The sequence below is a fragment of the Neoarius graeffei genome, chromosome 28 (assembly GCF_027579695.1).
Source record: "Neoarius graeffei isolate fNeoGra1 chromosome 28, fNeoGra1.pri, whole genome shotgun sequence".
NCBI classification, from domain to species: Eukaryota; Metazoa; Chordata; class Actinopteri; order Siluriformes; family Ariidae; genus Neoarius; species Neoarius graeffei.
In genome coordinates, this window is record NC_083596.1 from 50,355,551 (window position 1) to 50,414,756 (window position 59,206).

The 59,206-nt window shown below is 42.8% G+C and overlaps 4 protein-coding genes across 7 annotated transcripts in view; 3 read left to right on the forward strand and 1 right to left on the reverse strand.

The window, feature by feature from the left end:
• Positions 1-14,476: 14,476 nt before the first annotated feature.
• On the forward strand, positions 14,477-29,610 carry prps1a (phosphoribosyl pyrophosphate synthetase 1A). 3 transcript variants are annotated; one of them, XM_060913137.1, is made up of 7 exons: positions 14,477-14,681; positions 20,081-20,270; positions 23,359-23,457; positions 23,774-23,898; positions 24,964-25,137; positions 25,461-25,620; positions 28,140-29,610. In XM_060913137.1, exons 1-7 carry the CDS (start codon positions 14,560-14,562, stop codon positions 28,230-28,232), a joined length of 963 nt encoding a protein of 320 aa, XP_060769120.1. In that variant the 5' UTR covers positions 14,477-14,559; the 3' UTR covers positions 28,233-29,610. The 3 variants fall into 3 exon arrangements, with proteins under 3 accessions (XP_060769120.1, XP_060769122.1, XP_060769123.1); XM_060913139.1 differs by having other exon boundaries at positions 20,081-20,264; XM_060913140.1 differs by lacking the exon at positions 14,477-14,681 and adding an exon at positions 14,951-15,124.
• A 4,158-nt stretch (positions 29,611-33,768) lies between these two features.
• tbx5b (T-box transcription factor 5b) lies at positions 33,769-39,582 on the forward strand. The gene is made up of 7 exons (XM_060912635.1): positions 33,769-33,881; positions 34,153-34,272; positions 34,877-35,024; positions 35,285-35,437; positions 35,522-35,613; positions 37,968-38,080; positions 38,174-39,582. The coding sequence occupies exons 1-7, from the start codon at positions 33,769-33,771 to the stop codon at positions 38,539-38,541; spliced, it is 1,107 nt and encodes a 368-aa protein (XP_060768618.1). The 3' UTR covers positions 38,542-39,582.
• A 6,419-nt stretch (positions 39,583-46,001) lies between these two features.
• Positions 46,002-50,085, forward strand: cfap73 (cilia and flagella associated protein 73). Its single transcript, XM_060912929.1, has 7 exons — positions 46,002-46,057; positions 47,215-47,320; positions 47,436-47,540; positions 48,072-48,272; positions 48,380-48,601; positions 49,745-49,903; positions 49,993-50,085. The coding sequence occupies exons 1-7, from the start codon at positions 46,002-46,004 to the stop codon at positions 50,083-50,085; spliced, it is 942 nt and encodes a 313-aa protein (XP_060768912.1).
• Positions 50,086-57,778: 7,693 nt separating this feature from the next.
• iqcd (IQ motif containing D) overlaps positions 57,779-59,206 on the reverse strand; it is a 9,055-nt gene continuing 7,627 nt past the window's right edge. For both annotated transcript variants that reach the window (XM_060913375.1, XM_060913374.1), the window contains 2 exons: positions 59,093-59,164; positions 57,779-58,878 (listed from right to left, as the gene is read on the reverse strand). In XM_060913375.1, the coding sequence (XP_060769358.1) occupies positions 58,600-58,878; positions 59,093-59,164 (351 nt within the window). In that variant the 3' untranslated portion in view covers positions 57,779-58,599. The remainder of the gene's footprint in view (positions 58,879-59,092; positions 59,165-59,206) is intronic.

Sequence of the window (59,206 nt, forward strand, 5' to 3'; positions counted from 1 at the left end):
AGGAACATATGCACTATTTACAAAGTAAGATTATATCAAACATGTTTAAAATTAATGTGCCAAAATATGAACAATTAAGTGTACAGAACATTTTTATCTACATAATAAATATTTGCTGTTTTTTAATGTGGTGGTGGTTGTGGGAATGTATGTGTGTGGTCTCGGGGTGGGTTGGAGAATAATTTCGGATGTTACTGTTGTTACATATGCAGACATCGGTTTGTGGAGTCTTCTGTACAATCGGGGAGAATGATATATCATGGGTTTTTTTCACTCTTTTGTTCAATATTACATGCTTAGTGAGTTGCAAAAAGAAAGAAAGCCACTGAGCAAAAGAGAAGAGGAAGAGTTGTAACATTGTAACTACGCATGTGCCAAATATAAATATTTAACATTTTATCACAATTTACGATATCATGATGTTTAAAAGACGTGACTACATGTTTTGGGATTGAAGCCAACAGAATTATGCTAGCTAGTCTGGATGATTTATAGCTCGATACTTGAAGACATTTTCACAAGACACAATATGAATCACCAACACAGTGCCAATAAAACAGTATTGCCAAATTAAAAAAAAAAAACTCATAATATTTTGACATTTAAAATTTTTTTTAATATTTTAATTTTTCAAAAAGCCACAAAAATGCATCTTGATATTCAGTCAATGAAATGTTATAAAATTACTTTGATTTATTAATTACTTTTATTAATCTTATTCCTCACTTTTATTAACTTTTAATTTTGTTGATATCATTCATATCAATATATCGCTCAGCACTACTAGCTAGCAAGTTACATATGCCACCTGCTCACACTACAGCTTGTGGTGGGTTTAATTTGTGAATACTTGGTGATGAAAAATCAGTAGCGTCGCCACCAATTGTGCGATGCACGGTGAATGTTCTCCAAGGTTCACAAGTTGTTTTTTGGTGTGTCTCCGCCTCGTGAGTGGCCAAAAACGTCGTGAAAAATTTCAGTGGTGGCGATGTTTTCGTCAGCAAACTAAAAGCAGCGAATACTCGTAGATGGGTTTGGGAATACTTCCTGAAGCTCAGGGAAGCATCGCCACCAAATGCCTCATTTTCATCGATAACCCATCGTGAGCTGTAATGTGACCGTAACCTTAGCTAGCTAAATATAGACTATGAAACATTAGCTAGCGAAGTGTAAGCAATGAAAAATATCGTTAACTTGCGTTTGTTGACGTATCTGTCAGTCGGAGAGATTTGCTTTACTCTGGACACAAAAAGGAACTATAGCAGATTTCAAAACAAAAATGCCTCACAGCTACTCAAGAGTACTTTTACCAAATATTAGCACATGCCTAGTTATACATGATCTACTGAGCGACATTGTGTCGAGAAGGTACGAAAAATGTTCAATAAGAAAACATGTACAGAGAGAACTGAACTGGTAACTGGTACTGAACTTCTCATAAACCAGTATCGATCATAAATCTCATGATTCCGCTTCATAAAAATTGCATTCCCGAATAAACTCGAATAAAACGATTAGTGGGATCATTTTTGCGGGCAACAGGACCAAATTATTTTTGAGAGTTTTTCCAGTGTTGGTAGCGATGTGCATGCATAACCACGATACTCGAGCTACGTTGTGCATGCAGATGCCCATATTTAGCATCTTTTTTGTTTACTTTTTTCCTCTTGCGATGTTTGAATGTTATTTAATGTTTACAAAAAAATAATGTGAGTACCCCAGCGTTCCCTAGCATTCCTTCTTCGTCTTTTTCCCCTTCTATTTATTTATTTATTTTTTGGACTACACAGACTTATAAAATTCCCTTGTAAAGAAATATGAAACGCAGCATATGCTACAGCATCGACTACAAAGTTAGTCAAAAAAAAAACACATCCATGTGCCATATTTATGAATGTATTACGCCTTTCATGCTTTTTATTTCACATAATTTTTTGCCTTTTTTTTGTCACAAAAACAGACCTGTTTGTATCTTCTGGTATCTTTGCCAGGAGGATTATTAAAACTCTTGATGTAGGGGGAAAAATTTAACAACCTGTATATTTTTCATTGTGCCAATTTGTAACATATTTTCTAAGTGTATATTTTTCTTAGAAAGTGCTGTGAGGTCGTTTCTTGATGTTGCTTCTGTCCTTTTGCCTTTCAGGCAGTGAAAAAGGTCACTGAATTATCATGGGATTTGGCTTTTGTTTTTTTGTTTTTTTGTGTTTTTTTTGTTTGTTTTTTTTTGTTTGGTTTTTTTTGGTTTTTATTTTTATTTTTTTGTCTTAAAGCCAAAAATTGTGAAAGACAAAAAAAAAAAATCCTCTGGTAAAGGAGAAAAAGCTGTGGCTTTGTTGAGTTTTGTTATTGGACCAATCTTATTGTGAGAGTGTTGTGCTCTAGTAAATCAATTCCTGATTTAAAAAAAAAATGAAAACAGACAGCTAATTAATGACACTAATTTGTGATTTAATCTCTGTTTTATAGATTTTAATGTAAATTATTCTAGTATTTTGTTTCTGTTGTATCCGTTTCAAAGGTTTAAATATTTGTGAACCAGCCTGTATGGTGAAAAATGTAATATTGGTAACTGGAGTTTTGTAATCATGTTTATGGAATAAATATAAATTTAAAAAGTGGCTTTGGTTAGTTGTTTCATGAAATCAAGTCTTTTTTTTCCAATAATGAAGTGAATTTTTCTCTTCGTCTCTTTTTTTTTTTTTATATTCGCTTTGACACACATAGTTAAATTTGTAAAGCGTTTTCAGATTACTTTATGGAAAATTGAGCCCCTTTAGTGGACAATTCTTCATTTGCAGCCACATGACCAAAGCTGCTTGCATCATTGACCGCCACCATGTTGGAGGATATACAATCAAACAATAAGGCGTCTGTAAACAGCATTCCAAACGATCACATAACTAACTTATTCGACTTATTTTAACTCACTGGATGGCCTTTCCAAGAAAAGGTACCAAGCCTACAATCAACAGAGGCTTATAATTTTTACATCTCTGGCTGGGTGAACACTCTGCAACTGAAAACACACACTGTAGAACATATTTAGTTATTTGAGGTCATGGATTGACATGAATCTTGTTCGATTGATTCTGTGATCGTTTGGGAAGATTCTTCAATAATTTTGCATTTCTTTCTGCGCTCTGTAAGCCGAGCATTTCGAGCTACCGCTTTAGTACCATCTTTGATTTTGTTGTGGCCCATATTTTGTGTCGGAGCCCAGTCTGGATCTGTAAAATTGTCAAGATCTTCTGGTTTCCCAAATGGAAAGAAAAAGCAAAATAAAAGCAGCAGCATCAAAAATTATATACAACTCTTTTAAAAATGAAATAATCGCAGAAGGCTTTGACTGTCCGCTCACACACTCGATGATCACGACTGTCATCATCGAGCACGACCGGGCTATTATACAATCCAGTATTTCTTATATATTGCGATCTTCCTTTCGTTAATAACTCGTTCGTAGCAATTACCATTGATAAAATGTTCACGGCAGACTCGTGTGGTTTTTGCTTTCTCACATCGCTGAGATCAGCCCCGTTTATGTTGGACAGCCAGTGACGTCTACGCTCCGTGAACAACTCTCTTGTTTTTTCTCCTTGATTATTTATAATTGCTGGAATTCTAAAGAACTTATAAGTCCCCTTGTCTCGAATAGAGTTATTCCCACATCCAGTTCCAGCACAAAAAGCGTAAAGGCATAGTGAAGAAACAAAAGGAATTCTTGAGTGTAACAACCTCTCAAGCAAATCTTCTATAGTAAATGTGCACCGTGTGAGTTTGTGTAGATCCGCCAACATGGCCCACTTCCAGTTCAAAGCCTCATGCAGAATTAGCTATGATGTCATGCAGGCCCGCCGACAGGGGGGGACAAACAGGTATGTTGTCCCGGGCCCAGGAATGGGGGGGGCCCAGAACTGGGCTCTCATGAAGTTGCGATTATTTTATTTCATTTCAAAATGTGTTGATTTGGGGGAGAAATTTGCTATATTTGCATTCAATAAATGATTTCTAGATCTTTTGCCTTTATTGTCTTTGAAAAAGGCGTCAAGAACCCCCTACCACCCCTAATGCAAAAATGGTTTGGTCTGACTCTTTGATTAAGGGGAAAAAACCGACATCGTTCGATCATAGCGCTTCGACAATCAGCGTGCATGCCATTTGCCAACATGCACAAGTCAGGAGCACAGAAAAGAAAAGAAAAGAGAAAAAGAGAGGAAGAAACCAAGAGACTCAGGGGCTCACTGCATAAATATTTTAAAAAAGATTCGGATGATGCAGCAGGTTCTAGCAAAGGCAGTGGGGCAGCTGAGCCAGGTAAGACCAGTGTTGGGCACGTTACTTTCAAAAAGTAATTAGTTATAGTTACTAGTTACTTTTCCCAAAAAGTAACTGAGTTAGTAACGGAGTTACTTTGTCATAAAAGTAACTAATTACCAGGGAAAGTAATTATTCCGTTACATTTTGTTCCCCCTCAAAAAAAATCTAATTCAGTTAGTGTAATCATAATAAAAGTGAATGTTAAATGTGTTTAATGACTGAAATGGACACTTAACAGAACCAATTAGTAATGTTATCTACACTATATTAATATTTTTGTGGGACAATGTGAGATAAGACATCTATCAAATGTAATATATTTTTGTAGTTATTAAAATTATGTTACTAATTACTGGCCACTGACGAGGACAAGCGCTTTGTTCCTCGACATAATGTGCATTGCACGTAAACACTCTTGCCTTTTATTTCAAGTAATGAAAAGTCCTGGCTGTATTTCCAGTGTGAAAGCGCAGTGCTGGGCTGACCGCTCGCCATCGCTGGGTCTTCCGATTGAAAGAGCACACAGTAGTGCAGTAGGCATGGCCTACCTACGTATGTTGTCCAAATCTACTCTGATTGGCTTACTGTGCCGTTGTCTCGTGTCTCCCCGCCCCACACGAAAGCAGAGTAAAGAAAGGCTGAACGAGCAGCGTGCCAGATGAGAACAGCTTTAATAAAGTAATGCATAGTATTTTATTATAAGTTACGGGAACGGCGTTATAACGATTTAAAAAATAATTAGTTAGATTACTCGTTACTAAAAAAAGTAACGGCGTTAGTAACGCCGTTTATTTCTAACGCCGTTATTCCCATCACTGGGTAAGACACAGCCAACTTTTTCCAGCCCCATAAAGTAACCCCAACCAAGGCACGCGTGGCACGCAATTCATGTTACAAACGAGGGGAGAGCAAGTCACACTGAACACCATATCAAACGCACAGGGCATTGAATCATTTCATAACCACAACGGCTTAATAACATTGTGTTTCATATATGTGATTGAAGCTAAGAATATTCACATTAGCCCGCAATCATATCCCGCCGTTTCTCGAGCGGTGTGTTCTTCTCTGCTTTTCACACTGGACAGTACACACGCACGCACAACAAAAGTCCGGCGCATTGCATTTCGCACCTGAATAGTTGCAGACTAAGGAAATGTTAAAATGTTAAAACTGTAAAAATGTTGAAATGCTAAAATGAAATGGTTGTTGACCGGTTGAATGGTTTTTGAATACCTGTCATTTAAGGGTTGGAGTGAGTAGAGACTGGGATAAGAGAGGTGGGTGTGTATGTGGGTTGGCCCGGGGGGGGCATTCAGAGCATTTTGTCCCGGGCCCAGCCAAAGCTGTCAGCGGCCCTGATGTCACGTGCAAATGAAGAATTAAGACTTAAATCCAGTCATTTTGCGAAGTATCTTTGCATTGGGCCTCACTGATCAGTATTCATATACAGTGGGGCAAAAAAGTATTTAGTCAGCCACCAATTGTGCAAGTTCTCCCACTTAAAAAGATGAGAGAGGCCTGTAATTTTCATCATAGGTATACCTCAACTATGAGAGACAGAATGGGGGGAAAGAATCCAGAAAATCACATTGTAGGATTTTTAATCAATTAATTGGTAAATTCCTCAGTAAAATAAGTATTTGGTCACCTACAAACAAGCAAGATTTCTGGCTCTCACAGACCTGTAACTTCTTCTTTAAGAGGCTCCTCTGTCCTCCACTCGTTACCTGTATTAATGGCACCTGTTTGAACTCGTTATCAGTATAAAAGACACCTGTCCACAACCTCAAACAGTCACACTCCAAACTCCACTATGGCCAAGACCAAAGAGCTGTCAAAGGACACCAGAAACAAAATTGTAGACCTGCACCAGGCTGGGAAGACTGAATCTGCAATAGGTAAGCAGCTTGGTGTGAAGAAATCAACTGTGGGAGCAATTATTAGAAAATGGAAGACATACAAGACCACTGATAATCTACCTCGATCTGGGGCTCCACGCAAGATCTCACCCCGTGGGGTCAAAATGATCACAAGAACGGTGAGCAAAAATCCCAGAACCACACGGGGGGACCTAGTGAATGACCTGCAGAGAGCTGGGACCAAAGTAACAAACTACGCCACCAGGGACTCAAATCCTGCAGTGCCAGACGTGTCCCCCTGCTTAAGCCAGTACATGTCCAGGCCTGTCTGAAGTTTGCTAGAGAGCATTTGGATGATCCAGAAGAGGATTGGGAGAATGTCATATGGTCAGATGAAACCAAAATAGAACTTTTTGGTAAAAATTCAACTTGTCGTGTTTGGAGGAGAAAGAATGCTGAGTTGTATCCAAAGAACACCATACCTACTGTGAAGCATGGGGGTGGAAACATCATGCTTTGGGGCTGTTTTTCTGCAAAGGGACCAGGACGACTGATCCGTGTAAAGGAAAGAATGAATGGGGCCATGTATCGTGAGATTTTGAGTGAAAACCTCCTTCCATCAGCAAGGGCATTGAAGATGAAACGTGGCTGGGTCTTTCAGCATGACAATGATCCCAAACACACTGCCCGGGCAATGAAGGAGTGGCTTTGTAAGAAGCATTTCAAGGTCCTGGAGTGGCCTAGCCAGTCTCCAGATCTCAACCCCATAGAAAATCTTTGGAGGGAGTTGAAAGTCTGTGTTGCCCAGTGACAGCCCCAAAACATCACTGCTCTAGAGGAGATCTGCATGGAGGAATGGGCCAAAATACCAGCAACAGTGTGTGAAAACCTTGTGAAGACTTACAGAAAACATTTGACCTCTGTCATTGCCAACAAAGGGTATATAATAAAGTATTGAGATGAACTTTTGTTATTGACCAAATACTTATTTTCCACCATAATTTGCAAATAAATTCTTTAAAAATCAGACAATGTGATTTTCTGGATTTTTTTTTCTTCTCATTCTGTCTCTCATAGTTGAAGTGTACCTATGATGAAAATTACAGGCCTCTCTCATCTTTTTAAGTGGGAGAACTTGCACAATTGGTGACTGACTAAATACTTTTTTGCCCCACTGTAAAGTTTCGTGTCAAGGTTTTCGTGGCTGAAACAAACCAAAAAGTGCCCTGATTTTCTTTGTCCTTGTGTGCATATGTTAATAAACACCAATCAGCTGTAAATTATCAAACGCATTCGTCACACAGCTGGTTTACATTTAGCCACGCCCACAAAACTATCCAAAGACAAAAAGTTCACAGCTGAAAACATGAAAATGATGACTAAATAGTGACAGACTGCGTCCTTTTTGAGTCTGGCATTAGTTTTGTCCGAATCAAACAGCTCATCTTGTTTGTCTTAATTTACGGATTCGTTTTACAGAATCACTTTCCATGACAGCGGTGTGTGGTTGAAATAAATAAATAAACGAGCCGAATGTGACAGTGTAATCAGCGTACAAAATCACAGTAACTCGTCACCAATTATACGATTTGAAGCCGATCAATAGATGATGATGATGATGATGATGATGATGATTATTATTATTATTATTATTATTATTATTATTATTATTATATACAGTGAGTCTCTTTATACATAAATTTAAGTCAAGTCAAGTTTATTTGTATCGCGCTTTTAACAATAAACATTGTCACAAAGCAGCTTTACAGAATTTGAATGACTTAAAACATGAGCTAATTTTGTCCCTAATCTATCCCCAATGATGAAGCCTGTGGCGACGGTGGAAAGGAAAAACTCCCTCAGACGACATGAGGAAGAAACCTCGAGAGGAACCAGACTCAAAAGGGAACCCATCCTCATTTGGGCAACAACAGACAGCATGACTATAACATTAACAGTTTTAACATGAAGTCAGTTTCGTTGATGTTATAACTCTTCATTGATGGAAACTTGAGTGCAAAACTGTTCATGACAACTGCAGTCCTAAAGTTAGCAAGTCAACTGTAGTCCTCAGCCATAAAAGCATTACTGTAAGAATCCAGAGCATCCTCCAGGTATAACCCTCAACTGTCCTCATGGGCCCGTCCTCCACAGGAGCGATGCGATAAAACTCCGACCAGACACAGGGCACCAGGATGGATCAAGCAAGTCTGAGGGGCAGAAGAGGCCAGCATCTCAATCCCAGGATCAACATGTAACTCAGAGGGACAGATGGGGGGGAGAGAAAGAGAGAGAAAGAAAACACAGGTTGTTAGGCATGCCCTAAAAATGACACAAGTATTAAATCTGTGTGGTACACTCACAGAGACAAGTCTCTTGACATCAGGCATAACACACAACAATGGCATGTTAATATGGTTAAAAAATATCATGACCTGCTCTGGCTGGATGCTTGATTGGGTGATGGGAGCACACTCCTCAGCAATGATGAGATGCAGATGGGACCCTTAGGGCTGGCCAAGACAGTTCAGTTACATTTCACCGGGTCTGGGACATGCAACAGAATGTCTGACGACCGATTCCCTGCAGGCTACGATAGCCAGTCGAGGTCTCCACCCTCTCCACCAAAAGATTTTCTGTTGACTCCATGTAACTCAGAGGGACAGATTTTGGGGGGGTGGGGGGGAGGGAAAGAAAAAGCAGGTGCTTAGGTATGCCCAATGTCACCTGAATAAGTAGGAACAGTATACATATTGCACTGAGTACAAGCAGGGACTCCGGCAACTAACTATGACAGCATAACTAAAAGGGGAGAGCCAGAAGGTAACACAGGCATGAGGGGCCCCGGGACATAAAGCAGCAGCCACTACACCATCAACAAACTCGAGTGAGCAAGCAAGTGGGGACTGACAGCATCCATACATCCCAGTTTACCAAAACACTCTGTCTGAGGATCCTCCAGATCTACACCTTTACCTCATAAACACCATTAACACAAGGCTTGACTAAACAGATATGTTTTCAGCCGAGACTTAAACACTGAGACTGTGTCTGATTCCCGAACACTACTTGGAAGGCTGTTCCATAACTGTGGAGCTTTGTAAGAAAAGGCTCCGCCCCCTGATGTAGCCTTCACTATACGAGGTACCAGCAGATAGCCTGCACCTTTTGATCTAAGTAGGCGTGGCGGGTCATAGAGGAGCAGAAGTTCACTCAGGTACTGTGGTGCGAGACCATTCAGTGCTTTAAAGGACAATAGTAGTATTTTATAATCAATACGAAATTTGATTGGGAGCCAATGCAGTGTGGATAAGACAGGGGTGATGTGGTCATATTTTCTAGTTCTAGTAAGGACTCTTGCTGCTGCATTTTGAACTAACTGGAGCTTGTTTATGCACTTATTGGAACATCCAAACAGTAAGGCATTACAATAATCCAACCTGGAGGGAACGAAAGCATGGACTAGTTTTTCTGCATCATGCAATAACATTAAATTTCTTATCTTTGCAACATTTCTGAGATGAAAGAAAGCTATCCGGGTAATGTTATCAATGTGAGTTTCGAATGAAAGACTGGGGTCAATAATCACTCCAAGGTCTTTTACTGCTGCACAAAAAGAAACAGAAAGGCCATCCAGAGTCACTGTGTAATCAGAAAACTTACTTCTAGCTGTATGTGGAGTGTAGTTTGTGTAATTTACACAAACTCAGAAGAAAATTTAGGATATAAACATTCTTCCAGGGCGGCACGGTGGTGTAGTGGTTAGTGCTGTCGCCTCACAGCAAGAAGGTCCGGGTTCGAGCCCCGTGGCCGGCGAGGGCCTTTCTGTGCGGAGTTTGCATGTTCTCCCCGTGTCCGCGTGGGTTTCCTCCGGGTGCTCCGGTTTCCCCCACAGTCCAAAGACATGCAGGTTAGGTTAACTGATGACTCTAAATTGACCGTAGGTGTGAATGTGAGTGTGAATGGTTGTCTGTGTCTATGTGTCAGCCCTGCGATGACCTGGCGACTTGTCCAGGGTGTACCCCGCCTTTCACCCGTAGTCAGCTGGGATAGGCTCCAGCTCGCCTGCGACCCTGTAGAACAGGATAAAGCGGCTGCAGATAATGAGATGAGATGAGACATTCTTCCAAACTCACTGCATTTTCATCAATACCACATTTCTTGTGTGAACGTGCCTGTGAACAATTTTGATAGAAATTTGTTTATATCCAGCACAATAAATGAGGCCCATTATCATACTTGCCATCTTGACTGATTCACACAGTAGTCCACTGATTTTGCCAGGTGAATCTCGCCAACCGATTGTAGTCCTCAAAACTACCGCATTACAAAATAATCAGTGAACACTGTCGGATTCGCTCTTCTGATCTCACTTCAGCTGTTTGTATCACAGGGGATACAATATGAAGTGAAGCCGAGAGCCAATGGAACAGAGCGATAACGATAACGATGTTGAACCTAAACTGTATCGCTCTATCCTATCACACCATTCCACTGGTTCTCGTTATGGTTCTAGCCAATCAGCAATGAGCTCACATGTTACAACAAATTGCGCCAGTGTAAAAACCAAACACGCTCTGGTGATCGTGAACAATGAAAACCCTAAAGAAAACAAAAGATTCGTGCTGACAACAAGTTCAAGGGCGACTTGGTCATCGGATCATCCAGCATCAAAGCATCGCGGCGAGGTGAGAAGCATGGATTCTGTGACGTACGTCGGTCCGATTTCTCGATCAATTTAGAATTCTTTTTCTGGATGAGAAGAATCATAAACTCATCCTGTGTGTCGTTCTGATCATTTATGAGAGTCGTTATATGTATGTAATATGTTATAACTGGAGCTATGTTTGGACTCCATGTGTGATATTGTGATTATAACCCCAGACCAGACTGAGTCTGTTACTGTTCTATTTTATTTGTGGTGTGTCACATGTCACAGATCTGATCTGGCTTTCTTTCTGGGCCTGGTTGTGTCCAAGTGGCGCACCAGCCAGCGTTGTGGACCATTTCAGCAGGACCGGGAGTCGCTGTGTGGGTGTCGGTGTGTGGGCAGCGGGTCCAGGTCATCTCCTTGGTGAAGAATTGTAATTTCTAATGAAATGGAAAGTTGCTTCAGAGATTGTTTTTGACTGAACTGGAGGCAAGAAATGTGTAATTTAATTATTTTGGGTTTGTGCTGTTTATTTCTTATCTCAGCTTAGTGACGAGCAGAGAGCTGACACACCGCATGGCCCAGTGTGATTAGGAGAAGTGGCTGTATTTACTTTTACAGCTTGTGTGCACTCTGTCCGAGTGCTCCATTGACACTGGCAATGCCAACACACAGGATTTACACCAATTTCTGTCATTTACTGTATCGTAAACAATACACTCAGCTCATCTGAGCACTGGATTCCTTATATTTCATATACATGTCTTAGATATGTATATGTAATCAGAATCAGAATCAGAATTAGATATATATTTACACTTCTTTTTTCTTTTTTTGCTGGAGAGACACCATCTGCTAGAACCAAATTCCTTGAGTGTGTCAACATACTGGGCCAGTAAACACGATTTTAATTCTGATTCAGATTCTGAATGGACGTTACCGCTTTAAAGAGGAAATTTGGTTTGATTAATGTCAGGCATTCCACATTAAAAATCATGAATTTGCTTCTCACTGTTTCACATTCTGGGGTGTTTTCAATCTTTACACAATATCTCACATTTTGCACAGAACGTAAAGTGATATAGATCACGAATGAATGAATTCACAAAAAAATTGACGTGTGTAGAAGTTCAACATGTGTTTTTATTATATCTCTCCCATATACACTCACTGGACAGTTTATTAGGAACACCCACGTATACACCTGCAGCTGTTTGACACAGTTCTCTAATCAGGTAATCGCTTGATGCATCAAATCCCACAGATACAAATCCAGAGCCTCAGTTAATGTTCACAATGTTCAAACATTGGAATGGGAAAAATTATGATCTCACAGTGAAGTGTGACTTTCTTTCTTTCACTGTGGCAGTATAGGTGTTGGTTTGAACCAGATGAGTATGAGGTTAGAGTATTTCAGAAACTGCTGATCTCCTCTTGGGGTTTTCACACACAACAAACAGTCTGTGGACTTTACACAGAATGGTGCGAAGAACAAAAAACAGTCATTAAGTGAGTGAGTGAGTGAGTGAGTGAGTGAGTGAGTGACAGTTCTGTGGGTGGAAACAAACGCCTTGTTGATAAGAGAGGGTCAGAGAGAAATAACCAGAATCGGAGGTGGTGTGACTTTTCTTTTGTTGCCAGGAAGGATATAGTAACTCATATAATCACTCTTTACAAACATGGTGAGCAGAAAAGCATCTCAGCATGCAACAGAAAACAGAAGAACACATTGGGTTCTGGGCGGCACGGTGGTGTAATGGTTAGCGCTGTTGCCTCACAGCAAGAAGGTCCTGGGGTTGAGCCCAGCGGCCAGCGAGGGCCTTTCTGTGCGGAGTTTGCATGTTCTCCCCATGTCTGTGTGGGTTTCCTCCGGGTGCTCCAGTTTCCCCCACAGTCCAAAGACATGCAGGTTAGGATAATTGATGTCTCCAAATTGACCATAGGTGTGAATGGTTGTCTGTGTCTATGTGTCAGCCCTGCGATGACCTGGCGACTTGTCCAGTGTGTACCCCGCCTTTCGCCCGTAGTCAGCTGGGATAGGATCCAGCCCACCTGCGACCCTGTAGAACAGGATAAGCGGCTAGAGATAATGGATGGATGGACATTGGGTTCCACTCCTACAGCCAAGAACAGGGATCTTAGGATCAACAACATCAAGTTTAATAGGAATTAAAGTGGCCGGTGAGTGTGTATTGACAGTATAAAGCTTTATTTCCTGTAATACAACTTTTCCATTTTCGATGATGTCATGATTCATGCCATTCCGCCCCCCGACTCTGATGTTCTCATCTCATTATCTGTAGCCGCTTTATCCTGTTCTACAGGGTCGCAGGCGAGCTGGATCCTATCCCAGCTGACTACGGGTGAAAGGCGGGGTTCACCCTGGACAAGTCGCCAGGTCATCACAGGGCTGACACATAGGCCAAGTTTACATTAGACCGTATCTGTCTCGTTTTCTTCGCGGATGCACTGTCCGTTTACATTAAAACGCCTGGAAACGCCGGGAAACGGGAATCCGCCAGGGTCCACGTATTCAATCCAGATCGTGTCTGGTCCAGTGCTGTGTAAACATTGAGAATACGTGGATACGCTGTGCTGAGCTCTAGCTGGCGTCGTCATTGGACAACGTCACTGTGACATCCACCTTCCTGATTCGCTGGCGTTGGTCATGTGACGCGACTGCTGAAAAACGGCGCGGACTTCCGCCTTGTATCACCTTTCATTAAAGAGTATAAAAGTATGAAAATACTGATGCAAATACTGCCCATTGTGTAGTTATGATTGTCTTTAGGCTTGCCATCCTTCCACTTGCAAGTGGTAAGTGACGCGCATGCCCGACATGCACTGAGATCACACACACAGCGGCTCAGTCCCGAATCACTGCTCGTGCGCTTCACTTGCGCGCTCTGTGAGCTGCACAGGGCCGGAGTGCGCACCCTCCAGAGGGCACTCGCTGTTCAGGGCGGAGTGATTTGGAGCGCAGGATGCCTGCGGAGCCGAGCGTATCCGTGTATTGGCGTTGCTGTGTGCACACTAATCGTTTTAAAAACGTTAACCTGATGATACGGTCTAATGTAAACCCCACCATAGACACAGACAACCATTCACACCTACGGTCAATTTAGAGTCACCAGTTAACCTAACCTGCATGTCTTTGGACTGTGGGGGAAACCGGAGCACCCGGAGGAAACCCACGCGGACAACATGCAAACTCCACACAGAAAGGCCCTCGCCGGCCACGGGGCTCGAACCCAGAACCTTCTTGCTGTGAGGCGACAGCGCTAACCACTACACCACCGTGCCGCCGCCTCTGATGTTCTGTTATAAAATAAAATAATAAATATTCCTTGATAATATTTTAGCGTAAAGAGTGCAGCTTGCTGTTCAGTTAGACTTTGAACAAAATGAGATGTATGTTTATGTTTGTATGTATTATATTTCAGATGTATTTATTTCTTAGTTACGCTGTTAAATACATTAATAAAGTGTTAAAAACGCGCTCGGATTAATATTCTCCAAATGATCAATAAGATTCCGAAGATCTGGCGAAGCCTCCCTATTGCCATGGTGACCTGCGGTCCAATCAGCGCGCAGTGTGAGGGTGGGCGGGGCCGTGACGTCTGACTCCTCGCGCTGTGGGGCAGTGAGTGAGTGTGGAGTCGCGAGCGCGGGTGGTGATCTGTGCTGAGTCTGTCAGGCACCATTGAGCCTCCGGAGCAGCCGACAATGCCCAACATCAAGATCTTCAGCGGCAGTTCGCATCCAGATTTATCGCAGAAAATTGCTGATCGGTTGGGGCTGGAGCTTGGGAAGGTGGTGACGAAAAAATTCAGCAACCAGGAGACATGGTGAGGAGAATCTTTATTCACTGGTTTCTTCATTTATTATTAATAGATTATAGACTCGTCGTGGCGATTTCACCGCGCGTTTAAACGGTTTTCTGAGGTAAAAACCGTCGCTACGGATCAGGAGTCAAGTAATACCTCAGGACCACATTTCCCACAATGCATTGCTAGCATCTCCTTTCCCCCCCCCCGCCGCGGATTCACTGTAAAAACCCGTCGCGCGTGCTGCGCGCGCACCCTCACCTTCAGCCATTTTGGATTTAATTTATATCGAATAACGCTCTGCTGCTTCTGCTAAACACGCTTCCTGTTTCACTCACAGGACAAAAAAGGTTCCGCAAAAGGTTCACCTTTGACCTTGAGTGAGTCTCTTTTCACCTGGAGGTGTTCTGTAGCGAACCTTTTACTGAAATTCGCTTTGTAAAGCGCTGTGGTGAATCTTAAAGGTACAGTACACTCACATCACACTGAAGGCAAACAAGCTGCAGCTCCCATTAAAGGTCCTTTAGGTTGGTTAGTTACTACCGGAAGTGTTCTGGAAAGTTCTAGAAACATCTTCGTCCTGTAAGATAATACAGGTGAATAATAATAATACAAAAGAAAACAGTAGATATCACAGTCAGATTTCAAGAAGGACGTTCATAGCTGATACTAGAGGTCTGTGCGGGTCGGATTTTTCAGTCCCGCTCCCGCCCGTGCCCGCATTGTGCAGACCCACTCCCGCTCGCGCCCGCAAAGAATTATGATTTTCAGTCCCGCTCCCGCCCGCGCCTACAAAAAAATTATGATTTTCAGTCCCGCCCACGCCTGCCATATTTTGTCCCGCTCCCGCCCGCAAATCCCGCATGATGCAGACGTTCGCGTTATTTCTCAGGAAAATTCTTGTCTTGACACAGCGTGATGGTGCCCCGCCCCCTACTTTGAGTGGATTTGAACATAAATATCTACAGCTCACGTTTGTTATTGTTTACCTTGTTTCTGAATTCAGCATGTAGTATCTCTAATAATAATAATTAGTGCTGTCAAACGATTAAAATACTTAATCGCAAATTACACATTTTTATCACATGAGAAACCATTGTAATTCTCTGATCAGCATAAAAAAGTGAATGGGCTTGCTTTGTACCAATGTTTTTTTTTTTTTTTTTTATTGCAAAGCAGAGCTAGTAAAAGAAGTGAATTGATTTACTGCTTGCATTAGTCTACAACTTTAATCAGAGAGACATGTTACACAGTGCCGGTAGGCTTGACTCAATGCTATCCCAGAAATCCTTCCTGTAATATGCAAATTTGGCTGTCCAATCAGAGGTGGCCAAATTTGCATATTACAGGAAGGATTTCTGGGATAGCATTGAGTCAAGCCTACCGTCACTGTGTAACCTGTCTCTCTGATTAAAGCTGTAGACTAATGCAACAAGTAAATCAATTCACTCATGGTTCTCTTGTTAGCTGGGTGTGAACTGCGAGTCATTAGAATGATCAAAGAATTTTCCCTTAGGGTTATCAGTGGCAAGTTTAAGATGCTATTTCTCACTCAATCTGGCAATCTGACTTTTTCTGCAAATTTAGGCATCTTAAAATGTTTTTATTAATGTAAAATAAAATATCCAGCATAAATTATATATGATAGACATAAATTAATAATTTATACATTTTATTTCAAGCAAGTTTTTAGTTAGCGGGACTGCAGCTTATCACCGCTCCCACCCGCGCCGCATATGTGCACTCCTGCTCCCGCCCGCACGCGCATATGTGCACTTCTGGTCCCGCCCGCGCCCGCAATGAGCTTTCAAAATTTGTCCCGCGCTGCACTGCTTTGCGGCGGGTCCCGCGAGTCCCGTGGGACTCCCGCGGGAGTGCAGGGCTCTAGCTGATACTTCCCCCTCTTTTTTTTTTTTGGATTGGAAGTTTTCCAAAATTGATGTGTTTATGCAAATAACGTATCATTCGATTAAATTTTCATACATCGTAAAACCAAAGCATCCAGTTTTGGAAGCAGTGTCACTGTCACAGATCAGGACAGCACGACGTTGCAGCAGTGGTTGGGTTTTAGTTTTCCCCAAAGCGTTTTGGCGTGTCAGGCCCGATACGCTTGCTCTGTTTGCCGATCCGCTTAGTCGCTTTAGTTAAAATCCGATACGCTTAGATTTATACCGATACGTTAAATTTCCTACCCACAAGTCAGTAGATACATAGAAGAGCAAATAACAGAACCATTTACATATCGATTGATATTTGTGCCGTCTCTTTTCCAATGTTTGTGTTGATTCTGTCAAAGTAATATATCCGTGTGGTATGATGTAAACAAACTAATTGAAAGAAAACGTCAGACATCCCGGAATTTTCCGATTCATTATAAGCGATCTCATTGGCTGCCGATGTTGTCCCCCACCAGACGGACAAAGCCGACTGATTTTAATCACAAAAGTGTGACCTCGTCTCTTATCATTATGGCTTTGATCAAAGATTGGTTGACTAAACGTCAACAAACCCACGTGAGGGATGGCGCACGAAACCAGACAACTGTCACGACAACGAAAACGTCGTCAATTTTGATCACAGCGACTGACTGGACAATTTGATCCACATCAGCATGGATGACAGTGAGATGGACGATGAGAGCGTTGCCCAACATTGGGCCAAGCAAACGCCAAGGAGAATTAATCTGCTTTAAAGGAGGAGAAAACTTAATTCATTAGTTTGGGTTTGCAGAAAGATTCTGTACTTATAAACACTCACCAAATGAAGTTGTCCAAATGTGTCAAATAATAATCATAAGCATTTTTGGCAGCGTGATGTCACTGGGATCCATTTAACAAAAGGCGGCTCCGGATTATTCTTTTGTTAAAGGCTCACCGTGACATCACACTGCCAGATACGCTTATCGTTATTATTCACAATTATGCTACATTTGACACTTATTAACACATTCATGAAGAGAATTTAAGTACATAATCTTTCTGCAAACTTAAATGTATGCATTAAGTTTTCTTTTCCTTTAAATATGTTTTAATCTTAATCTAGTCCATTTAATAAAGTGCCAAAATTTAAACTTTATAATATGCAGTTGCCTGACTTTTCTTTTCAGTGCATCGTAGTTCTACATATATTACGGTAATTGCATCCGAAACATTCTAAATCATTACAGTTATAGTAATACAGCAACTTATTTTAAGGTGGCAGGTCTTAGGTTCAGATCCCTTTGTGATCAACAGGAGGTCATGATGATCGATTCTCTTCACTGGGTTGCATAAGACGGAGCAAACCACTGTTCATATTTTCACGCACATTTTTGTTACAACACGACTTGATGATGGATAATTAAGGGATCCCGTAGATTTTCAGTCGATCATAGACCTCAGTAATCTATAACAAAACTGTTTAACTTGCATGTTGAACTTTAAGGTGAAATTTCAAATGTGTTTACATTAATACTATTTAGGTCAGAAATCATTGAAACACTGGGAAAATCATGGATCTAAAACCTCTCAGAGACCCTGAAAATGCACCTGAGAGCATCCATTTTCAATAAATTTTCCAGGGGAGGGCATGCTCCCGGACCCCCCTAGTTTCACTTCGCACCTTTGGCGCTCACTTTCGTGCCGTTGGCGCTCAATTGTCTGTGTATTATCATGCCAGAATTTAGGGCTTTAATTTTTTTCTGGGGAAAACACTGCATCACTTCAGAGAAGAATCACACACACACACACACACACACACACACACAAAAAAAAGCGCTAGTTCTCTGCTAGCCTTATTGCATTTTCACCTGCTCATTAATTCATAAAATGTCCATCAGTGAACGACTCCACAGAGCTGACTGACCAGACGCTGCTGTGATTATGAGGTTTCTGGCTAAACTGGAGGCCGTAAACTTCTATTATTAGCAACACAGCAAAAGCAGACTTCAGACACCAAACATCTCGACTGGCAACATTTTATTTATTTATTTAGATGGAGGAAATTTCTAGTGTCATCTATGGTCAGTATGTCCCTTTAAAATCTGAAGTTAAACGTCTGTGTGTGAGACAGCGAGCTAAAAATATATCCGTTTTTGGCACTGGTTTGAGTGACATTTTGCCTCTGAGAGATCAGCATTTCGTGTAAGATAAGAAGCTGCATCACAGTCCCAGTGCAAAAGTCCTGCCTCAGGAGTTGACACATCACGAACCAATCAGATCTGATCAAAGCGAGTGATGATAAGACGCTCGCTGAATGACGTCGTTATCAAATCAGGAGGATTGCTTCAAAGAACTGCAAACTGAAAAGCGTCTAACGTCCCCCTCAAACCTCGCTGATTAGCCGAGACGTGCTCACTGTAATATGTTTGCAATAGCTGTGCAAACATATCTGACACCTATTACTGCGTTTACTGATTCTGAATCAGTGCCCAGTTGATTCGTTTGGGTTGTGTTTTTGTTTGGTTTGGTTTCACACTGTACATCATGAAACGAATCAAAAAGCACGAGTGAAAAAGTCCTTGTAAAATCATTTGTTGGTCAGAAATAACCTGAGCATGGAGAACACTGCTCAGGTTATTTCTTTAATCAATAAACGATTCAGTATTTCATATAAATAACAACTTTAAAACAATGCGTGTGCCGCATCCACCATTATTCTCTTTTTGTCTGAACGAATCTTCAGATTTCTGCATTTCAGACTCTGAATTGGAATCAGAATGCTCTTTATGGTCATTGCATATAAACATGCATCTGAACGAAATTTGCGATCTCTCTTAAAACAAAGTTAAAACTGTACCCCATTCACGCGACTCATTGGTCCGTTCACTCACTTGCACACACATTAAAAGAAGCCATCGACTGCATAACTACAAAAATATAATATAAATAGAATATAAAATAATTTAAAGTGACTTATGCAGTTATTGCACATTAGTGTATTCGGATTGCACTTGAGGTAAAGTTGTTGTGGTGGCAGCGGAGGGGTGTGAGTTCAGTTCACAGAGCTTTTGGGTCGAAGCTCTTCCTGAGTCTGGAAGCACGGGCCTTTAAGGCTCTGTAGCGTCTTCCAGATCTCTGTGCTTTAGCTCAGTTTGCAGCTCGCATCGACAATAAAAAAAACCCCAAAAAACGCTCGTTTGATTCAGTTTCTGCAGGAAGTCGATTGAGAGTCGAATCACAGAGTCATTTATTCAGAAGCGAACCGAACCCCCCTCGCTCAGACGCTGTCAGACCCGAGTGTGATCGCTGTGTTCTCGCCTGATTAAAGAACCGCACCAAGGCGAGGAACACACCAGCGTTCTGTTGAAACAAGCTAAACGCTGAGCACCCTCAGCGATTCACTTAACGTTCTCTTCATCTTAACACTGAAGATGTTTCCTGATTACAGACACTTGTTTAATAAGGATTCATGCATTTGTGTGTGTGTGTGTGTGTGTACAGTGTCGAGATCGGGGAGAGTGTGCGTGGAGAAGACGTGTACATTGTCCAGAGTGGGTGTGGTGAGATAAATGACAATTTGATGGAGTTGTTAATCATGATAAACGCGTGTAAAATAGCCTCAGCATCCCGAGTGACGGCCGTCATCCCCTGCTTCCCCTACGCCCGCCAGGACAAGAAGGATAAGGTGGGGGTGAGAGAGCCAGCTTACTAACACACACACACACACACACATACACACACAGCTCTGTTACTAACAGTGAGACTAACCAACCGTAATCACAAACAATTCACCAGTTACAAGCTGAAGCCCATCTGATCTTCCTGTCCGTAAGTCCGTCTGTCTGTGTCAGTGTGTGTCTCTGTCGGCGTCTCCCTTTCTCCTTCACTCTATCTGTCTGTCTGGGTCAGTGTCTCTGTGTCTATCTGTGTGTCCTGATCAGTGTCTGTCCATCTCTCTCTCTATCTCTTTCTCTCTCTCTCCCTCTCTCTCTCTCTCCCACACAAACACACACACACACACACTGCAGTTTACAATAAATGCATGGAGAATGGCGAGCATGGTTTGTGTTTCCTTCATGTACAGTGTCTTGCAAAAGTATTCATCCCCCTTGGTGTTTGTCCTGTTTTGTTGCATGACAAGCTGGAATTAAAATAAATTTTTGGAGGGTTAGCACCATTTGATTTACACAACATGCCGACCACTTTAAAGGTGCACATTGTTTTTTATTGTGACACAAACAATAATTAAGATATAAAAAACAGAAATCTAGAGTGTGTATAAGTATTCACCAATTCTACGATTCCAGCTGCAAGTCTCTTGGGGTGTGTCTGTATTAGCTTAGCACATCTAGCCACTGGGATTTTTGCCCATTCCTCAAGGCAAAACTGCTCCAACTCCTTCAGGTTAGATGGGTTGCGTTGGTGTACAGCAATCTTCAAGTTATGCCAGAGATCCTCAATTGGATTGAGGTCTGGGCTTTGACTCGGCCATTCCAAGACATTTAAATGTTTCCCTTTAAACCACTCCAGTGTAGCTTTAGCAGTATGTTTAGGGTCATTGTCCTGCTGGAACGTGAACCTTCATCCCAGTCTGACTCAAACAGGTTTTCCTCCAGAATTGTCCTGTATTTAGTGCCATCCATCTTTCCTTCAGTCCTGACCAGCTTTCCTGTCCTTGCAGATGAAAAACATCCCCACAGCACGATGCTGCCACCACCATGCTTCACTGTAGGAATGGTGTTCTCAGGGTGTTGGGTTAGCGCCACACATGGTGTTTCCCATGATGGCCAGAGAGTTCAGTTTTAGTCTCATTTGATCAGAGAATCTTCTTCTATGTGTTTGGGGAGTCTGCCACATGCTGTTGGGCAAACTCCAAATGTGTTTTCTTAAGCGATGACTTTTTTTTTTCTGGCCACTCTTCCATAAAGCCCCGCCCACTCTGTGGAATGTACAGCTTAAAGTGGTCCAATGGACAGATACTCCCATCTCCACTGTGGATCTTTGCAGCTCCTTCAGTGTTATCATTGGTGTCTTTGTTGCATCTCTGATTAATGCCCTCCTTGCCCGGTCTGTGAGTTTTGGTGGGCGGGGCCTTCTCTTGTCAGGTTTGTAGCGGGGCCATGTTCTTTCCATTTTGCTATAATGGATTTAATGGTGCTCTGTGGGATATTCAAAATTTGGGATATTTTTTATAACCCGACCCTGATCTATACTTCTCCACAACTTTCGCTATGTTCACACTGCAAGGCTTAATGCTCAATTCCGATTTTTTTGTGAAATCCAATTTTTTTGTGCGGTCGTTCACATTAACAAATATATGCGACTTGTATGTGATCCTCAGTATGAACAAAAAGCGACCTAAAAGTGTTCCGCATGCGCATTGCAGGATACGACGACGTCACACGCAGTGAGCATGGCCAGTGTTTACGGAAGTAAAACCGGCCGGTTGCGGTATGACCCATCCAATCTAGCTTGAATAGCTGCATCCCCCCAAATGGAAATCAGCTCCCTAACCTCTGCGTCCTTCCATTGAGAAGATTCAGAACCTTCACAGCCCGAAGCGTCCCTCGCATTGATGTCATGCGCAGGGGCGCAGATACGTTTTTTGAACTGGGGGGGACAAAAAACTGGGGGGGGGGACAAAGCTGCCAGCAAACCAACCCCAACCCCGATATGCCTGTCAAACTTGTTGTGGGTTACCATAGCAACCAAGCTCGAGCTCGCAACCTGTGCAGTCTGCGCAGCTCAACCAACCGAATATCAGTCTTTGTTTTGTTTTATGTGAGTTGTTGCAACTATATGTATACACTGCTGTGCACCTCAATAAACCGAATGGTAATTAGTCTTTTGATTTTTCCGTGAGGTTTGCCTTATGCAAAGAAAGACAGCATAGACGTTTTTTCCTCTCTATAAGTGGGGGGGACCGAGCGAGGTGAATTTAAATCTGGGTGGGACGAGTCCCACCCTCTATCTGCGCCCGTGATTATGCGCCGTGTTGTTGTAGCTTTTTTTGAGAGACCCGCCGCCTACTTCAGCGCAGAATAGTGACGTTTGTGGCTTGTTGATGACGTGTAAGTCGGATGAATGCGACCTGGCGGTTCAGACTGAAGTCGCATATGAAAAGAGCGGATAGGAATCGGAATTAGGACCACGTATCCAAACGGCCTGGGTCGGATTTGAAAAAATCGGATCTGTGTCGTTCATATTGTCAATAAAAGATCGGATACAGGTCACATATGGGCGAAAAGATCGGATTTGAGTCACTTCAGCCTGCAGTGTGAACGTAGCCCAAGTCTCTGACCTGTTTGGAGGCTCCTTGGGTTTCATGTTGCTTGCTTAGTCGTGTTGCAGAGTCAGGGTCCTTCCAGAACACGGTGACTTATACAGACATCATGTGACACTTTGATTGCACACAGGTGGATCTTAATCAACTAATTATGTGTTGGAGCAGCTCTGATTGAGGGGTTTCATACGAAAGGGGGTGAATACTTATGCACACTCCAGATTTCTGTTTTTTCATCTTAATGTTTGTGTTTCAATTTAAAAAAAAAAAAACGATGTGCACCTTTAAAGTTGTCGGGATGTTGTGTAAATCAAATGGTGCTAACCCTCCAAAAATGAATCTTAATTCCAGCTTGTAATGCGGCACAACAGGACAAACACCAAGGGGGATGAATACTTTTGCAAGGCACTGTAATATTATAGATATATTATAATCATGTTATAATGTTCTCAAGGTGTGTGTGTGTGTGTGTGTGTCCATGCATGCGTGTGTGCAGAGTCGTGCCCCAATCTCTGCTAAGCTGGTGGCAAACATGCTGTCTGTAGCAGGTGCCGATCACATCATCACCATGGACCTACACGCCTCCCAAATACAGGTACACACACACACACACACACACACACACACACACTTCACTATAAACTCTGTTTAAAAACCAGGGTGTGTGTTTTTATGGTAATCCCATAAATCTGTTCGGGGCACAAGTGTCCCATGAGTGTTTGAATAAGATGGAGGACAGAGCTGTAACTCTCAACTGAGCAACACACTAACAAGCACCTCATCGTATTTTATTCCTGTCGGATCAATTAAACGGATCGGGAAATAGCCATCATTATGTGGATAAATATACTGGGGTTTATAAATGATGTATAAGGTGTGTGTGTGTGTCTGTGTGTGTGTGTGTGTGTCAGGGTTTTTTCGACATCCCTGTGGACAATCTCTACGCCGAGCCGGCGGTTCTCAAGTGGATCCGAGAAAATATAAACGAATGGAAAAACTGTACCATCGTTTCTCCCGATGCTGGAGGAGCGAAGAGGTGTGTGCTGTTTCTGTCTCACTGTCTGTACCTCAGTCTTAATACATCAGTCAGACTCCAACACGGACAGTACAGCTCCAAACGCCCATGACGTCTCGTTTATAGTGGATGAGAAATCCTTCACAGATTTAAAAAAAAAAAAAAAGAGAGGGACTTGTGTTCCTCGTGATGTGTCTCTGATGCTATTGGCTGTCACGTAAATCAGTCAAGTAAGACGAATCAACAGTTAGTGAACAAACAATTAGTGGCGATTATAGGTGGCTCAGGAAAGTGCGAACACTTAGTGTAGCTCCGCCCACTGGACCAACCAACTGTAGAGCGGCTTTAAAGAGTAAAGAAAATAAAAGTGGACACGAGTTGTGTTTTGTTCCCTTTAGGTGTGGAGGGTAAGGTTCTGCTGTGTGTACATGTTCCACGTTTCTAAAGATTTAAAACAAATAAGATGATTTTTTTTGGCAGTGAGCTAACAGCGTATGGCTTTCTGTCTCATTCCGCACACATTAAAGATGCACTGGCTTTTCCACGCACACACGGAGGATTCCATCCACCTGAAGATGGAACATGGCTGCTCCAGTGACTATAAAATAAATATTCTTGTCAAATCAAGTCAATTAAGGAGCGATTGTGAAAACAAGATATCGACACACACCATCTTTTAAAGGCAACACCGTATTAAAGCGTCCCACTGCACGCTCTCTGCTCTAACGAGACCAGCACGCTTTAATATAAAGCTTAAACAGCAGCTCTAATCCATTATTAACAGCTCTCAGCTCGTGGGTTTGTGCATCGAATCTGCAGTGTGTTCGAGTGTTGTGTAGTGGTGTGTGTGTCGTGTGTATAATTTTGACGTTTCTCTCCATCACTAAAGTTGGTAGCGTTCATGGTTGAGTGTGAAAGTGACCTCAGGCTAATTTTAGCAACAGTATTCAGAGAACATGTTTGTCTGAGCGTGGGAGTTTCATCAGCATGATTTGTGAAGCCAAGTCGTGAGAAAATGTCGAGCATTGTGGAATTGTGTTGTGTGTGTGTGTGTGTGTGTGTGTGTGTGTGTGTTTGCACATGTAGGGTGACCTCCATAGCAGATCGTCTGAACGTGGACTTCGCCCTGATCCATAAGGAGAGGAAGAAGGCGAATGAAGTGGACCGCATGGTTCTGGTCGGAGACGTCAAAGACAGAGTCGCCATCTTGGTGGACGACATGGCGGACACCTGCGGTACAATCTGCCACGCTGCGGAGAAGTGAGGACACACACACACACACGCACAATTCCACTTTGCAAGTTATTTTTAAGACCGAGTGAAGTTCTTTCTTTTCTGTGTAAAAACATGTTTTTGTATCTTGGTGTCCCCACAAGGGGAGAAATATCTGACAGTTTCACGGTGATCTTGTGGGGACGTTTGTCTGGTCCCCATGGGGAAAGATTTGAAAAATTAAAATCCCCTCAAGATTTCCTGAGACTCAGCTTAGAGTTAGATTCAAGTGTAGCTTCATTCATAATTATTTCAGTGGTCTTCACAAATCTAAGGACACTCAGATAAGTGTGTGTGTGTGTGTGTGTTAGGTTAGTGTCTGCTGGTGCGACTAAAGTCTACGCCATTCTGACACACGGGATCTTCTCTGGACCTGCGATCTCCCGCATAAACAACACCAACTTCGAGGCCGTGGTTGTCACGAACACAATTCCTCAAGAGGATAAGATCAAACAATGTGACAAGATCCAGGTACCAGAAACGCACACTCTGCAGCTGAGAGCAGATGTGTGAGAGTATCACGATCTCATATCGGGACATTTCACCAGCTCGGGTCAGACCTATCGTACAACCCCGATTCCAAAAAAGTTGGGACAAAGTACAAATTGTAAATAAAAACGGAATGCAATGATGTGGAAGTTTCAAAATTCCATATTTTATTCAGAATAGAACATAGATGACATATCAAATGTTTAAACTGAGAAAATGTATCATTTAAAGAGAAAAATTAGGTGATTTTAAATTTCATGACAACAACACATCTCAAAAAAGTTGGGACAAGGCCATGTTTCCCACTGTGAGACATCCCCTTTTCTCTTTACAACAGTCTGTAAACGTCTGGGGACTGAGGAGACAAGTTGCTCAAGTTTAGGGATAGGAATGTTAACCCATTCTTGTCTAATGTAGGATTCTAGTTGCTCGACTGTCTTAGGTCTTTGTTGTCGTATCTTCCGTTTTATGATGCGCCAAATGTTTTCTATGGGTGAAAGATCTGGACTGCAGGCTGGCCAGTTCAGTACCCGGACCCTTCTTCTACACAGCCATGATGCTGTAATTGATGCAGTATGTGGTTTGGCATTGTCATGTTGGAAAATGCAAGGTCTTCCCTGAAAGAGACGTCGTCTGGATGGGAGCATATGTTGCTCTAGAACCTGGATATACCTTTCAGCATTGATGGTGTCTTTCCAGATGTGTAAGCTGCCCATGCCACATGCACTAATGCAACCCCATACCATCAGAGATGCAGGCTTCTGAACTGAGCGCTGATAACAACTCGGGTCGTCCTTCTCCTCTTTAGTCCGAATGACACGGTGTCCCTGATTTCCATAAAGAACTTCACATTTTGATTCGTCTGACCACAGAACAGTTTTCCACTTTGCCACAGTCCATTTTAAATGAGCCTTGGCCCAGAGAAGACGTCTGCGCTTCTGGATCATGTTTAGATACGGCTTCTTCTTTGAACTATAGAGTTTTAGCTGGCAACGGCGGATGGCACGGTGAATTGTGTTCACAGATAATGTTCTCTGGAAATATTCCTGAGCCCATTTTGTGATTTCCAATACAGAAGCATGCCTGTATGTGATGCAGTGCCGTCTAAGGGCCCGAAGATCACGGGCACCCAGTATGGTTTTCCGGCCTTGACCCTTACGCACAGAGATTCTTCCAGATTCTCTGAATCTTTTGATGATATTATGCACTGTAGATGATGATATGTTCAAACTCTTTGCAATTTTACACTGTCGAACTCCTTTCTGATATTGCTCCACTATTTGTCGGCGCAGAATTAGGGGGATTGTTGATCCTCTTCCCATCTTTACTTCTGAGAGCCGCTGCCACTCCAAGATGCTCTTTTTATACCCAGTCATGTTAATGACCTATTGCCAATTGACCTAATGAGTTGCAATTTGGTCCTCCAGCTGTTCCTTTTTTGTACCTTTAACTTTTCCAGCCTCTTATTGCCCCTGTCCCAACTTTTTTGAGATGTGTTGCTGTCATGAAATTTCAAATGAGCCAATATTTGGCATGAAATTTCAAAATGTCTCACTTTCGACATTTGATATGTTGTCTATGTTCTATTGTGAATACAATATCAGTTTTTGAGATTTGTAAATTATTGCATTCCGTTTTTATTTACAATTTGTACTCTGTCCCAACTTTTTTGGAATCGGGGTTGTATATTGTATTGCATCGTATGGATTTGTCAGATTACGCCATCGCAGCGAAAAGTGTAGTTTTTCTCAGAAGACCAGGTCTGAGGAACTACATTTTAAAAGTGTTCAAGTCTCGTTTGTCTGCTCTCCACTTCTTTACTCATTCTCCTCTGAGAAGCTTAGGTGTTTTGACTGCTGTCTGGACCAAACAGCGTGGGAACGCCGTGAGGTTACAGATAACGGCGGACTGCTCTGAGATAAACACCTGAGCTTGGCGTTCCCATGGTGTCATACTGCGAACAAAACACACGTGGTATAGAACGGGTTGGAAAACATTTTTTTTTTTTTTTAAACCTTTTAACCCCTCGAGACCTGATTTCCTGCAGACACAAAAACGTTAATCATGAGGAGTCTAATCGCATAATGTTTTGTTAATATTATGATCGTATGCGATAGAGGCTACCACCACCATGCTTCTCTTGAGAATGTTTCACAGTGATCTTGTGTTGGCGTTTTTTTTTTTTTTTTTTAAGTTTCAGGATGCAAATGTGTTAGTGTGAGGATTAAATTGTATAAAAGAGAAGCGTTGCCCATGCACTCTTAGTCTTTTCATCAGTGTCACGGAGGATTTGTTTTCTTTCCATACGATTGAACCAGTTGAGAAACACACGTTCGTCATGATTTTATTAATGAGCTAAATTTCCAGCTAACCTTTCTGACCACTGTATTATACTCGAATCCGAGAGACAGAGTATTTTACACAGCTGTGTTGTAACGCCATGTTAATATCGCACTTGTCCAATGACGTGTTTTGTGTGTTTGCTCCGCCCCCTCATGCAGGTGATCGACATCTCGATGATTCTGGCTGAAGCGATCAGACGAACCCACAACGGAGAGTCGGTGTCCTACCTGTTCAGCCATGTACCTTTATAACGCACACACACACAGACTTGGATACACTTCCTTGTCGATATTTAATTATTAAACAAAGATATTAACCTAAGAAATGATGATAATCATGATCACACACTCATATCCTTGGATCATGAACATGTCCCTCAACCCTGTCGTAGATGTGTGGCTTTATTCAGTAATTTATGATGTTTTGTCGCAGTGTGTCTTGAAGATACATTTCTCTAGTGAACAGAACTCTGGCTTTGCTCCAAAATGTCAATTTATGTTGCGCTGCCTGAAAACTCTCCCTTGCTCGGCAGCGTCATTGTGAATAGAGCACGATAATAATGTACAGTAATTGTGTGTGTTCAGGCCGAATCTGGAGTTGAGTGTTACTCAGCATCATTTAACGTTTTTGTTTTTTTTGTTTGTTTAGGAAAGAATATAAATCGCATGTGAATCTGTTCCAGTGTGTTACATGTGATTGGTTGATGGATGAACATGAAAGACGTGCTCGGAATCATGACATCGTTCGGTTCTGTTGCACAAGCTGACATTGCTGACATGTACAGCGCCTCCTATGGGTCATGGTGGGGATTTTTTGTGTGTGTGTGTGCGTGTGTGTCTGAACGGGAATGCAGAAGTAGCTAAAAGAAAATTCCCCACCATGACCCTTAGGGGGTGCCATGTGTATTCAAAGTAGAAATTTATTATCAACACCAATTCCTGTTTTCTCCTCCAGTTTGAAACTTTAGGATGTGGACCCTTAGTGGGCGGGGCTATACCACAGACAAGCTTCCAGTATATATTCTTATATATAAACTCCTGCTGCCTTCGATGTAGCTCGCCACATCAGAACTCAGAACGACGTTATTTCTGCGCTAACATTAGCGAACAGTGATAAGTGACGTATATTACTGCTGCACTGATTTCCATTACCTGTTAGCATCGTCGCCCCAGAGCCGAAGAGAAATGACGCGTGTTGAAATGTTTCCTGTAAAAATGTCGTTATTCTTATGGCAGCTGTTTTTCTTTAAGAAGCTTTTGTCCTGGACTGAACATTCAGGTGTTGTGTTTTTTTTTTTTTAAAGTGTGCACTAGAGAGATAAGTGCAAGGTCTATTTTTGTATGAGTATAGTTTAGATGTTAAATGTTTTTATGATGCTCATGTTTTATGTTTATACACCGCTCAAAGGTGTCTCTTTTCGCAAGTGCCTTTACACACGCACACGCAATTGCATGTTTGGTTCTTGGGTTTAACTTGGACGATGGATCGAACTGCACGTTTTACTTCCATCCGTTATTGTGTTTGTGCAGTGGGTGGAGCTTCAGGTAATCAGGCTGCCTGCTGCTCCACCAATCAGATTTCAGCATGTAACTTTACCTGAATGCCATACAATAAATCATCTCAAATTCATGATAAGGCTGCTGTGTGTGTGTGTGTGTGTGAGATTTTTATTGCGTTTTTATTTTTGTTTCACTGTTTACAGGAAGTGGAATTCTGGGTTTGAAAAGTCCTCACTCACCGAAGGGTAAACTCGCACTTCGGCCACAAGGGGGCGACACAATATCAGTTTTGAAGAAAGCGCGAGAACAGAAGAGAATTTATTTATCTCATCTCATTATCTGTAGCCGCTTTATCCTGTTCTACAGGGTCGCAGGCAAGCTGGATCCTATCCCAGCTGACTACGGGCGAAAGGCGGGGTACACCCTGGACAAGTCGCCAGGTCATCACAGGGCTGACACATAGACACAGACAACCATTCACACTCACATTCACACCTACGCTCAATTTAGAGTCACCAGTTAACCTAACCTGCATGTCTTTGGACTGTGGGGGAAACCGGAGCACCCGGAGGAAACCCACGCGGACACGGGGAGAACATGCAAACTCCACACAGAAAGGCCCTCGCCGGCCACGGGGCTCGAACCCAGACCTTCTTGCTGTGAGGCGACAGCGCTAACCACTACACCACCGTGCCGCCCGAATTTATTTATTGACGGGAAAAAAAAGTGGCATTTATGTCACACAGGATCCGATTCTTATGTGAGGAAGTAACAAGTGTAGTTATTGTAATGATATAATTATAAAAAGTTTATGAAGAGAAAGCAGACATGACAGAGACTTAAATACTCGAGTCCGATGGAAAAACTCAGAGGCGGACAGTAACGAAGTACGTTTACTTAAGTACTGTACTTAAGTACACTTTTTGAGTATCTGTACTTTACTTGAGTATTTTATTTTAATTTTTTTGGAAACTTATGACTTTAACTTCACTACATTTGAAAGACAAATATCGTACTTTTCACTCCGCTACATTTCTGTCAAGCTCCTCGTTACTATGAAGCGGCTTTGAAACTGGATGTTTTATCTTTTCTTTTCTAAAACGTGATTTTTTTTTTCACAGGTGACACTGAGAGCCGATCAGTAATCACTAGGGTCACGTCACGTCCATAGACTGGATAAAATCACTGATTTTATTGATTATTTCTCAGCAGCGTTATTTAACACGATCGGTTGATGGCAGAATGGAAGGAGGCGGTTCTTCTGGGGAACGCACACACTCATGACCATACCTAGAACCGATGTTTCAGTTTTCTGAAAGGATTAAAGATGCGTTTTGTTTTAAATGTTTGCTTTGTTTGCCGAAAACAAACCACATCACGGCCTACAAAAACTCGCCGTCTGACCTGCGGAAGCATATTGAGGGATCTAAACGTTTTACTCCAGGAGAAAGCTTGCAGTGAAGTTTTGTGCGCTTTTAGAGCCAGCGATAACGTTGCAAACGTAGCTGTGCAGTCTGGTTAGTCAAATGACTTTCTCTGGATTTGCCCGCCAAGTTGCCGCCGCCTTGTCCATGGCTAGCGTTAACACATAGCTAGTTAACTTGGACACTGTTAGTTAGCGTGTAAAAACAGAGTTACGCTAACATGAATAATGTTAACTTATCTGAAGTCCTTTCAGAAATATGTTTGAGCATAATCTTGCCAAATAAACAGAATGCAGAAATGTTTCTTTTCTAGTAGCGTTAGATACTCAATATGATTTCGAGTTTGAAAAGAGTTTGCTAGCATGTCAGGTGGCGCTTCACTGACTAGCTAGCTTAACGTTAAACCACCATGATGCACAGCATGCGCTCATTTTTTAAATCCAGTCGGTTGTTTCAGAGGCGTTAGGTTTTGTAAGCGTTGTGGCAATAATACAACAATGTGCTGACAGAAAATGTACTTTTAATACTTAAGTATTTTTAAAAGCAAGTACTTCAGTACTTTAGTAAAAAAATTGACTGGACAACTTTCACTTGTATTGGAGTCACATTTGACCAGCGGGATCTGGACTTTGATTTAAATCATGAAGTTGGGTTCTTTGTCCACGTCTGAAAAACTTAAATGTGATGTGACGTGAATAAATTAAGAAAAGGTTTACATTTCAGGCACTCTCGTGTGTGTGTGTGTGTGTGTGTGTAAAATTGTTAGTATGTAATAAATAATAAATAACCCCAGTGACACACAGCACACTTCCGGAACAATGGTTTCTTCTTCTTGTTGTTGATCAAAATGATTTGTCTGTTTATTGTTGGCTGATTGTTACATTCCGTTCCTGCCAGGCTTGAGCTCCTGGTGTTTATCTCAGCACCCTGCTTCTGGGATTCGATCTGCTTTATCTGAACAGGACTCAAACCCTATCACCCACTTCACTATTTATAGAAGCCTGTTTTCAAGTGTGTGTGTGTGTGGTTTATTTGTGAACAGAGGCCACATTTATTGATAAAGGACACAAAGAGACAGAAAAAGACAAAACCCGAGCTCCTGTCTCGTTCCTGCTAGCTCCCCCTTCACCTTTTGGACTTGTGGACAGTGAAAGAGACAGATGAGTGTTGTGAGATGTGAGATCTGTAGACAGGTCAGTCACAGGCTGATTTTAATTCCCAGGGAAGGGAAGAGAGCGCGTGAAATCGCCCCGTGATGAGGGGAAATGAGCGCGCGGGTCCCGGAGCACTGCAGCGCGCGAGCAGGACAGGATGATGAAAGAGGAGGCGGGAGGAAAAGGAAGAAGGGATGAGTGCTGATATAAAAAGGAGAGGAAGAGGACTAAAGCGCACACGCTTCAGTGTGGTGTTCAGGGCTTTATAATTCTACACAGACTTTTCTACACCTGTGGAATTTGATCATCAAGCACGAAAAACCCGTCATGCCATGGAGAGAGACAAGGTAAGTGTAAAAACAAACAAACTAAACAACCTACCCGCTTATTTCCCTAAAGAAGGGATTTTACTGAGTGTCGGTGCCATCATGAAGCGCAAATTCATTCCTTTCTACTTCTCTGGAGCACCAATCTCCACTCACGGGTTCTTCAAGGAACCCAAATCGGTTCCTCTGTGACGTCACGGTCATAAACGACGGTACCGAGGTGTGTGTTTCTTTCCTCCTGCGGTGATGGTGCCATTACTTGTGGACCTTCAGTGTTTATACATTTTAAAATAATTTGAGGTCCATCACTGGATCTTGAGGAGCACTTCTCGAGCTTTTTCTCCTTTAAGCTTCACCACGTGGACCTTCTCAGGTAGCAATAATTATAAATAAAGAACGGATTGATGAAGTTTCTTCATTTCCAAGAAGTTTCTTGTCCCCTTTCACTTTGGGAAGAATTCAGTCAGTGTGCAGTGGAGTCGAGAAAGATGTACAAATATTAACTAATGTTTTCTCGATGCATCTTTTCACATAAAGATGAAACAGTTTTTTGGTTTCATTTCCAGCTTGGATGAATAAAACTACAGACCTGTTTTCCCCAAAGTGTATAAAAGAAAAATATATCTCATCTTTCAGACACTGTTTATTCGAGCTGATGAATAATTTATTGCACAAACATTTCAGAAAGAAAGAGAACCTGCAAACCTGTGAGTTTAATATTTCACAATGCTTCAGCTGTTCGGATTTGATCTTAAATGTAAAATAATGACTTACTAATAACGATCACTGATCTGTTGACTAACAAAGACCTTTCGGAGGAATTTCTCTCTCTTTTCATACAGTCACTTATTTCTTCACGCATTATTTCTGAAACCCTGCATCAGTGTTCCAGACCCGCATTCATCGTTTCAGTTTAATAAATAAATCTAATCCAGTAAAATGTGATTTTTGGTTTTGAATGAACTGCATGTCACACTGAACAGGACAGACATGAAGCTTTAACCCAAGAGGTAAAATTCACAGGGAGCGTGTCCTCACTGTCCTCACTGTCCACAGTGTCCAACAAAAATATTTAGAAATGACAAGAAATAGAGCGACTTTATTTCTGTTAATTTTTTTAGGCATGTTTCATTAAAAAAAATTCTGAATGGTAGTTTTATTTGTCCACTTAATCAGTTTATTCAATCTGTTATTATTATTATTATTATTATTATTATTATTATGCTAAAACATGATAGGAAATTGGTCAAAAAAATTGTTCCACAAATTCTGGATATTTTCTATAATTTGTCTCATATTAAATTCCAAGAATATGTCTGAATAATAATAATATATTTGTAATAAATAGTTTGTCAATTATCTGATATTATCTTCTATTATTATCATGCATGGCGGTGTGCAGGTCATTGAGGGCATCAGAGTTCACCTGCACGAGCGCGAGCTGTGGAGGAAGTTTCATGACGTCACCACGGAAATGATCATCACCAAAGCGGGCCGGTGAGCAAAGTGAATCTTCTGTTCCCTCCTATTATTTAATTATGTGCGAGTGCTTCCGGTGTTGTTCTCATCATCACTGTGTTTGAACACCAACAATCACGTGGACAAGAAACCTGGTGCAGAACTCACAGCCACAGTGATGAATTACCTTTTACAGCGCACACCTACAGTGCTGATTTCAAATCTCCAGCCTCTACAGGACGTCTACAGTGTGATATTAATTCTGTCAAAGTTTAAAAATTTATTTTTAATTGATTTTCTGTTTGAACAGACGAATGTTCCCGAGTTACAAAGTGAAGGTCACGGGTTTGAACCCCAGAGCCAAATACATCCTGCTGATGGACATCGTGTCTGCTGATGAGCACCGCTACAAATACGCAGATAACAAATGGTAAGATAAACTTCAATCAGGGGGTTCAAGGGTTCCTCAAGGGCTCTTTGCATAACCAGGTTCTTGGGCCACTCAATGAGTTCTGGTCGGAACCCTTTCTGATTGAGTCACATTTTATTGTTGAGGTTCACATCGAGGATTAATATTTTAGCACATGATTTAAAGCTAAAAAATAATGAAAATATTCTTTTTAATCTCCCGACAGACTGGATACAGAAGAGTGAATGTTAATATCATGATATGAAACATTTCAGAGATTTTCTCATGTTCAGTTATTTTGGATACAGAACGTTTCATCTTCTTTTTGGGGGTGAAATGTGAAATTTTGGGAGATGGTGGATTGATAGATGGATAGATGGATGAATAGGTGGGATGGGTTGATGGATGGATGGATAATTGGGTGTATAGATAAATGGTTGGATGTTTGGCTCAATGGATGAATGGATAGATCAGTAAATTGATGGAGGGATGGACAGATGGATGGGTTGATGGATGTTCATGTGCTTTTTTGTTCTGCTTTTGCTCTTTTTCTTTAAAAATAACTTCATGTCTGGGCTTAATCTCTCTCTCTCTCTCTCTCTCTCTCTCTCTCTCTTTCTTTCAGGTCAGTGAGTGGGAAGGCGGATCCAGCTATTCCAGGTCGATTGTATGTTCATCCCGACTCTCCGGCACCTGGAGCTCACTGGACCAAACAACTTGTCTCCTTCCAGAAACTCAAACTGACCAACAACCACCTGGACACCTTCGGCCATGTGAGTGCTGACCAACACCTGATGTTCCATCACCGTTAGACCTTTAACATCTGTCTGAATATCCAGACTTGGAGATGGATTGATGAATGGATGGGGAACTACGGAGTAGATCTGTGGATCAGTGGGTGGATGGATGGATGGAGGGATGGGGTACTAATGGAAAGATTGATGGATGAATCAGTGGATGGATGATTTAGATGGTTAGTGGATTGGTGGATGGACAGATAAACACTGTTAGTATGTGTGTGTGTGTTTTGCAGATCATATTAAACTCTATGCATAAATACCAGCCACGACTGCACATAGTGAAGGCTGATGAGAAGAACAGCTTTGGCTCCAGCAACACGGCGTTCTACACACACTCGTTCCCCGAGACCATTTTTATCGCCGTCACGTCCTACCAGAACCACACGGTGAGGAAAAAAACCACACGTCTCCACACACACTGACAGATGGGTGGATGGTTCGTTTATTTTTTTCATCTTCATGTCTTTTAGATCACTCAGTTGAAGATTGAGAACAATCCGTTTGCAAAGGGTTTCCGTGGTAACGATGACATCGATATCCACCGAATATCTTGTGCACAGAGGTGGGATGAACATTGAAACACACACACACACCATCATCAGCGGTCACTCGTAGTCAAGTATGACTGTCCTCCTTCTTGGTCCTTGTGGGTCTTCAGGTGGGCATAGAGGCTGATTCTGGATCCAATTATTCTTGTGCAGTGTGGACAAGGGAATGTAGTGGTGGTGGGTTTGGCCTGTTTGGACGTTGCTCTCTCCTTTCTGAATCTGCGCTTGTCTTGTGCTGCCTGACGGAGGTCATCGTTATACAGTGCAGCACCCTTACGGACAAGGTTTCTCCAGGTCGCCTTGTCTTTTGCTGCATCTTCCCAAGCTTTAAGTTCTATGTGACATTTCTTTAAGTTTGTTTTGATGTTATCCTTAAATTTCTTCTTTTGGCCTCCTGGGGCCCATGTGCCTTCAGCTAGCTGGGAATAAAGGACTTGTTTTGGGAGGCAAGAGTCAGGCATGCGAATAACATGACCGGTCCACCTGAGTTAGTTTTGGGCCAAGGTGGCAGTGATGGTGGAAATATCCGCCTCCTCCAGGATGCTGGTGTTAGTGCGTTGATCCTCCCAGCTAATCCTCATTATTTTACGGAGGCATCTTTGATGATATGCCTCTAGTGCTTTTAAGTGCCTACTGTATGTGGTCCAGGCTTCTGACCCATACAGAAGAGTGGGGAGCACCACTGCTTTATAGACCAAAATTTTGGTCTTTGCTTGAAGGTCTCGGTTCTCAAAGACTCTTCCTTAGCCTTGAGAAAGCCCCACTGGCACAGCTGAGGCAGTGATCTATTTCATCATCAATGACAGCTTTTGATGATAGGAGGCTGCCGAGATATGGGAAGTGGTCCACATTTTCCAGTCTGATGTTGTCAGTGGGTGGCACGGTGGTGTAGTGGTTAGTGCTGTCGCCTCACAACAAGAAGGTCCGGGTTCGAGCCCCGTGGCCGGCAAGGGCCTTTCTGTGCGGAGTTTGCATGTTCTCCCCGTGTCCGCGCGGGTTTCCTCCGGGTGCTCCGGTTTCCCCCACAGTCCAAAGACATGCAGGTTAGGTTAACTGGTGGCTCTAAATTGACCGTAGGTGTGAATGTGAGTGTGAATGGTTGTCTGTGTCTATGTGTCAGCCCTGTGATGACCTGGCGACTTGTCCAGGGTGAACCCCGCCTTTCACCCGTAGTCAGCTGGGATAGGCTCCAGCTTGACTGCAACCCTGTAGAAGGATAAAGCGGCTAGAGATAATGAGATGAGATGAGATGTTGTCAGTGGATATGTTAGGGAGCAGGACAGGCGTACTGCTATTTGGTGGTGGTTGATGGAGGATTCGGGTCTTTCTTATGTTAATGACTAAACCAAGCTGTTTGTATGCTTTTGCAAAAGCAGACAGAGTACCCTGTAGGTTCTCTTCTGAGAGGGCTACAAGGGCATTGTCGTCCGCATACGGCAGCTCCATGATGGACATGGTGGTGGTTTGACCTTTAGCCCTGAATTGGGTGATGTTGAAAAGTTGATCCTCGGTTCCGTACATGATTTTGACTCCCTGGGGCAGATTCTTGCTTATGAGATGGAGGATAGCAGCAACAAAGATGGAAAATAGTGTTGGAGCGATGACGCATCCCTGTTTGACTCCCATGTCAACCCTGAAGGGTTCGGTTTCGTCTCCACTGCCACTGAGTACCATGGCTGACATACTGTATTATCATGCAGCAGTCTCAGTACCCAGATGTATTTTTCTGGACAGCCAGTCTTTGCCAGAACCAGCCAGAGGGCCTGCCGGTTCACCAAGTCAAAGGCTTTGGTGAGGTCTATGAAGGCCATGCATAGTGGTGGGTTTTGTTCCCTGCATTTTTCTTGCAGTTGACACGCAATGAAAATCATGTCTGTGGTGCCTCTATGTGGGCGAAATCCACTCTGAGACTCAGGAAGAATGCTTTCTGACAGGGGAGCGAGTCTGTTGGCTAAAACCCGAGCTAGAGCTTTCCCTATGGTAGACAGGAGAGAAATGCCACGGTAATTCCCGCAATCTGCTTTATCTCCCTTCTTAAAGATGGAGACAATTAAGGCATCCCTAAGCCGTGCAGGGATTTTCTCTTCTTCCCATATTTTGAGAAGCAGGGCATGGATGTGCTCAAGAAGATCGGGTCCGCCTTTCTTCAGGACCTGATCTTGTGCACAGAGGTGGGATGATCGTTGAAACACACACACACGCGTGCACACACACTGTTTCATACCCCAAGTGTTTTATTCCTCTGATACTCCAGCAATGATTAAATTATTTTGAAATGAATTATTAATTATACTTTTTTTGATCCCGTGTCTTTCTGCCTTTTGTCTTTTCGACTTCTCTGATGCACCCTTTGTCCTTCGCTCTATAGTAAGGAATTCCCACTGGTACCAAGAACGACAGTTCACCCAAGAGTCAGTTTAGCCACACCCTACACACTTAACCCCGCCCTCACATCTGACTATACCAGCTCAGAGCCTCCAGGTAATTAAAAAAAAAAAAATCACACTTCACTCCTTAAACAAGGCTCTGTTTGGAGATGGTTTAACCCTGTCATCTCTGTTCCTCTCCTCGCAGGAGAACACACTCCTGCATCAGAAGACAACTGTTTCACCAAAACGGACTCTTCCTCTCACCTCTTGACTTACCAGATGGGGTTTGGGTCGAGAAACAGAGCCCCCTACAGCGCGGATTCAGTGCAGCATCAGCCGTGTATGTACACCAACGTTCAGTGGGAATCTTACACTGAGTGCCCAGCGTATACAACATTCACTTCCTCTCGGGAAGTGGGTGGAGCTTCATACTCCCCACCTGAACTTTCCCAGGATGTCTACCCACAATACACCTGTGAAGCAGGTGTGCAGTCGCATTGCCTGATGGCTGATTACGCTCTGTACAGCGAGCAGGAGCAGAGTCACAGCGTGAGCAGCAGAGTGGGGTGGTAACTAACAGAGCTCCGCCCTCTGACGTGTCAGTCTCAGACTTTTGTCTTGTTCGTGACATAAAATTTCAGACCTGATGTTTTTATCTAGAACAAACAAGTTAATACGCAACAACTTGGAGCAATTTCAGGCAACTGAGAGGTATAGAAGCCACGCCTCCTTTTCCATAAGTGACAGAAACACAGGCCACACCTACTTCTCTGGAAGTAACAGACACAGAACCCATCCCACCTTCCCTGTGACTGACGAGCACATGCCTAAGGTTGTGCCCGGGATAACAGATTTAAAGGCCACACCTCTTTGCTGAGACTGACACGCCCATAGGCCACACCTCCATCTCTGGAACATGTCCAGAGGCCACACCTCCTTCCTTGTAAATGCCAATAGGACGTTCCTCCTTCACTAAGGCTGACAGCCCTAGAGGTCACGCCTCCTTCAAGAAGAGTGACAGCTACAGAGACCATGCCTCCAGAATGTAAAGATCATACTTCTAAAATTCTTGTTGACACACAAAACTAGCAAACGGGTTAGCAAGAGGAATTCTGGGTAATACACACATCGGTGTCTGTTATGGAGAGAGACAAAGAGTAAAAAATTAGTCAATCACGGAAAAATGATTCGGGTCTGAAGTAAATGATTCAGCAATTAATTACTGAATCACTGAATCAGATAAATGATTCCAGCAACGAATCTCTGAATCAAAGACAAATGAGTCCACATTCTGAAACTCAGTGATAAATGACAGAGCAATAAATCACTGAATCATCGACAAATGCCATAATTTCTGATAAGCTCATCTATTAATTACTGAATCACTGGTAAATGGATCTTTAATGAATCTTTTAATGACAGAGAAATGAAGCTATAAATCAAAGACAAATGATTCCACGTTCTGAAATAAATCATGACATGACAGGTTGAATCAAAAGTGTGTGTGTAAAATGTCTGCGACAATAATCGACGAAGCGGATAAACCAAATGATTCTGAATCACTGAGTCTTTTTATTGTGTCGTTTTGATTTGAACTATTTAATTCACTAACTCCTGTACACTCTTTTATTTATTTACTCTATATTTTTCCTTGTGAACTGGTTTAATCGAATTTGTATCCCACAGACGTGTCTTGAGGTGCTTGTGTGGTGAAATAAAGACGAGAAATTACATTTGATTCTTGTTTAATTTGCAAATAAGTCGCACTCTTTAGCACGGTGAGTTTGGATGATTATGATGAAAAATGAATACGAAAACACGAAACGGTGAAAGCACTGAAAACACTCCACTGAGGAAGAGTAAACAGGCGAATGTAGCGGGGAAAAACCCGGGAAGTTTCGTGCTGTACAGACTACACCCTGATATCGGCACACTTCTCAGAGCATTGTAGTTTAGTTTAATTTAATTTCGTGTGACTCTTCCCTTTTTCTTCCATGTCAGAATGTCCCACTTGTTTGACTGCTGTTTTCCTGGAATGGTGTCCTGTATGTTTCACGCTACTGTAAATCTCCACTCTGACTTGAAAGCACTAGTAAATCTGTCCAAACATGACCCCGGGGTGGATTTTCCGATCAAGCCGAACCCTCAATTACGGCCAATTAAGCATCCTGAGTGGCCTCTCTCTGAGCTAATAGTGCAATTTGGCTCAAGCTGAATCTCGCTGTTATTACAGACGCGGTCCAGGGCTTCCACACAGCCCGCTAAACACTGCTTAGATTAGCCGGTAATCTCATTAGCCTGTGCATCTCAAAGAGCCCCATTTAACCTAAACGAGAGTTTATGGCTGTGAGATAAAGAGGCACACAGACGTACATCAGCCGCACTGACTGGATGCCATCACGCTTCTCTGAAAATGAGGTCATGTGACAAGTATCAAGAGCGACGCAAGACGAGCTGCTTTTTGTGGCTACTGCCTCATCGAGGTGGGGCCACGATGTCATCGTGTTGTAAGAATGAGTGTAACAATAGTGAAACTTCATAACCAATCAGCACTTATCCTGATCGAGTTCGATTACCCGTTCTACTTCTTGATAAACTTCGGAACCGATCAGAACCAGAAACCAAATAAGAGAAACCTCGTTATAACTTCATAGTATCAGAAGATAAAAGAGAAATGAAATTCAGCTTGTGGTTCGCCAAGGCTACTGATTCGATATTGAGTAAGTGGTGTTTAAATTAACAAAATTTACCTTTTGCAGTCTTTGCTAGAAGAGGCATTCATTTCACCAAGTGATGTATTTGCGCTAGCATTAGCCTATATCGGATTCTAGCTAACAGTCTACTAGCTATCCGGGTTAGCGGTTTGAGAGATGCGAAACATTTCCGGTATGTTCTCCTGCTCACGGCAAACACACAAGACTTTTCATTATACAGTACGTTAAACCAACTCGGCGACCGCCACCATTGTGACCACAGCGAACAAGTTACCGTACCTTACTCACACAAAGCTAAGTCTGTGAAGGACACTGTAAAGACACAGCGACACTGAAAATGACATCAGGATTCCCAACGTTTCCCTCAGACATGTCAGTAAATTACGAATAAACGATTCCAGACAAATAAAATTAGACTAATTACACCCATGCATACACAGAGAGTGGATGCCTTTACACACACACACACACTCTTGTTGAACTCTCTTAATGGGCTTTGTGTGTCTGTGAGATTGATCTGTAATCACGTCTAATCGGCTCCGTTCCTGTAACGATGCCACACCCTGAGCTCATCTCCTGACCAACACAATCCAGTACAATTCATTTCATTCTTCAGTCACATGACACTGACACTGGTCACATGACCTCCCTCCCTCCCTCTCTCTTTTTTTCCATTCTCACTGAAAACTAAATATTCCATTATTATGCTGTAATGGTGACGTGTGTGTGAATGGGAGCAAAGCAGCAAAGTTGAATTGTTAATCTCTCTCTCTCTCTCTCTCTCTCTCTCTCTCAGTTTATATCTTCAGAATTATTTAGTCGTCTAATGACATTCATTTTAAAGTTTTTTTTTTTTTTAAACCTAGTGTTTTCCAGATCAGTCCAGAACTCACCAAAAATGAAACGGCTCTAGTTGATCACATGACCTATCAATCTATAAATCATTAATTTCCTCCGAGACTTTGAGAGAAATTGTATTCATGTGTCTCATTTACTTGTGCAGTTGGTTATCTTGTTTAAACTTTTCATTTTTTAAAAAAAGATTTCTTTGTATTTGCTTTAAGGAAGTACAACCAAGTGAAACTTGATAATCCTTTTTTTGTATTCTTTCATTTAATCTCATCTCATCTCATTATCTGTAGCCGCTTTATCCTGTTCTACAGGGTCGCAGGCGAGCTGGAGCCTATCCCAGCTGACTACGGGTGAAAGGCGGGGTTCACCCTGGACAAGTCGCCAGGTCATCACAGGGCTGACACATAGACACAGACAACCATTCACACTCACATTCACACCTACGCTCAATTTAGAGTCACCAGTTAACCTAACCTGCATGTCTTTGGACTGTGGGGGAAACCGGAGCACCCGGAGGAAACCCACGCGGACACGGGGAGAACATGCAAACTCCACACAGAAAGGCCCTCGCCGGCCACGGGGCTCGAACCCGGACCTTCTTACTGTGAGGCAACAGTGCTAACCACTACACCACCGTGCTTCCGAAATCAAAAACTATTATTATTATCATTATTATTATTTGTGGTGGTGGTGGTGGTAATAGTATTAAAATATATCACATCATGACTTCACTGGCTCTTGTGCTGAAACTCTTCACAGGAACTTTATAAAATGGGTCACGCTATTAAATAATCTGCGAACCAGATCAGATGGCAGGCTCTTCAACCTCGTGTGACTTAGAGCTAAGATCAAAGTACGCGACGCTCTTGTGAGAGACATGTTGTTCGCTGACAATGCAGCGTTAGTAGCCCACACTCAACAGGATCTACAGACACTGATCAGTCATTTTGCTCTGGCATGTGAGGACTTCGGACTCTCCATCAGTTTGAAGATGAATGTTTTGGGACAAGGTACCACGACTCCACCACTTATCACTATTAACAATTATGTGTTTGAAGTCATCCACGAGTTCACATACCTCGGCTCCACCATTGCTGATAATCTATCTTTAGATCGCAAGATCAACAAGAGAATCGGCAAAGCGCCCACAACTCTTGCTCGCCTCACTACCCGAGTATGGACAAACCCTAGGCTAACAGGGAAAACCAAGATGTCAGTGTACAATGCCTGTGTCATCGGCACTCTGTTGTACAGCAGCGAATCGTAGACTACATCCGCAAGACAGGAGAGAAGACTGAACACCTTCCACCTCAGGTGCATGCGGCGAATCTTGGGGATATCTTGGAAAGACAGAGTTCCCAACAACATAGTCCTGTCTGTCGCTGGTCTTCCAAGCATCTACACCCTTCTAAGACAGCGCAAGTTGCATTGGTTGGGCCATGTTCACCACATGGAAGATGGTCATATCCCTAAAGACATTCTCTATGGAGAGCTCACAAGTGGCAAGAGACACGTTGGCAGGCACCTCTGCTACAAGGATGTTTGTAAAAGAGACATGAAAGCGGTGGACATTGATGTCAAGTCTTGGGAGATGATTGCAGTCGATCGCCTAAAGTGGAAACACACCCCGAACCAGCAGCTTCAAGCAGGTGAGACTAGGTTATTGGAAGAGGCAGTGGCCAGGCAGGCACACCATCAAGAGCACAGCGCTTTCAACCCAACAGCAGCCACCTTCCTATGCAACCTTTGTGGCAGGGACTGCCACTCACGCATAGGGCTCTACAGCCACAGCCGTCACTGCCAAAGTTCCATGGATAGATAGAGGATGGATGTTATCCATAGTCAAAATTTGACTGATGGAGGCCCATGATGATGATGATGATGACGATGACAATGATGATTAAATATTCACCCTGTTCCTGTCGCGGCCCAAAACAACTTTCATTAATTTTACATTCGGCACTTACACCAGGGGCTTAGTGTTGTTATTGAAGGATTAAAAGTGAAAGGAGATTATAAAACAGAGATAAAGCCACACACACCAAAATACTTAACACAGTTTGTTCAGGTCCATTAATTTATGATAAAATGTGCATAATAAAAAGCTTTATTTGGATTATAAATAGATGAGAGCTGGTGTTTGTCTCACTTCATCTTCATCACCAAAGTCTGATATAAAAACGTGGAAAAGTCATCATGAGACATTGCAACTTAAAATGATAAGATTGGCACGGTGGTGTAGTGGTTAGCGCTGTTGCCTCACAGTAAGAAGGTTCTGGGTTCGAGCCCCGTGGCCGGCGAGGGCCTTTCTGTGTGGAGTTTGCATGTTCTCCCCGTGTCCACGTGGGTTTCCTCCAGGTGCTCCGGTTTCCCCCACAGTCCAAAGACATGCAGGTTAGGTTAACTGGTGACTCTAAATTGACCGTAGGTGTGAATGGTTGTGTGTCAGCCCTGTGATGACCTGGTGATTTGTCTAGGGTGAACCCCGCCTTTCACCCATAGTCAGCTGGGATAGGCTCCAGTCCACGACCCCATACAGGATAAGCAGCTACAGATAATGGATGGATGATGATTATTACTATTATAATTAGTAGTAGTCATGAATGTTATCAGTCGGTAATTAGATGACACTGACACTGATAAAAACATGTGCTCTATTCCCTTCTAGTGGGTTTCAATGATTTGGTTTGATAGCATGCAATATTGTTAGCATATCGCTTATCCTACGTGTATTACGTCACTCTACCCAATGGAGAACGAGCGTTGAATATGGCTTATGATATTGCACGGTTGTCAAGGCAACATGATGTCATGCCAGAGACGTAAAACTTCCATGCTAGCAAGCGACTGTGACAGTTTGCAAACATGGCGGCCAGGTTTGCTTCGTTACAAAAAATACGGAAGATTTTGAGAGAATTTTGAAAGAGAAAGACGCGTTGACCACCTGAAAGGTATGGATAATAATAATAATGGCGTTTTTTCGTGGTCTATCAGATATATTCCATTCAGCTACTTGTCTTTGACTCATTCAGCATCATGCTCACTGAATGGAATATATCTGAAAGACCATGAAAAAAAAAGCCAGACAATATTATTTAAATATTCAATTTAAATCATCGTTTTAAAAAATGATGAGGAAAAGTCATGTTTCTATGATTTAGTATGTAACTCGGGCAGCACGGTGGTGTAGTGGTTAGCGCTGTTGCCTCACAGTAAGAAGGTCCGGGTTCGAGCCCCGTGGCCAGCGAGGGCCTTTCTGTGCAGAGTTTGCATGTTCTCCCCGTGTCCGCGTGGGTTTCCTCTGGGTCCTCCGGTTTCCCCCACAGTCCAAAGACATGCAGGTTAGGTTAACTGGTGACTCTAAATTGACCGTAAGTGTGAATGTGAGTCTGAATGGTTGTCCGTGTCTATCAGTACGTTTACATGCACATCCAAATCGAGCTGCTGTCGGTAATCGAGCTAAGGGTCCCAGCAGGGGTGCCAGAGAAATCCAATCCTACATGCACACAAGGAAATCGAGCTATTGTGTGAGGTACATTGTGCACCCGAGCCACAGGTGGCACTACACGCCCCATTGTGTTGGTACACTTCCGGTTGTCATCATGAAGAAGAGCTATTCAAGAGTGTAAACAAAGTTATCAGTTCCGTGTTCTCCATTGCACGTTTTTCTCCCGTCCATGAATTTTAATCTATTCAACTCCTTAAGCTGAATGAGCATGAACTCTGTCTCCTCATTGCTCCAGAAGTGCACGTTTCTGCTCACCATTTTCTCTTCTTCGTTTGTTCCTCCTGACCTCTTCTGCTGCTCGCTACTACTGTTGTCATGCCGACCGAGGCTGTCGTGTTTCCCGCTTGTGGTCTTGTCACTCCTGGAAGGGGCAGTGCTGAAGTAAGTAGCTCGACTACGTAGCTCGATAAGGTATACATGCACTAAGTAGCTCGGCTACAATCGCATAATCTAGGTCGTGTAGCTCGATTATGAGAAATCAAGTTCGGTTCAATTTCAGCCGAGCTAAGGTGTTTCCATGGCATTTAGAACTTCGATTTCAGTCGAGCAATGGCAGAAATTCGATTTTCTCTATGTGCATGTAAACGCACTGTATGTGTCAGCCCTGTGATGACCTGGCGACTTGTCCAGGGTGAACCCCGCCTTTCGCCCGTAGTCAGCTGGGATAGGCTCCAGCTCGCCTGCGACCCTGTAGAACAGGATAAAGCGGCTACAGATAATGAGATGAGATGAGAAACAAACACGTTCCTCCTTTCTTTTCTCCTGTTTTTTTCCTTTCTGTTCTCGACACTGTGGGTCTGTTCCTGCTGCACTCTGTGACTCTGTGCGCTTCTCACCACTAGAGGGCGACAGAATCACTTCCGGGTTCCGGTTACCGTGGAAACGACAACAAAAAGAAAAACAGTGTAAAGTTGAGGTGATTTTGTGGAAGAGGATCCATGTAAAGAGTGGGAGAGAAGATGAGTGTGAAGATGGAGGAGTGCATCAGGAGTGGTTTTGAGGAACATCTCTCAGAGTAAGGAGAAGATTTTCATCCTGAAGGTTTCAGACTTTAAAACTCCATCAACACAAAGTGAGCTGAAGTTCATTGAGAATCCAGACCCACTGGGAAGTGTGGAGGAAGTTTACTGGACACAGTGTGGTCAGTTTCTCCACATCCTGAGGGACATTCTGATCAAAATCATCCACAGAAGTTTAAATCAGAGACAAAGAGGAAGTGTGAAAGTTTTAATCATGTAAAGATCAGAGTTAAAGTCAGTCTCCTCATTTTACTCTCAGAGTGAAAGACTGTTCGAGGACGAGTTTTCAGACTGTGATTTAAAAAGAAGAAGCTAATTTCCTTTTTATTCACTTTTTTATTAGTCTTTTAGTAAAATCTCGAATTTAATCTCTTTACTGTGTGCTTCAATATTCTCTCTCTCTCTCTCTCTCTCTCTCTCTCTCTCTCTCATTTCGAAATGTCTTAGTTTTTTTCATCCCTTTATCTCATCTTTTTCTCTTTCTCATTTAAAATAATTCTTATTTTCTTCTTTGTCTCAGCTCTCATTTCTATTTGCACGTCACATTTCTCTTCATTTCCTCAGAGTTTTTCTCTCCTTGTCTTGAAATATCTTCTTTCTGTTTGTCTTATTATTAAAGTCACTTTTCTCTTGATCCCATGTTTTCATGTCCTTTTCGATTTTTCATAGAAGATTCTTCTTTCTCTTTGCTCTCATTTCCTGTTTTAAACTCACATTTCTCTTCATTTGATTTTCCTTGTAAATGGCTCATTTTCTTTCGTCTTCCCTGGAATGTTTTATTTCTGTTTGTAGTTTTATCGGTTTTAATTTCTCTTCTCTTTTTGGCTTTGCATTTATTATTATTGTTGTTGTTGTTTTTTAAAATAAATTTTTATTTGTCTCATCTTCTGTCGTCTCATTTCCAAAGACATGCTCTGTTTTTATTTTCTATAACGTCTCAGTTTTCATTTTCCTGAAACATCTTATTTTTCATCTCATGTGTTTTTCAACTTTTGTGTTTATTTTATTCTTTTTAAAAATATTATTTTTCACTCCACCGTTTTTAAAGAAATGTCATCTACTGTATATTTTTCTGTTTTTTGTCTGGATGTCTCTGCTGTGATTGTGTTTTATGTTTTAGTTGGTGAAGTGTGTGTGTGTGTGTGTGTTACAGGAGTGTGAGCGTGCAGGAAGAGGACGTGTATTCAGGAGTCACCCGTCTGTTGGACAAGCGCAGACAGATTAAAGACGTGGACAGTGTGTTGAGGACACAGAGACGGGTAACACGCTCAGACACTTCCACTATTACACAATCAATCAATTCACTTATACACATGGTGTGTGTGTGTGTGTGTGTGTGTGTGTGTGTGTGTGTGTGTGTGTGTGTGTGTGAAGGAGTTTGAGATGAAGAGAGAGAGTCTCAGACAGAGAAGAGAAAAATTGAAGAAAAAAGAAGAAGATCTCAAAGACTCTTTACTCAAGTTCGACAAATTTCTTAAAGTAAGTGTCTGTCTGTCTCTGTCTGCCCTCCTGTCTGTCTGTCTGTCTGTCTGTCTCTGTCTGCCCTCCTGTCTGTCTATCTGCCCTTCTACCTGACCTCCTGTCTGCCTGCCTGCCCTCCTGTCTGTCTGTCTGTCTGTCTGTCTGTCTGCCCTCCTGTCAGTCCGCCTGCCCTCCTGTCTGTCTGTCCTCCTGTCTGTCTGCCCTTCTGCCTGCCCTCCTGTCTGTCTGTCTGCCCTCCTGTCTGTCTGTCTATCTGCCTGCCCTCCTGTCCATCTGTCTATCTGCCTGCCCTCCTGTCTGTCTGTCTGTCTGTCTGTCTGTCTGTCTGTCTGTCTGCCCTCTTGTCTGTCTGCTTGTTTGTCTCTCCAGGTATGGATCTGCTGATCTGTCTGTCTCTCTGTCTGTTTGTCACTGTCTATCTCGGTCTTTATCTGTCTACCTGTCTCTTAATCTGTCTGTCTGTTGATCTATCATGACAATATGACTCCTACTGACTTCTCTCTCTCTCTCTCTCTCTTTCTCTCTCAGGAGAATGACGCTAAACGAGCGAGAGGTGTGAAGAAGGCGGAGTCTGAGCGAGCCATACTGAGAGAGCGAGAGCGGGAGCTGGAGCTGTTACACACACACATCGCTGCCCTGCTGGTGAAAAAGGAGAAACTGCGTGCGAGAGTCGAGCGATTCAGAGTCTACTGTGAGTTCTTACACGCCGTCCTGAAGATGGCCAACAAGGTGAGTCACATGACCGACAGTCACCTGATCGAGAGTCACACAACTGACCGCCTCCTGGAGCAGAAACGCACTTCATGAGTCATGACCGAGGAGTTTCTGTTTTCCAGTTTGAGGACATCGGGCAGCTTGTGGCTCGCTTCGAGACGCTGATATCGACGCGAGAGCATCTGCTGAGACGGCAGGGCGAGGTGGAGAGACAGAGAGAGAGCGACAGCTTAGAGCTGAGACGCTACGTCAGCGAACAAAACGCCATCTTACTGCAGTACAACAACACGCTGTCACAACTACAGACCGAGCTGGACAACGTCGTGTCTCACACACTCGCACAGGTACCGTCACTGTCTGCTCACACTGTCCACTGGGGAGATCCAGTGCCAATACTTTTGCACAGAGCTACCAAACCCCTGTGGGTGGAGCTTGGATCATTTAAATGGCTGTAAATGATAAATGTTTGCTACACTGGCAGAAATTATCATGTTGAGTCTGCTTGCAAAAAAATGGTGCTTGGACCCCGCTAATCGCTGCTGACTGATAGAGTCCTGCCCCTTCTTCTTCTTCTTCACCAGACCTGATTGTGAGTAAAGGGACTTTAGTTTAAACCTGATTGGACTAAAGTGGGCTGTTTAGCTCCTCCCAGTTTGATTCTTAAGCTCAAAAACATGGTAATATTTCGAAACAATATCACAGATGGATGCCAATCAATCCTCTGTGGGCGGAGCTTGGATCATTTCAGTAGCTGTAGATGATGAATGGATGCTACGCTGGAGAAGTTAGTGTTGAGTCTGCTTGAAAAAAGTGGTGCTTGGACCCTGTTGAGTCCTGATACACTCACTGGCCATTATATTAGGAACACCCATACATCCGTCTGCTGCTGTTCGATGCAGTTCTCTAATCAGCCAATCACACGACAGCAGCACGATGCATCAAATCCCACTGATACAAATCCAGAGCTTCAGTTAATGTTCACAGTGTTCAAAAGTGTGACTTTCTTTCTTTCTTTCTTTCTTTCTCTGTGGCAGTATGGGTGTTGGTTTGAGCCAGATGAGTGTGAGGTTTGAGTATTTCAGAAGCTGCTGATCTCCTGCTGGGGTTTTCACACACAGCAGTCTCTAGAGTTTACACAGAATGGGGCGGAAAACAAAAAACAATCATCGAGTGAGTGAGCGAGCGACAGTTCTGCAGGTGGAAACAAACGCCTTATTGATAAGAGGTGGCGGAGATCAGAAAATGGACAGATTCGAGGTGGTTTGAGCTTTTTTTTGGCCAGGAAGGATATAGTAATTCGTATAATCACTCTACAACTGTGGTGAGCAGAAAAGCATCTCAGCATGCAACAGAGAGAGAAGAACACATTGCGTTCCACTCCTGCAGCCAAGAACAGGGATCTTAGAATCAGCAACAAGTTCCTATTAAAGTGGCCAGTGAGTGGAGATTATAATAATAATATTTATTGTTGTTTTTATTTATTTCAGGAACTGTCGTGGAATCAGATCCAGGCAGCAGCAGTGAAAGAGATGAGTCTGTTGAGTCAGATAAAGGTGGTGACCCTTAACCTTTATCACATGACTGGCGGCATCATGGGTGGAGATGAGGGTGTTGATGTGGATGACACGGTGGAACAGTTGGACCGAGTGAGGGACCACACACACACACACACACACACACACACACATTATTGCCAGCATCAAATTCCAGAGTGTTGTTGTTGTTGTTGTTGTAGATTCGGCTGTATATCGAGGATCGGGCCGAGATCCTGACGCATCTCAGATCAGACAGGAGCAGCAGATCGCCCAGGCTGAGCGATGGAGAGTAAAACACACACACACACACACAGAGCCAGCGTTGTACGACACACACTGTGATACACATTATTACATTCTGTCTGCTTAAACAAAGAAACACCCTACACATACTGTGCAAAAGTTTAGGTACCCTAATATTTCTATACATTTTGTCATAGTTGTTTATTTCATGTGTTCTGCATTAATGTGCAAAAAAAAAAAGAGTTATTACTGAGAATTTTTCTGTCAAAATCGAACATCACTTGTTCCATTTCAGAACTTTTACTTTCAAATAAAAAAAATTATTGTCCATTCACTGTTTTTTAAATCTGGTGTTTGGTAATAGTTGGAGTGACGCGACATCACCGTGCGTCCACTCGGCTAGCTGCGAGTTATCAACACTACCGCTAGACACGAACAATAATTTGTTCGTGTTAACTTTGTGTGGCTACTGCCTTGCAGAAGCGAAGCGAGGCAGCAGCCACGATGTCATCGTTGTTGTAAGAATGAGTGTAACAATAGCCACTGCGCATACACGTACGCATTACAAGCACCAGAACGGCGAATTATGATCTCGCGATACGAACAGTTGATCTCGCGTTATCAAAGGTACACAAGAACGAGTGGCAGAGCCACGATGTCATCGTGTTGTAAGAATGAGTGTAACACATGGACATCATTCGGTCCATTTTAGGGGGGCTTAAGCCCCCCTAAAATGTTCCCAAGCCCCCCTATAATTTTCAGTGTTTTTTTTAAATATATATATATGTCTGTATATTGAAAATAGTGTAGACTTGCACATAACACAAACCAGCAAGAAAACGAGTCAAACAATAATATGTCTACAAATTCTAGCTACGACACGAATAAAATTATCGTTGTTTCCCAGCATAGCCAGGTAGGCGGGCATGCGCGGTTCAGGCGGGAGCTGTATGTTATTAGGCCTACTTGCTGTAACGTTACGTTCCTGAGGCCGGCAGAGCTGTTAAGAGAAGAAGAGGACTTACAGTAATTCGCAGTGAATGATACAGTGAACAAGAGATTGTAAGTTGATATCAGTCATTGTTAATTGTTTAACGTTACCTACGTTTATCTAAGGGGAAGAAAATGTGATGTTGAGGCTACTTGTCCGTTTTAACATTATGGCAGCTAAATTGAACTTTATGGAAAATGTTAGCCAATATTAGCGTGAACAGTTAAACTTGACAGCTTTCTATATTCTGTCCCATCTGTGTATTATGTTCTTCAACTATTGCGAGTGAAAACTAAAAGCCATTAGTAGCAATAGTTATGGCGAGAGAAGATTTAATGTGTCCTTTCAGTTCATTGGCTAGATGGATATACGACGATTTTTTAAGAGAGTGAGTGAGGAACAGGAGAGTGACAAGGGAGCTGATGCTGAAGAGGTCTGCGTGATCGAGGTCAGTAAATGTCAACAGAGAAAACAGGGCCGAGTTCAACCAACGCACCGTTTTGAGACGGTTTAGCTCTGGTTTGATCTAGGCCACTAATTGAACGAGGTAGCCTATTTGGCCACAACATAGTAGCCCACAACGCTTTCCTCGAGTTAAAGATGACAACGCGTTGCATAAGAATGGAAACTGTAGGAAAACATTTCAAAACATTGTGACCGCATTGGCCTTTGCAATAGGCTTCCGAGTTTGTTTTCTTTCGTTTGGTGGGTGTGTCAGAAGTCACCATATCAGCACTGATGTGCAGGCTATCAAAAACCCACCGAATTAAAAAGAAAAAAAGACAACATGCACAGTAGGCTATCCACCTCCAGTTGAATGATATAAGCGTGAAAATAAAGTAATCCCCATATTTATATGCCTTAAACAAGCTTGGATAAAAGCAAATGGCAAGCGACGGCCCACTCAGCTGCTCCTGTCTGATCAACGCCTTTAGTGCACCTCTGTTTCTGTTGAATTAACCGTCTTGCATGGCATAAACTAGCCCCTTATTTCATATTCAGTTCTGGCCAACTTGACTTGTATTCCCTGTCTAGGCTTAGCCTATAGTCTAAACTAGTCTCATTGGATGTTAAAGATAGGCCAGCTTACATACAGTAGGCCTACACAACAAAATATTTAATGAATTAATGATTATTTTATAATAATTTAATTTAATGAGAACAGTCACAGGCTGGGGCAGCACGGTGGTGTAGTGGTTAGCGCTGTCGCCTCACAGCAAGAAGGTCTGGGTTCGAGCCCCGTGGCCGGCGAGGGCCTTTCTGTGCGGAGTTTGCATGTTCTCCCCGTGTCCGCGTGGGTTTCCTCCGGGTGCTCCGGTTTCCCCCACAGTCCAAAGACATGCAGGTTAGGTTAACTGGTGACTCTAAATTGAGCGTAGGTGTGAATGTGAGTGTGAATGGTTGTCTGTGTCTATGTGTCAGCCCTGTGATGACCTGGCGACTTGTCCAGGGTGAACCCCGCCTTTCGCCCGTAGTCAGCTGGGATAGGCTCCAGCTCGCCTGCGACCCTGTAGAACAGGATAAAGCGGCTACAGATGATGAGATGAGATGAGCAGTCACAGGCTACTGTAGGCCTCCTCTACATTGCCATGTCAGATAATCGGCCAATGCATTTATTTTGGTGGTAGGCTAACCCCATTCCCAACGTCATCTAGCAATCTTGGAAGATATGATATTAATTTAACTTCAGGGTTTCATCATGTTCATTTTGTTTTTGAGCGTGAGGCAGGAGAGGCTGAGGAGGAAAATGAGCATCAGGCAAGTTCAACTCAGAGAGAGGAAGTGAATCCAGATTCAGAGGAGGTCGAGCAAATAGATCTAGAGAGAGAAGAAACCTAAACAGAGACAGAAGGTGAGCAAGGAGGCCAAGAGGAAGAAAAGGATCAAGAAGCTGCAGCATCTTCTCTTATACCCCTTTTCCACCAAATCAGTTCCAGGGCTGGTTCGGGGCTGGTGCTGGTTCACAACTCGTTCAGCTTGCGAGCCAGCTGAGAACCAGTTTGCTTTTCCATAGCTCGCGGTGCTAAGGGAAGACAAGTCATTACGTCTCTGTATACGTCAGTTACGTCGTTGTATACGTCATTATGTCGCTGTATACGTCAGTTACGTCGCTACGTTTGCATAAACCTTGGCGCAAATATCGAAGCAAAAACAACACGGAAGAAGCAGCAGCAGCAGCAGCAACAACAACAACAACAACAATAATAATGGATGACTTTGCGTTTGTACAGCTGCGGCTTCTCGTCACTTAAAAATGGCGACCTTTCACGGTCTTGTTATTGTTGTTGGTCTTAACAACTCCGCCCCCCCGCTGACGTAAGCGATTCTTTCCTCTGGCCCAGCAGAGAGTTGGTGCTAGCCTGGAACCGGTTTTTCTGGCCCCAGAGCCAGTTCTTTGTCAGTGGAAACAGAAAACCTGGTTCCAAACTAAGCACTGGCCCCGAACCAGCCCTGGAACTGCTTTGGTGGAAAAGGGGCATCAGTGATTTAGGTGATAAAGACACAGGGCCCAGACAGGTAAAGCTGAATAGCTATCCACAAGACGTCTTTGGTACACAGAAGAGGGCATTTCACCACAGCTGGTTTGCTAAGTACACCTGGTTAGAGTATTCAGTCAACCTGAATGCTGCTTTCTGCTTCCCATGCAGAGTGTTTGGCAAAAACATCAAGCATGATGCTTTGGTCAGTTGTGGTTGCAGAAATTGGAAAAAAAGCTTTGTCTGTCTTTAATAAGCATGACATGACACAGTCCCATAAGGACAGTGTTGTTGCATGGAAAGGATATCAGGCAACTAGCCGACAGGGAGATGTACAGATGATGGTGTCTGCAAATGCACATGAGATAGCAGAGAGAAGGGACTATCTGAAGCAGATTGTTGCAGTTACCTCAATGTTAGGGCCTCAGGGGCTACCCTTCCATGGCAATGATGAAAGTGAAGCGAGCACAAACGGAGGCAACTTTCTTGCTTGCGTGGGGCTTTTGATGAAGTTTGATCCATTCCTGCACAAATACAATCCTCCATCAAACGCCACGTACATCTCACCAGTATCTCAGAATGAGATGATTGAGTGTTGTGCTCAGGAAGTGACCAGCGTCATAGTGTCTGAGATTAAACATTCCAAACTTTATTCCATTATGGCAGATGAAGCAAGAGATAGGCGATCAGAGCAGCTGGCTGTTTGTGTTAGATATGTGTCAGAGGGGGAAGTAAAGGAACATTTCCTAGCACTTTCAGAATTAATGACATTTGATGCCCAGTCCATTGCAGACAAGCTGCAGCAGCAGCTCCAGGTCAATGGCCTTGCTGATGTCAAGTGTGTGGCACAGACTTATGACGGTGAGTGGACCCACAGGTGTGCAGGCACATTTTAGAAGGCTCCATCCTGAAGGTATCTATGTACACTGTTATGCACACGAGCTTAACCTAGTGTTGTGCCACACTTGCAGGGCTGTTTCGGAGGCTGTGGAGCTATTTGATTTGTTGGAATGTGTATATTCTTTTTTTTTTACCACTTCCCTGGTGAATCACCATAAGTTCAAAGATGCTCAGTCCAAGCTTGGGTTGGCAGCAATTGAGCTTGTACAACTTTCGAACACTCGTTGGGCATGCCGGCTGCAGTCAATCAATGCAGTTCTTCAGACCTTACCCGCCATTTTTGAATGTCTCTCTGTCACTGGGTCTCCCATGGCTGTTGGTATCAAAGCAAAGCTATCACTCTTCTCAACCATCTATGCTCTCCTGATGTTTCAGACACTTCTGCCTATAACTGAAGGACTCCACAAACTCCTTCAGAAGGAGACTTTAGACCTGGCAGAAGCTCTGATTAGAAAGGATGCTGTGTGTGACACACAGTGCACAGATTCATTTGCCACAGAACTGTATGAGAGAACCAAGGCTCTGTGCCGCACACACAGTATTCCTGAACCACATGCCAAGAAAAGGCAGAAGCAGAAAAAGATGGATGATTTTGTGTTGGAGACAACCGTAGGTTCTCGCACTGAGTGAGTCAGTTCAGAGGTCTTTAAAACGGAGTTGCTTTTCCCCTGTGGACAGGATGGTTGGTGAGCTTGAACTAAGATTTTCCAGTGTAGATGCAGGGCTCCTAAAAGGCATCCAGGCATGCAGCCCTAAGTCTGAGAACTTCTTGAATGAATCCAGCTTTTAAGAACTTGCCAGGCACTATGGCATAGACCTGAAAACGGAGGAGGTCCTTGTTGCCAGAAGCTTTCTTGCTCACAAAGCAGATTCTGGATATCCACCCCAAGACATGTTAGCTGTGCACAACCTCCTAAACTCAGACATGTTTCCCTCTCTGAAGGAAGTCCTCCAAGTTGCCCTGACAGTGCCTGTAAGCAGCTGCTCTTGTGAAAGGTCCTTCAGTGCATTGCGTCGGCTGCACTCCTGGCTGCGTCAAACAATGGGGCAGCAAAGACTATATAACCTTGCAGTCATGTCAATTGAAAATGGCTGAAAATAGTAAGTCAGCTGAATGACAACAAAGTGTTAGAGCGTTTTGCCACTCTGAAAAACAGAAGGCATTCTTTGATGCTTCCACCCGCAAAGTAGCGCAAAGTGGGCACAGAGCTCACAACCGTGTCACAACAGTGATAAGAATGGATAGTTGACTTTCTGTATTATAAGTTCTTCTACTTATATACTTTAATTTTGTCTTTAATCGTTGATTTAAGGACATTTCCTCCCCTGTTCTCGAACATATCACTGTTACTTACATTAAAACTCTGTTATGTCAGACTCAGTCAGACACATTGAGTTTATAAGAATGTAGCTGCGTACTGTGAAATAGTCTCAAGGATGTTCATCTTTCCTGTGATGTTGTTGTACAACTCGAGAACTTATATTTTGGGCTAAACTAAGTAAGACCAAGTAAGGCCTTAGTTTTTTTCTTTATGTTTTAGCCCATCTCGTAAAGTAGCTCTAGCTAGCACTAATAATGAAAGCTGTTTTTGAGATAGGACAGAAATGGTGAGCAAATTTTCTTTCTAAACTTCACTATTGGTTTAAGCTTATTTATTTGTTTGATATCTGCTCTGAAAACTAAGTGTCCCCCAAAGGGTTAAGGTATACTGTATTCTCATTTGGCAGAATAAATGTTTGAGAAACATTCATATTTGTCTGTATTGTCAGATTTCACTAGGATTTTGAACGAAGCTAGGTGTAACTAAACTAATTAAATAAAGCACCACACCATTATGTTGTCTCCTGTTCAGTGCATCAGACTGAAATAAAGAGCTTTATTTGGAATATAACCTAACAAATTTTTACCAAATGCACTGATGGAGATATTTGCAAACATCTTTCTTCATAACCATAGCCCCAGCCTCGAATGAACTGATTTAGACTTATTTTGTTAATATAAAGAAGATATCCTGAAGACTTAGGAGAGAAATAGCAGGGTAGAAAAAGAAAGTGATCCAGATAACAGATTCTGATAAATGTTCTTCAAATAATGAATAATTGACGAAGCCTGTGTAGGAGCAATAAAAAAAATTTCGGCGCACACACGCATTACTGAACACACTCCTGGGGCTAAGCCCCACCCATCTCTCAATCAGAAGGGGTGTTCACACGGCAACTTTTACTCCGGTGTAAAAGTTGCCCCAGTAGAGTGTTCACACGGTACAAAGTTATAGCGGTGTCGCCCCTGAAAGCTGCTTAAACCGGTGCAAATCTAACCCTGCTCGGGAGGTGGTTTCAGAAATTTACTCCGGAGTAAATGCTAGTTTGCGGGGCAGCACCGATATAAAATGGGACGTCTGAACGCTACAGGGGTAGACTCGCTACGCGTGAGGAGAGTTGATTACATACGGGCATTGCATAATTTGCATCCTGGTATTTTGCGCTTCCAAAATGGCGAATATCAACAACAACAGAACTGTGTGTCTTCCAGTGTTGCCAGATTGGGCGGTTTTAAGTGCATTTTGGCGGATTTGAACATATTTTGGGCTGGAAAACGTCAGCAGTATCTGGCAACACTGGTGTCTTCATCCACATTGTTTTCCCGGCGCTTGGTGATGCCATGACAACCGGGAAAAGGAAGTACATTTTCATGCATGCGCGTATTTCATTTCCGCATTATTACTATCGTATAGCACGGTCGCAAAAACTGCCGTGTGACCGCAAGTGGGGCTGCACCGGTGCTAACGCGCTTCTCTCTAGTAAGCAGGGTTGCGATGTGTGAACGCTCCACAAAATTTACACCGGTGTAAGATATATCGCAACAAAATACATTGGTGCGGCATCGATGCAAATATGTGCTGTGTGAACACCCCTCTAGTGACGTCCATGGTGTAACAATAGTGAAACTTCGTAACCAATCAGGACTTATCCTGATCGAGTTCGATTACCCGTTCTACTTCTTGATAAACTTCGGAACCGGTCAGAACCAGAAACGAAATAAGAGAAACCTTGTTATGACTTCGTTGTATCGGAAGATAATCAGCAGATAAAAAGATAAACGAAATTCACCTCGTGGTTCGCCAAGGCTACCGATTCGATATGGAGTAAGTGGTGTTTATTTTCAGAAACTTGACCTTTTGATTATCACAGCTTTTGTTTGGTCCTTCTGGAAGGTCAAATGAAAGGTTTCGTAAGTTTTTCTTGAGCTTTTCGGCAGATATACTGAGAAGCCGATATCAAACGTCTGCTATTCACTTTAATTTTTTTATTTTAGAGTCTTTACACTACACTTGTGAAACAAAACGTGCTCATTAGTACTAAGTAATGCTTCGAAGTTAATTCATGAACAAGTGCTTTCTTTCTTACTATTTTGAAAATAGATCTCGTTCACAGCACTGGATTTTGAACAAAACACAGTAAACAAAATTGGGAACCAAAATACTCCAAGCCCTGATGCTGCTCGCAGCTTGGTGACGCTTGTAAGAGATGAGGCGAGTAGAATTGATAACATGTATATATGCGATATTTACTGTATGAACATGGGATCAGAAAACAGTTTTATTTACAAGCAGGAGCCACATGGACGCATAGGGGACCTATTTTTTTTTTCAGATGTACTTCCGTGAAAAAGAAAAATAAGAATAAAAGAGCGTCTCGTTGATCTAATTTTGAACCTGCAGCGACACACCGTTCGCGCTACACGACCGTAATCATGTGACTATTCAGCGTTTTTACTGTCAATTTATGCTTTAACGGCGCGGTCGTCACACATCAGGTACAGTGTCATATACTTCATCTTCTCATAGAGATGGACGGAGTAACACACTGTGTGTTGTGCTGCGACAGTAAAATAATCAGTGACGGGGTTTTGTGATGAAGCAGAACAGAAGTTACACTCTGCAGTTGATTCTTTTCGTAAATGGGTTTCATTCCTCTCATCCCTCAGTAATACAGCAACAAATACAAATTTCTTCTTAAAGAACGAGGAGACGTACTTTATATCCGTTTCTATCGCAGCTATAAACAGTTGTTCCTTCACAAACAGCTTGTCATGTGACCCGAAGAAACCCTTCTGACCGATCAGATTCCAGAATTCAGCAGCGCTAAATATAGTCCTAAATATTTCAAAGATCCTTGCGTCGTCTTCTTCTTCACTACTTCTTCTTCCCTTTGCCCTTCTTGCCTTTCTTGCCCTTGGTTTTCTTCTTCATGGCCTTGCGGACTTTCCATCCTCTGAAGAACGCCTGGATGACGATGGCGGCTCGACTCTTCATCTCTCTCTCTCTTTCCTCCTCCTCTCTTCGCTCACGCTCTCTCCGTCTCTCCTCCATGATCTGTGAGTGCTCGAGCTCCAACACGGCGAAGTGTTCCTGCAGCTCGCGCAGCTCCGCCAGCTCCTCCTCGTACTCCTGTATCACGCTCTCCAGCGTCGCCTGCGCACATCGGAAAAACGACACAAACGGAAACACTGAGGTCGGAATTCTCATCTTCATTCGGTGGAATGAAGACGCAAAAACCGAGACATAACCTGAAGCGTAACGTGTCCATGCATCAATCTTAATAAAAAATAAATGATTTTGACTCGAATCAGCTTTATATCGAGAACTTCACAGTGAGTGAATAAACAGGAACCATGCCGACCCTGACCTGTTTCTCTTCCATTTCAATATCGTACTTCTGAATCCAGTTTTCAATCTCGGTCTCCAGCTTGTAGTTCTTCTGCAGAGAAAAAAATAATCTCAGCAGTGACAACAACAACAA

Coding starts and splice junctions, on each gene's coding strand:
- prps1a (XM_060913137.1), top strand. CDS start 14,560: ATGCCCAACATCAAGATCTTCAGCGGCAGTTCGCATCCAGATTTATCG. Junction 20,271..23,358: donor ACAAGAAGGATAAGGTGGGG/GTGAGAGAGCCA, acceptor GCGTGTGTGCAG/AGTCGTGCCCCAATCTCTGC. Junction 23,458..23,773: donor TACACGCCTCCCAAATACAG/GTACACACACAC, acceptor TGTGTGTGTCAG/GGTTTTTTCGACATCCCTGT.
- tbx5b (XM_060912635.1), top strand. CDS start 33,769: ATGCATGGCGGTGTGCAGGTCATTGAGGGCATCAGAGTTCACCTGCAC. Junction 33,882..34,152: donor ATCATCACCAAAGCGGGCCG/GTGAGCAAAGTG, acceptor CTGTTTGAACAG/ACGAATGTTCCCGAGTTACA. Junction 35,025..35,284: donor ACCTGGACACCTTCGGCCAT/GTGAGTGCTGAC, acceptor TGTGTTTTGCAG/ATCATATTAAACTCTATGCA.
- cfap73 (XM_060912929.1), top strand. CDS start 46,002: ATGAGTGTGAAGATGGAGGAGTGCATCAGGAGTGGTTTTGAGGAACAT. Junction 48,602..49,744: donor TGTCTCACACACTCGCACAG/GTACCGTCACTG, acceptor TATTTATTTCAG/GAACTGTCGTGGAATCAGAT. Junction 49,904..49,992: donor CGGTGGAACAGTTGGACCGA/GTGAGGGACCAC, acceptor TTGTTGTTGTAG/ATTCGGCTGTATATCGAGGA.